Raw genomic sequence first — 63,303 nt, forward strand, 5'->3', positions numbered from 1 at the left:
TGCTGTAACCCTGAGGCACTAAGAGACTCGACTCTAGATACAGCGGACTCCCCCTCCCCCCCATTCCTCAGAGGGTTTTTTTTGAAGAAGAGGGTTTTGTCTTTGACAGTTGGGCTTGCCTTGTAAGTGAATAGTCCTCTGGAACCATGATCTATAAAACAGAGGCAAAACAGTATTTTAAACTACTGCTTGTAAATGCAGTTTAGTTTGTATAAAGCAGTGAGGTTCATGTTACCGCATGACTTCCAATTCCACATACTCAAGATGGTTATGTAGAAATTATTTCACATTTATTCTATATGTTCTGTAGGACAGTGATTGGGCCTACATGGGATCATATGCCTGACATAATTATACACTATTAGTGGTAAAATGTCTTGAGTAAAAGTTACATTTATATCTTGTAAATTAAGTTGTATCACAGCCTATGGTGACCATAGATACCCTGACTTTCCTTCCCAAAGCAGGGGCTGGCACAAAGGGAAGGGAAATGACTCAAATGGTTCACTTCTTCTTGACCTCAAGGTACCTACTCAGAAAGACATAGCAGTTCTGACTCCATCCAGCAGCTAACAGCAGCTTCTAGAAAGTTTAAAAGGTTTACTGTAAGAAACTTGACTTTGCAAACCTGGTGCCTGACCTTTCAGTGAGAAGTGTTGTGTATTTTGGGCGAAAGAGTATTTTGGTGAAAAGTCTGTTACAGATTTCCTGTTTGAGGGGATTCTGAGGAAATAATCTCTTAAACCTGTTGCTTTTAGTTCTGAGTAGCACATGAGAAGCTTTTATGAGCAATACACATTTTTGTTACAAATAGAAGACAAAATCCTGCAGAAAGAGGCATTGCACCAATTTGAGAACGTGCTCCCTAAGTCTTGAACTGGAGCATACAAATTCCTCTAACATTCCCAGCCTCCTCCCATCTCCCTGCTGCAACATGTTACATTTGGCAGGGTTCTGACGGCTTCCTCGGGAGTTTTCCTCCAGGGCTTGTGATAACTGCTGCCTTTCTGATCTCCTGAAAGGGGAAAGGAGTCTTTGAAGACCTGGAGTGGGAAGACAGGTGTGGAGGGCAAGGCACGCAGTTTGATAGGAGTGGAGTAGGGTCCAAAAGTTCAATGGCTTGTCCTAATGGGATGGTTCTTTTGTTCTGTTTTGTTGGTGACTTGCCAGAAATGGTGTCCTAGAAATGTGCTAATGATAAGTAAACCAGCATGGCAAGCTCATGAATTTTAACCCAAGTGGTTGGGTTTTTTTCCTTTTAAGTCTTCTGTTCCTGGAGTTCAGGCAATCTTTCTTTAAATAAACAAAATCCAACTTCTAGCCCTTGTGAAGAAAGTTCATGGATGTGATCCAAGTCTACGCTGGCAGAAGGTGAACACCGTGGATGCATGTTGGGCTGCCTCCCTCTGTCCATTGCTTTGCTGTGAATCAGGGCTGCAAGCAGCAGTGGATTTTTCTTCTGAGATATCTGGCTCTTGTCTATCTGTGTATGACAGCCATAGACACACATTTCTTGTGTGCTCTTGAATATAATGTCAATACTTGTGACTACACGTTTTTCTTTTTTACTTTAAAGGAATGTGGTAAGTGTTCTTGATTTATTTTTTGGTTTGTTTGGGTTTTTTTCCCCTTCCCTCTCCTCCAAATTGTTCTGCTGACTTAAAGGACAACTTAAAATGCACTTATTTTAAAATGTTGTCATTTGAATGACACTTGATTCTGTGTTTTAGGGTGTGAGTTTTCATATTGGAAAGGAATATATTTTCATGGCCACCTTGTTCAAGAGGCCTGTAAAACAGGTTTGACTCGAAGTGACCATTTGAACTTCACAAAGTAGTTTAATCACACTGAAAAACTTGTTTCTTTTAATTAAAAATGCATACATAATCTACTTCCCTGATCCCTGATATTACAGCTTGTTCTTCCTTGCCTCTCTTCTAGGGGATGTTTTGTTTGTTCTTAAACACTGGATATGCTGGGTCAATGAACTGTTACTCCAGGAAGCAGAGCTGAGAGGACAAGCTCAGAAGACATCATTGCGATGGCGAGCAGGAATGCAACACTTTCCCAAAAGTCTCTCATCTAGGGAAGCGTGCACATACTCTACTGCAGGAAAGCAACGTTCGGGGCTCTTTAAACTACTGACTGTAACCTGGTCCAGCTTTCTCAGTGCCTGCTGAAAAAGACTTCTCTCGTTCTATACCTTTAAAGTGGACCACAAGACTATCCTCCTCAGCAGGATTTAAGATCTTCCTGGACACTTTACCAGCCCCTACACGCACAACAAGATGATTGACCTAAGCTTCCTAACAGAGGAGGAACAGGAGGCAATAATGAAGGTGCTGCAACGGGATGCAGAGCTTAAAAGAGCTGAAGAAGAGAGAGTCAGGTAAGGGATCTAGCACCCTGGGTTGTCCTGGGAAGACCTACGCAGTTCATATACCGAGTTATTCAGAGCACGGAAGTAGATAAAAACAGTTGTTGCTGGGGCCCCCATATTCCACAGTATATGTGGTTTGTAGATTTTTACTCTGGACTAGATTTAGTATAGTCCCTGGATGAAATGCCTCTACCACACAAATGATTCATTACTGGCCAAAAGACTAACTGTTCATTTGGACCCTTACAATTCCCTAAGGGGCCAAGCACCCTTGGTATGCATCTGGCTTGATATGCAGCTGGCTTGGTTTCCTCAGAAAAGGATTCAGTTTGCAAGTATCAAAACCTCTGCAAACTGAACTAATGCATAATAAGTAGGGGGATTTGGTTTAAAAAGAGCACTAGTGCACCAAACAAACAAAAGTCAGTATAGATGCAGTCACGGATATGTCTGAATGATGAAGTTATACCTCAAACGTGGAGCATTGGAGCTGCAGTTTGGAGGAGGTACCAACACTATGCTCCATTGCCAAGACAAGTCCTTGCAATCCGTGGCTAAAGCAGAAAATTGCTCCCTGTTTTCTTTGTGGTGTCACAGGCAGAGCAATGTGGTGGTGTTATGGAGTGCTGTGTGTGCTGGGAGGTTTTCCTGGAGTTACTATTAGCATAACTGCCATGAATAGAGATGTATGCATGGAATGATACATTGCCCGGATGACTTGACTTTGAGAAAGCCATCTACACAGGTGCAAATAGCAGTTGAATAGTGGTTTCGGCTAATATAGATAGCTACCTGCTCAAGAACGAGGATTTTAGTAGTCAGGCTTTTTTTTCAGTGTGAGGGAAAGTATCCATTACAGGGTACAGAAAATGACAAGTGGCCGAATAATGAAAAACGGAGCCTTAGATGCTGAAAGGTCAAAGTACTGTAACACAAATAGATGTTTACAGGTCTCTGCTGCAGCAGGATTTTCTCTCATTGATTCAGTGATCTTCTCTGGAATTCTTTCTCATTGTGATCTTCCTCATGAAGACATGTACTTCCTATTTAAATGTTTTGAAATTATTCCAACCATGATACATCTGTGATGCTTCTCTTCTGCTGAGAAATATTTTTTGACAAATGCCCTCTGTGTAGGCGTACCCTAAAGCAAATGAAATGGCAGCCTGCCACTTGCCCCAAGAGCAGTGTTCATTTTGCTGCGTATGCTTGTGCAGCCTTGGGGTTGTTTGGTCAGCATGTTGCTGAGTTATTCCTCTTGCTCCTTTCAGTGTAAGAGCAATAAAGGGCAAACTTTTAGCTTCTCCTGGTTGAAAAGGCTTCTCCTCTCAAGGCATTTGCTTCACTGAAGACTGAAGGTAGAATCATTACAGGCAATGTTCCCAATTGTTTTTTCCCCACTGTCTTAGTGCAACCTGAGGAGGAGATGTTTTCACCACATAGTTTTGTCTCCTGCTTCAAAAAAGCAGAAAACTGAATTTGCTGTAACAGAACAGGCATTTTCTTTTCTTTACTGTAGGTAGGAAAATACTGACTTTAGTCTTGGAATGGTACAACAGTGACAGGTCTGAAAGTGCTGAGGGAAAGTAATTGTAGATGTGAGTTTGAAAACAGTATCTGGGGAAAGGAACCCTTCCTGGAACAGAAAAATCAAAAAAGCCGCTCTCAGTAGTGGTCTGAAAGGGCTGTCGACAAGTATTTTTATCTGTATAACTTTGCTTTTGTAATTTGTAATTCTAGTTTAAGAGGGTGTGGTGGAAAATGCAAGGGACTGCAGGTTGTAGCAGCCTGTAATCAGCATGTTTGTTTCTACAATAAAATGTCTCTTCTGGTTTCTGAATATTATAACTTGTGAGAATCTGGAAGCTTACATCTGAAACTGATTTTTCTGCATAGATGTGGCACACGGAGCTTGCTGTTTATGTATTATTTATTAAAATACTACTTGAATTATATCTTGAGCCAAGGAGATGTAATATTTTAGTTTGACTTCTACAGCCTCGCACACCTGGAAGATTCCAAGAGCTGGGATCGAATGTCATCATACAAACATCACACTCTGACAAAGTGTTGTTTGTATGTGTATATAATGGAAGTCTTTTAACGCGATCTTTTTCCCTCTAGAAGAAATTCTGAGGTTTGAAGGGTGTTCTAATAATCTGTTCCGTCTATGGAGTCTGTGTGCCGTGTTCCTGGAGCATGGACAAACTGGTAACACGACAGAATCCTCTTTGAGCAACTTCCTGGTGGAATTTTACAAATCACCTGATGAAGTCCCTTTTCTGCTAACAGCTCCTAATATTGCTTATCTGTAGTAAAACTCTAATTAGACTGGCCGATGCAGCCACCTTAGGCAGTCTGCTTTAATTCTTGGTTTGTTGAGTGCTGTAATAGGTGTTTGCCCCATCCTGTGGCTCCTCTTGTGTTGGTCTGAATTGGGCTGATAGTTTTAGGAACAGCATTGTTTTGGGAACAGCATGCCTGCGTCCTCCTTGACCTCTGCTGAGGTCTGTTCCAAAGGAAAGGGGATATTGACGTTTTCTTCTCATGGGCAAAAGGGTGATGAAGAAATCTCAGATGAGAAGAGGGTGTGATGCAGGGACATCGAAAGACACTGCATCCTTTTTTATTCCTAGGGCAAGAAGATGCCTCTCTTTGCTTCGTTACCCCGGGAGCTGCTGCTAGCCCTTGAATGGCAGTGTTGCTTCCATTAACAGTGTAAAATGGAAGAGCTGAGTGACAGCTTGTCAAGACTAGAAGCTGTTTTTCAGCATATTGCTGACTGATTTATTTTTTTGTTGTTGTCCTTATGCCTGTCCAGGAATCTCTGATATACCCTGCTCCAGCTGGGTTTCGGGTATTGAACAAATGAGTGGGCTAAGCACATAATTGAATTTCCTGGCAGTAGCTTTGGCATAGCCCCTAACTCGTTTTACAGTTGTGTAGTTCAGAATTAACACAGTTTGGGGCCCCTTCTGGAGACAGTAATGTGGAACAGAAATAGATCTGAAGTTTTGGGTTGTGGTTGGGTGACTCTTCTGTGGTGGAGTGGCTGGCCCCTGGCACCAGCGTGTCTGAGGCAGAAAGCTGTTGTGGTCGCCTTTGTGACAGGGTTCCCTGCTGTGGCTATCGGCCCTTCCCAGCAGAACCTCCTGGCAATGCTGCTGTGGGCTGTGCTTGGGACTGTTTGCTCATTGTGTAAACTGAAGGAGGCTAATGATAGGGGAGATTCTGATGTGGAGTTGTTTGTGTGGTGGGTGGTGACCACCGTGTGCCAAAGCCCTTTAATACATACATTGGTGTGGCATTGCAAAAAAAGAGAAAGCTTCAGGGGTCTGATTCTGCTGGGTGCTACATACACTTAACCTTTTTCATGATGTTCAGTGGGAGCGCGTGGCTGTTGAAACCCTAGTGTAAATGGTTTTTTGATTTTCCTCAGCTTTAACAGATATCCTCTTCAGTCACTTTTCAAGGCAGCTTTCCTTATATTGTAGACTGTCAGAAGGAAGGCTTTTTTTGCGTTTTTTGTTTCTTAGGATGGGATATATTTAAGGTATTGGGGTGAGCTGAATATTGGCATTGGAGGAACCGGACTTACCACTGTAGTGTGAAAACAACATTCAATGACTGTGACCAGAATACATTCTTAAAATCTTCATAAAATACTTTTCTGTTAGATGTAACAGTTTTGAGGGTGCGCGTAACAGAGGCAAGGTTCTTGGTGGAGATGAACATGGGTGCCAGTTCAAGTTTAAAGGGCTGATTGAAGATCAGCTGAGTTTAGAGACGCTGTCTTAGAGGTGCTGTCAAAGCTAACGTTCTTGTTTCTGAAAAGAATTACCCATTTTTCCTACTCTGCCTCCAGGGTATTTCTTCCAAACGTTCTAGAAATTTTCAAAATGTGTCCTCGGTATCCACTCAAATTATTGTAGCAGCTTGGTAGTGTCTGCATAGTTAGGTAACTAGGCACCAATTATAACTTCATAATTGTGAAGTATTACTCTTTTTCTCACTACCATACAATACCTAGGGACTCTTTCTAAAGCTAAATCTGCAAAAATGTTCATTTTACCACTTCTCCACCCCTTTTTCTTATAAACTCCTTAATATATATCATTTGCACTACTTCATGATAAAAGTTTGGGCATCTGTAAATGAATGGAAAAATAACACGTGGAAGAGGTGTGGCTTACAGGCAAGGCAAGAGCCCAGTATGTTTGTGTGCTCTGCATTCTGTCCTGACCAGTAAACAGAATGGCACTTTGTGTGTCTAATTGAGGTCTCTTAGGCTGGCCATTATCTCTTCTGATCCACACTGATTTTTTTATTTTTTTTTGAAAGCTTGCTTGGGCTCTGGATCAGGGATGCCACAAATAACAATAACTTTCTCTAAATTTAGAGCTAAGGATATGTTAAGATCCTGTCAGAGCATCCCCTCTAGCAACATGATTCTGAGGTTCTTATCAGGTTACTGATGTTATCCTTAAGCCTTGGTGGATTCAAATTAGTCTAGTAGTAAGCAAGTGCTGCTAATAAGAAAATAAAGCCTACCATTCTTATGGAGCTGGCTTTAAAAACATTAAAAAACTAAACTTGCTTTGCGGCATATTTAATTCTTGTATTTTTAGGTCATACATTTGTGTCAACAAGGAGCTTGCTTATAATATGAGCAAAGCTTTTTAATCTGAAATTAACTCTACCCTTGGTGATAAAAAAAATCTCTAAGTTGATTTATTGTAAGAGACTAAGAATTAGGTGGCTTGAACTCTTTTGCTGAAAATTCAGACTGAGAGGTCTTAGTATCTTTTGTCAAACAGAATCTGCTCTCACACTGCTCAGACATTATAGGAGAAATAGAAATTAATTGTTATTAATTGAAACTCATGCTATTTTTATAAGTAGTTCTGAAATCATATACCTGTGTCTAGTGGTCGTACAAGGGACTTCTGATAAACTTTTAACGGGCTTACTTGTTAGTAAGTATAATGTGCTGATGGTCAAAGTGTATACATGAGTGTGTGTGCTTGGAGATTGCCTTCAGCCAAATCAGGGACATCCTGTAAGCTCTTTCCTCATGCCCTTAGTTGACTAATTTCTTTCTAGCTGGGCAGATCTGCTGAAGGAGAAAGAGCTCCATCACACTGTGAACAACCTGGAGTACTCCCCCAAAGGAGCTTGAGGATAAGACTGTGCTTGCCTGCTGCCCCTACTTTCCTTCCTTTCTTTGCTTGGCTTTGCATAGTGGTTGCATGAGATGAAAGCAACTCAGAGGCATTTCCCATTGCCAAAGACAGAGGGGATCCAGCATGTCAATTCAGCAACAACCTTTTTTCAAATAAATGAAACTTGATATGTATTTTCCTTTTTTAGCTTTAGCAATTTAAAAATGGTATTTTTTTAAGTACTTTAAAAAAGCCTTTTTCTTCAGAATAGATTACTCTTGATTTGTAGCTCACCTGAAATCCTAAAATGCAAAATATTCTTTAGCACAGCATCAATTTCTTGGAGATGCCCTTGCTGGTAGTATGAAGAAAGCTATGATGCAGGCTCTTCTGCTCACTTACTTTTGCTTGTATCTGTCCTGTGGGTTGTCACTTGATCAGGGCTGGTTTTATGCTTTATATGCCTGCTTTTAAAGCTGTAAAGTACTGGGAACACTGAGCAGAACCTGTGAGCGAATGCATGTACTTTCTAGCAACCTCTCCTCCCCAGATTCAGGTCATCCTGTACTGCTGTCCAGGCTGACTCTAATACCAAAGGTGTATTGTCACAGGATAGCTCTTTCTTCATTGTGAAGGTTTTTTTGTTTGGTTGGCTTTTTTTATCATGGCAGGTTTACTTGGGTTGAGTATGAAGAGGGAGGGGAGGCCATTGGGGAGCCTCTATGCAAATCCTTTAAAACAACCAGACAACCTAAACAGTGGAAGGCTGTTATAGAAATGAAACAAGTGGAAGCGAATAGAAACTGAAGGCTGACAGACCTTGAAAGACTCCTACTTCCTATGCTCTGTAACCTCAACAGTCTTGCTACAAATTTCCTGAATGGAATAAAGTTAAGCTTCCATACAGTAAGAATGCCTAAACAAACTTACATATTCTGTGTGTCTGCCTAGGGAGTATCGAATGACATGATTTATAACATATTACTTGTAAAATGAAGCTTACTTCAAACTTGACAGTGCAACTACTAATAGGAGAGTAAGTCTGAGTGCTAACTGCAGGTGACATAGTAGAAAAGTATATAAAAATGAAGGACTCCCGTCTTCAGTGTTGAATGTATATATGGTTTCAATGAAATATGGGGCCAACATGCCAGTCTGATGCCCCGCGTGTGGCCATCTTCTAGGAGAGAAATGATGTGTAGCAGGGTTAATCTGGTCAGTGTGTTTCACAGACACTTGCTCAGCACAGAAGTTGGGATCATAGTTTTGGTTCCAGATTCTGGTGGAGACCATATTTCAATGGTCTCAAGAGCTGCCTGCTTTCACTTCTTCCTCTCCAAAATCAATTGACTTGTCTCACACCTATGAGCATGTAATTCATTCATTCTAATGCTCCAGGCCTGAATGTGTCTGTCTTCCCTTCTGACTTCAGAATAAGTGTCAGTTTGTCTTGTTAGTCATCAAGACTTGTGCTGACTACAGCCTAGTTAGTTCTCCAGGAATCCAAAAGCAAGATGCTAGCTGAGATTAATTCATCAGGGTATTGTTAGTAGACCTAACACACCCAGACTTGTGAACAGCCGTAAAATGGAAGAACACGCATGACTACAAACAGAACTAGACTGCCTTTTTCTCATGTCTCCACCTACTTCTGCCTACCCAAAACCTCGCTATCCAAAGAGACCCCAAAGGCAAGAATTAATGAGGTGCTGCTGATGAGGTATCATGATGACAAGGATGGGGAAAGGTTGCATAACCTCATTGGTTTGCTTTATTCTTCCTAGTATAGCCCTCAACCAGTTTAAAATTCTATTGCTTTATTGCTTAAACCAATCAAATAGTAACTGATTTTTTTGAAAGTCATATATGTGCAGCTGCCATGCAAAAGGAATAATCCGTATTCCCAATTTGGGACTGCCTATTACAAATGTTTTGGGTGTAGATCTCTAACAAATACCAGAACAGACTTTTTTCCTCCTATACCTTATCTAGATATGTGCAGACTAAAGAGGCATGCTCATGCAAAGTGGAATGTTTTAAATAATTACTCTTTTTGCCTTGTAAACCTTTTATGGCTGTTTCCCACTCTCAAGGAAAAAAAAAATCTAATCAGCAAGTCTGACACTTATAATGCGTGGTCTAATATCCTTTTACTCCTGTTCTTGCATAAGTGATACTACAAAAAGTTTATCTTGTCTATGTTCGGAAGGTGACCCAGAACCTAAATCATTTGTTGCCTTTTTGTTGGTTTGGAGTTTGTTATGCTTGCAGCAAATAGAATTGAGGATAAATTCCTCAAAAGTGTCTCTCCTTCCACCTTCTCCACTCATTTGGTATTTCATTTGGAGGAGGGAGGTTTTGGAAGTGAATTTGTAGATCAGGTGGTGGTGTCAGGCTTTAAAAAGCCTTTATTTTGCCACCAGTCACTGGGGTGCTTTTTCCATATGTACAGAATAGGGCGTGTGAGACGCTAATGAATCTGTCTCTGAGCCGAACATAGACCCTGATTTAAATGCTTCTTAGTTTGTCACAAGAATTCCCAGAATGTGCTGGCACCACACAGACTCTCCTGTCCGAAAAGCTCAGTTTAAGCTGTTGATTGAGGAATAAGGCAATAAAAGAAGTTAAGCTGTCAGCTGTCACATCTCGCAAATTCTGTGGTGGTTTGTAATATGGACTATGAATAAGGGGGGTACAGGGGAAGGAATTAGAGACACTGAGGAGGTGTAGCTGAACAGTTTTAGATACAGGTATGTATGGCTAGATACTGTTATTTCAAAAAAAGAAACATAAGTCATTATCACTTCACCCTAACATGCAATGAGCTGTTACCCTAGCCTACAAAGCTTAAGATAAACCATTCTGGATTTGCTGATAGGAAAGTTGACAGGGACTGATTATATCAGAGCAGATTTCCTGCCTTACAGTGGTACCATGTGACTTAGCCCACTATCAGATGTTCCAGAGGTGGGGAGAAACAACCCAATTAATACATGTATAGATTTTCAGTTTGCCTGCAGAGTGCCAGACAGTTGCTTTGTATGCCCATTCGGTGTAATCCTGCATGTACTTAATGCCCTAGTGGGATGAAAAATTTGTCATCTTGCCATCAAAAATGTTTCACCTAGGCATAGTGGAAAAATCTTATTAAGTAATGGGGGAACTCAGGCTTATTTTAAAAGAGGATTTTAGAATGAATTCCTTTTAACTATGTACCTTCATTTTCTTGAGTTTAATCTTCCTATAGAAGAAACCGGCACTAGCTTTACTATAATATTAGGCTGTTTCACTCTGAAAACTGCAACATAGGCTAACTGGCATTTTAACAGACCACTGAGGGACTCCAGAATACATGCTTACATCATATGTAAAGCCGTTATTGGATTTTCTCCTAACTGCAAACCTGGCAACTGAGCCTGCAATCTGAATCTTAATCTGGATGCCTACTAGTTCTTTGGTCACCAAGAGGAAAATAATGTAATGACAACTTGTTTAGCCTTTCTGTTGACTGGGGAGCTGGTATAGAATCAACTGTTAGCACACCACAACAGGATTAGAAGCCGGGAGGCATATGTAGCAGTGGAAAACCATGGCTGCAGTCTGATTTCTCCACAATTCCTTTCAAGGTAAACCACAATCTAAATCTAAGGCCTAGCAGTGAAACAGGCCCACACAGTGGAAGCAGTTTGATATTACTGCTAAGGCCTGCTTATAGCAGAGCTTGAGAATTCAGGCAGCATTGTAAAAATTCCCATTTTTAACCTCAGCAGCTGTTTTTGCAGTAAGTCTATGATGTGTTGGTGAATGCAGGCTTCTTAAAAGCTTTTTTCCCCTGCCAAGACCCAGAACTAATTGTCTTTCTGAGAATGGAAATCTGCTTCTTTATTTGTGGCTGGGGGATGCTATCAGGATGAGAAGAGAAGGCAAAAGTAGTTTAAGTCAGCTGCTGTGAGCCTCTGTCACTTCTGACTATACAAGCCCTATCAGCCAGACAGGTCATTTGTAAAGGAAGTACTGTGTAAATTGAGAGCATGTTTATACCTTTGTTAGCAAGCATAATTATCTCCCAAAGTCTAGAAGGCCTGTTGAGCTGGTGGAGTTAAGGTACACTAACTTCCATAGGCAGCAAGCAGGGGTGGGAGCAAGATGCCTGACCTTCGCTTCCAGCCAAAATGACAGCTGCATTGGTCATGGGTGACATTTAATGAGTCTAGAGCCATGACAAATCTATGCCTCTGTCCTGCTTATGTGATGTTAATCGGTTGCAGATCTGAGAGTCCAACAAGCAGGTAAGTAGGCTGACACAGCTGAGAGGCCTGGGATCCTGTCCACTTCTGCAGCGATTTATTGGTCTGAGCTGACTTGTAAAGGTCTCCTACCACACCCTAGTTTCAGTGGTTAAATACAAAGGGAAAAGGAGTGAGTAGTGTCTGGGGTAAAAGGGTTGAATCAAACAGGGTGAGGGCATTGAATACTTGTCCTGTGACTCAATACCTTCCCGCTAGAGAACCTCTGTTGGCATGTGTTGTCATACTGCCCTGAAGCACGAACGGGGTCAGAGTTCTGCTGCCCTGCAGGCTGTGCGAATAGCTGAAAAGCCAGTCCCTAGCCCTAAGGAGCATCTGTTCTGAGAAGACAAATAACACATGGGAAAGAAGATGAAAGGGAGAAGCAATCATCTGTGTAAAAAGTTCTTGCGTGCCATATTTCCACTATTCCTGCCGGCTGTGTTCATAAACCGGCTGAGCAATGAGGAGTTGGCTCATACCTAATATATTTGCTTGAGGACAGAGGGAGGCTACTGCTGTGTTCCTGCTCCAACTTGGAAGACCTGCAGCATGTGAGAAGTGCGTATTTTGGCTCTTAGAGAAGCACGGAGTTACAAGCAAGAGGGAGCGCCAAATTTTAAATGGTCCAGTAATGCTATGGACTGTTGAATCTTGGCATTAAAAATGCAAGTGGTGACCTCAACTCCTGGCAGCCTCAACTATGTGTAGCTGCTTTGAGGCAGAGAAGTTGTTTACACACCTAGGAGGGACTGACTGTTGACAGTACTTTCAAAAAGAAGTTTAGGTATTCAAATTCTAATATAGCTGATGCATTCAAATAAGCCTTTTCATTTCTGGCCATACAAAGATGAAGGAGAAGTGGAGTGATAGGTGAGAATGGTCTGTCTTAGTGTGAGAGCTGGGACTGGCTCAGTGTCCTTTCTCTGCTGTGAATGGTTGCCTGTACTTGACACTCAAATCTGCAACCTATAATAAAAGGACTGTCATCATAGCCACTTGATTGCACTAGAAGTTCCTTCTCCTAAACTCATGAGCAATATAAAACTGGCATGAACCTCCTTGGGGTTGGACTAGATGATCTTTAAAGGTCCTTTCCAACCCAAACCATTCTATGATTCTACGATTGGCCATCAGGCCTGTGGAAGATAGCACCATCCCACAGCAATGTGGATTGTGTTTAGCCTTAAAGTCTCCGAGTAAGTTGATTTGTTGTGATTTCTCCCTTGGGCTCTGTTATTAGCTTGTTTGCTGAAGGAAAGGACATAAATGGAGAAGGCAGATGAAGCCTGACTTGACTTTTTTTGATTAAGCACTCTCTAAATCTGTGTAGTAACATTCCTGGTCTGCAGGTTAGTCTCCAGGCCATGTAAAAGCATATACCTAATGTGTTATATGCCTAATGAGGAAAGAAAACAGCCTCTCAAATTGCACACAGCAACTCTTTATTCTGTTAAAGTATGCTTCATAAAAGCAGGGTGACCCTGAAGCCTGAAATCAAATTATTAAAAATTTGCTTCACGGTATTTGAAATGGCTGCAGTTCATGTGATAGATACATGTAGATTAATAAACTGCACAAAAATATTTTGTTGTTTCTTCCATGTGATGTTGTCTTCGTTTGTAACTCATTGTATTCATATAAGGATTTTTGTGTAACCTATGGAAAAAATGGCACCATCTTTCCAGTGCACTTCTGGAATGTGTGTGTGTAAAAGTAGTGCCGTATGAACAGCCTGAAAAGGCATCTTCTGAGCCCCCAAACAGCCACGGACTTAATTTTGGCACAGATTTCTTATGCTGCCCTGCAGCTTACCTCAATTTTAACCTTGGAAAACTGGCCTTTGGAGGCAAGAAGTTAAGATCTGCGGTTATTGGAGGCTTCTGTAGAGCTGCCTCTGCTTGAGAGTTTATCATAGCAAAGCTTTTTTTTTTTTGGAAGAGTTACTTCAGCTGATGCTCTGAGGGTAACAGGACTGAGGCTCTTCTCTCTCCAGCTCATTGTCATCCTTCATAATTAAATAAGGGAAGTAGCAGGTCAGAAGATGGAAATACCATGCTGAGACAGCATTTAAAAAAAAACCAAAAAAACCCCAAAACCACAACAACCCCCGCAAAAACAAAAAAAATATGACTTTTATTCTGTTCACACAGGTAAGTAGATTGTATGTGTATCTCATTTATTTTTTTTTTTTCTCCCCAGGCATTTACCAGAAAAAGTCAAAGATGATGTTCAGCTAAAGAATATGAGTGGGCAGTGGTTTTATGAAGCAAAGTCAAAGAGGCACAGAGATAAAATACATGGAGCAGATATTATTAGAGCTTCCATGCGACGGAAGCCTGCCACTCTTGGTAAGCATTTGGTTTTATTTTATTTTGGAAAGGCTGGCTCTTACTTAGCTAACCTCAGACACTGTTGTCTGTGAAATACAAGAAGAATATTGGTATCTCTACAAGGAGAAAATGATGCAAAAAAGAGATTTCCCATGTAGTTTACAGTGTAAGCTTTCCTCTCCCCCAATGCTATGTATTAGAGAGAATTCTGTGTGATGACTGCTAACAGGAGGGACTGGCTTGTGTTTATGTGTAGAACTAAAAGCCTACTGCACTCCTGGACTGCATTCTCATTTCCATTTTTGAGGCCCTGTGAGCTACCCTGGAACATACGAAGAATTGAGATTGAGGAAATTGCTCTCCAGTATGGATTTCCAAGATTTTGGGTGCTCGGTTTGAGACCTCTGAGGCATTTTTATTTATTTTTTTTTTTTTTTTTAATTTTTAAGACGACCAAAGGTACTTCATGTTGATTTGAAATGGTAGGCATCATGAGCTAGAGCTAGTGGTTATAACTACTGAAATATGTGCCAGGAGCTCTGGCAGCTAGAACTGGCATCCTGTGTCCACGTTACCTTTAAATGCACCTACCGTTCCCCACATCATGGTGGTTGCCTTCAAATGATCTGTTAGAAACATTTGTTAAAGCCAACTGTGTTCATGTGCCAGATAACAGTTGCAGACATTAATTTAGTAGTGCAGATAGGTAGTAGTATATTGTGTGTAAATTGAGTGATGTTGACAAGCTTGGTGCTCACTTGATAATAAATATTATATTCTGAAACTCTTATTTAAAACCAGAATGTGGGAAGATAATGCATTGTGTTTAACATCAGAAGTAAATACAGTGTTTTGTTTGGAGAGAAACAAAACAAAAGAGTAGAACATAAGAGTTGGTCTACTGGACCAGACCAAAAGCTCGTCTCCCCAGCACCCTGCCTCTGAGAGTGCCTGGCAGCATGTGTAGGCTCCAAGGCCAGGACGAGCCTGCAGCCAATTGCACCTCAGACTTTTTTGAAATACGGGAGGTATTTCTGGATTATTTTTTCCCCATTAACTTGTTCAAGAAGTTCTTTAAAGCCATGCCTCTCTAACATTCACCATGTCCTGTCTTGAGGCATTTTGAAATGAAGGTTTTCCACATAAGAAGTGACTATTTTCTTTTCTGGTTTTGAACTGATGACCATTAACATTATCCTGGGGAGAGAAAGTGAACAGTTGATCTATATTCACAAAACCACATATATTATAGTATACAGGATTTTATAGACTTCTATTATAAATCTCTCAGCATCTGACTTTCTAATCTGAAGAGTCCTAGTCTATTTTGTCATTCTTTGTACAGAAAGTGATTTTTTTTTTTCTTAGAGAAATTGACCCCCATCCCCTCTTAACCTCTTCTAGTTCTACTAAATCCTTTTGACTTAGAAGGAAAAGACTCTTATTATTCTCACCAGATTGTACTGATATTTGTAGTCTTTATTTTTTTTTATGTTCTATTAAGGGATTTTGCTGTGTACTAGTGAAGCAAGTAAGGTACTTATCTCAATACTGTGGATGGACTACAGCTTGCTACTTTCTATAGGTTTTGTAACTACAACTTAGCCTTGTTTTCCTGTGTCTAATCCTGCAATGTTACATCTTCTCAATTCCTATATTCCCAGACATGAGTTTGGATAGTGGCAGTTTACTCAGTTTGAGATTACCGTGTGATGGGTTTAGGTTTTTAAGTTAAGATAAGGCCTGAAACAGAAAAGAATGCAAAAATTCACAGGTAGGTAGTGCAGTGTGTTTGTGGTTTTGGCTGGTTTTGGACTTGAAGGTTATGAAAATAAGCTGTAAAATTCTAGCTAAATTTTACAGTAACTTATAGCTTAAAGGAAAGTACTTAAAGCCATATTGTCTTAAAGGAAGGTTAATTACTCCCAATCTTATTACTTGAATAAAGGGGCATACTGGTACATTCAGCACTATGTGCAATTGCTTGGTTTCAATGACTCAGATGTCAAGATATTTTTGCTTGCAGTTATGGATAGGAAAAGTGAGAATAAAAATCTTGCTTATTTAAGAAATTCTTCATTTCTAAACTGTTGGAGAAGTGCAAAAAGCAGTAGAGAAAATAATGTAAACTAATGTTTTGACTCTGAAAGGGATTATCAGAATAGAATTCTGTCCCACCCCAAAAAGAAATGCAAATGTAATTGCATTTGCTGAATGAGGTGGGGCTTTTTATTTGTTTGGTGTTTTTATACTTACCTTCTTAACTCTTTGTGGTAATTCTATGCATAAAGGATTAGCCACCTGCTTAAATGACAGTTATGACCAACTTCCAGTTTACTGCTGTAGGAAGGGAATAATTGACTTGATTAACTGAACTTCAACATATTTTCAGTTTCCTATGGTTTAATTGGGTTTTGTTTCCTCAGGACACTGAGGTTGCATTTTCAATGTTTATCTAGCTGCAAGAACTACAGGATCAGTCTTTGCCAGGGTTGTTATCGAAAACTTCTCCGTTTAGGATCACTTTAAGGTCTAAAGCAGATGTGCCTGGAGTAGTAAAGTGAAGTATTCGGAGCAGTATGTGACATTTCTAGTAGCATTAAAAAAATTATTCTTCAGAAGGCACCAGATCTGCTTCTGTACGCAATTCAAGTATAGTGGACTTTCAAAGTAGCTGTAGGACTGAATGCGAATACTTGTATTTGCTTCTTAAGAAATCCTGTATGAACATATGGGAGACAACAATATTCTTGTTTCATCTTTTAGCTGAAGTGAGTCAGAACAAATCAAACAAAGCAAAGAACAGCTGGGTGAGCAATGTTAATAAAGAAGTCTTTGTGCCACCAGAACTACATGGCATTGTGGAACATCAAGAAGAAGAACAACTGAAATCTAGTTCAAGGTAAGCTGTCTGTTAAATCACACTTACTATGTATATATCGAGACTGGTGAAACTTGAGCTGTAAGTTCCATCCAAAATATTGTACTTGCCTCTTATTTCAAAGGCCATCAAATGTTTCCTCAGAATCACCCAAGGAATCTGTGCATGTGAAAGGCTGACAAATCATAGTCATGCATTGTTAATTGTTCTGCATTCAAATGCAGAACAATCTTTGGCTTGCCTCTTCAAGGAAAAAGTCGTCAATGGTGTATAGAATGGTCCCACACATGTTCTCATGTCACAATTTAGTCTAGCTCCCAGAAGTGAGACCAGGATTTTCTGGTTAGAATGGCTGGCCATGATCAGTCCTCTGCAATTAGTAATAGGGGGACAATAACATCTGCATCTCTTCATTCAGTCACTTAATGAGAATGACTATTGATTCAGCCTGAATTTTAAGCTTGGATCATACGAAGAATCAGAGACTAAGAAATTGCTCTTCTGAATTTTCCAGATTTTTGGGTGCACGGTTTAATACCTCTGAGACTTTTTAAGGAGACCAAACGTATTTCAGGAGGAAAGAACCAGAATCTTTGATACTGGCAGAAAATAAGTCAGATTCTACCAAGAAAAATAAATGTCTTTCTGGAAGGGAGAGGCTTCCATTCAGAGTGAGGCAAGACAGTCACCTTGGATGTGCCTGAATGGCTATAGTTGTTGCAGGAAAGCTGGCAGATAAGTAGTTTCTGAACTACAGAGGATTTTGTATTAAATCGCTCTATCTCAAGTCTGTAAACATCCTAAACAGCTCCATTTTGCTTTGAAATATCCTGAGTTGATTTCTGAGAGGGACACATGTCTTCTCTTTAAAATACCTACATGTAGTAATTCATTGGCTGTGTGAAAAGCTTTCAAAAAGCCTGCATTTGAAAAGGAAAGTGCTGATCTCTTAGCTAGGGTGACAGCAGGTGGAAATGAAATGTCTTTAAATGGCCAGATTTCTCAACACCATTGAGGAAACAAGAACCAGGGTGTAACACAGATAGCTACTGTTTGTGCTTTCAGTGAACAGAGTGAGGTAAGGGCCAGAGTTATTTCTTAGGATGACTGTTTTACTTCTGGTTGTGCCATTGATCAGCTCTGTAACCTTTCACTTTCTTGTCTGTCTTCTAAGTCCTTCTCTGTACGTCATCTGTTTTTTCTTTGCAGTAAGGCTTGTCTCCTACTATGCATTTGTACAGTATCTAGTAGCAGTTGAATCTTTCACTTTCATGGTCTGCAACTGGGCGCGCACGTTCACGATGAATGGCACCAAAGGTTGGTGTAAGTCTTAACAACTCTGGCTTGCATTACTGGTCTTTCTTATTCTCTGTGTATCATTATCGGTGAACTCACAGGGGTATTTCTTACCCACAGCTGAAATCGTGCTTTAAAAGGTCAAATAAACTGCTTTGTTACAGACTTCCCAAAAAATGGAGTTGTACAGTAATGATGATAAAGGTTGCTTGTCACAAGAAAGAGCTTAGCTCCCCCCTCCACCCAAGTTGGCTGATACTGCTGACAGAGTTAGTTGTTACTGAATGTAGGTTTTTACAGGTGGCTTTTGCCTTCAGGAGATTGTTATGGAGTTATTTCTTTATGGACTGCACAAGACATGCTGCTGTTTAATATATCTTTTAGAATATTTTGCATGTCATCTTGCACATTAGGAAAAGATGATGATACTTTTAAAGAAGTACAGCCTCATAATGTTGTTCTTACCATTACAACTCCACAAATTGTGTGTGATTGATAGAGTAATACATTTCATAAACTGCCAGGGCAGCGTCTTCAAAAATATATAACATAATGAGGTTTAAGAACATGTAGACAATTGTTTGGAATATGACCAACTTGATAGTGGTCTTTAACTTGAGGTGATTTGATGACTTATTTCAGGTCACAGCCATGTGAAGCTTGATAATTATTGTCCAGGACCCTCTCCTGCCCTTTGTTCCAAATTGTGCTGGAAATTAGTCAGCCTGTATGCCTTGCTCATGTGTGCTCGTACTCTCACCAATAGCTCAAGATCTTCCCTCTAAGGCAAGCTCACACAGTCCAGGATTTATGAGACACTTGGAAGTGGACCTTAGGAAGTGATCTATAATGTGTGGGCTGGACGCTTACTTGCATTTACTTGATTAGATGTCTCAGATTATTTGCTTCTAAAATGTCAAAAGCTGAAGCAAGCAAATGTGGCAGGACTATGTACGATTCATTGCTTATGATTTCAGTATGGCTTTATTTCACTATGACTGAGATTAGTGTACACAACATTGCATGTGGGAAATTGCAGGAGGTCCCATACTTTTTTAAAATACTCCTCCTTTCCATTCTCTTGATACTGGACTTTGAAAGAAACTGGTCTGACATGGCTGTGGGCCTGTCTCTAATGGCAGCAGCTGATCAGGAATTGAGGGGAAACACAATGCTGGGAAAGCAATAATCCCACCAGCTGGGGTGGGAAGGGAAAGCCTAAACACTGCAAACATTTAATTTGGCTGTTAAGATAGCTGAGCTGCAAGGAATTAATTGACTCTTCCTCTTGCAATGCAATAGTCTCAACATGGCTAGAACTAAGAGGATGAAACAGAGTATCATTCTGGAGTTTGGGATTGCATAAAGTGTGTTCACAGCTTCTAGTTTCCAAATGCTATGTGTGGTTCAAGCACTTGGACTTTTAAAACATTTTGAAGTGCTACTTTAAGGGTAGGTTTGTGGGAGTTTGTGGGTTTTGGTTTTTTTTCCCCCCTTCTTCCTTTAAGAGTGGGCTTCAGGCTTCTGCTAACCTGAGGATTGGGACCAGAAGATGTGTGATAACAAATTACCCAGACTTTTTTTGTTCTGGATCCTATTCTTAAACCAAAACAATTCTAACTGAATGTGAAGAAAGTTCAGTTCTGGTAGATCTGTTTGTAAACTGCTGAGGGTCAAATCCAGCCCTGGGGCCAGTTCAACTGCTGTTGAGTTAGGGTGCTGCTATATTAGGTGGAACAGAAATCAGCCGACAACTATATGCTTAAATTAGCATAGTGATCTTCATCCCCACACCCCAAATATCTAAATTCAGTAATGAAGCTATGAAAGATTTTTTTTTTTTTTCTTTCTTCTTGGGCGTTATATCACTGTGATACTTTTCTTGCATACCAGAGCCTTTACAGGCCAGGTGTGTGAAGTGTCTTTGAAGGTGTAACCATGCACAGAATGAGTTTTCATAGGGTGACTCAGACTGTCAATATTACCTCTGTTCAGTGATACTATCTGTCTATGTGCTGAATCTCAAAAAAGGGCAATGTTAAAGGGGTTTTATCTTTCAAATTAAGATTTGTATGTTGTTTTTTTCCCTAGGCTAGAAAATATTCTTAGCCTACATTGAACAGGTGACAAGTGTGGGTCCTAGAGTTCTGCAAGGTGAAAATTTGCACAAAAGCCCTAATTCTTAAAATCCATGTAACTTTTCTGGAATAATAGGGGTGCTCGGATACCTAGATAAGGACACTTTTATGGAGTACCGTTAAATCGCACTAGCTTTTCTTACACCAGGTTCTCTACCCTTCAGGATGAGCCCAGGAAAACTTTTTTGTGGGTGTTTTTTTTTTTTGTTCATTTATTTGTTTTTTTTTTTTTAATGGAGGCCATTTCTGAGTAGACTATATTGACAATGCCTGCAAATCTATAACCCATTTCTCCAGCTTTGCTCCTGCCTTCACATTGTTGCCTCTTGGTTCTTGTCCAGTGCTGTCCAGTCTGTGTGGAGTTTCGGCCTTCATTGTGGTTCTTAGCACTTTGTTTTGCTGGATTGCAGTGCAGGAATTTTTTAATCTGGGTGTATTTATCAGTTTGGCTTCATATACTCTCATAGATTAGCCTTGTGAATGCAGCATATCTGGGAACTGTGTTCAGTTTTCCCATCTGTACGGGCTGAGGGTAAACTCATATTTTCAGACCCTTTGTTGTGAAACTTAGTTATAGGATGCTGGGTGTGTTTTTTCTCTACTTTGTTTTCTTTAGAGCAGGGTTTTCAGTATGTAATGCCAAATTAACAACTCTTTAATTATTCTATGGTAAGTCTGAAACAGCATTGCATTAAAATATTGTGGGATTGTGTGTGTGTTCAATCAGACTCCCCACCTGTAAAAACTGCAGACCGAAGAATGTCTTACTGGTTTCTTGCAGCCCTGGGTACATAACAGTATTTTCCTTGCTTAAAATGAGCAAAGGGTTGAAGCATTCGTGACCTAGACCTTAAAAAAAAAAAAAAAAAAAAAAAAAAAAAAAAAAAAAAAAAAGTTCATGTTTGTCCTGTTGGGTAGTAGATGATGTAGATGAGAGACAAAGTGCAGGAGCACACAGGTGCTCAGAAAAACACAAACTCAAGTGCTTAAAAGCAAGAACACAAACTCCAGTTGCGCAGAACAAAGTTTCTTTAAATACATGTATTTTCAGATTTTAAAAAAGTAAGTATTAGAACTAAGGTTAAAAACTGTAATGTGGAATGATATTTTTTGAAAAGAAATTAAAAGTTGCAATATTGAGCTCTTTGAGAACTAGAATTTTTTCCTCTTATTTAGGATCAGAGAAGAATAAAAAGAACAATAATAATCTCTTATAGCTGGTGTGTGCATATAAGAGGCTGCTACAGTTAGTGTCGAAATATAAGAACACTTTAATTTTTGACCCATGAGATAGTTTCCATTACAAGATCAGCTTAACCTTAAGTTTGTATCACTATGCATGGTGGTATATTTCTTAAAGGTAGTGCTGAACCAAAAGAGCAAGGAAGAGATATAGAAGTTTATAGCTCATATTACAACTGGTATTTTTTTTTTCCTAGCCTTATGTTCAGGCTGCTCATTACTGTGTCATCTTATCTTCTCCGTAATGATGTTTTTCCATTTGTAAAAGTGATGTCACTTCTCAGACACACTTAGCAGTCCAGAGGCCTGTAGCCTTTCAAGGGTGGCTGCCAGACTTTTCTTCTAAACTTCGAGGTTAACTGTACCGCACTCTGGAGAAGATGGGGAAAGTTGTTCTCTCCTCAGCAGGGCAGACTGTTGCCAGTTACCTGATTGGAGAGATCTTTGTCCACGTGAGGAGGCAGCTGCTGTTTGAAACTGGAACTTGATGAGCTGGGAGCTGTTTTCTTGTCCTGAGATACCACATCTGCCCTCAAAAGCATTGTCTCCTGCTTCTGCTACTTACCAATCAATATCTGAAAGTCTTTTCACCCATACCAAAGATTGTTGACTAAAGAAATATTCAGTATTGGAATCTCCTTGTACATCTATGTTGGAAAAACCATAGGAGTTGCTTTCCTTCCTAGCCTGAGGTCATATTTCCTACCTGGAGAATATTCATTTTTCCTGCCTTGTACTGTTTACCCTATCCCCAAAATCATAAGCATGTAAGTTGATTAATGCCAGCATTTTCTATATAAAGTTAAGATACTGAATGTGGTTGTTATATGAAGACCATATTTAAATCCACATCTAACTTCCAACTTCAAAAAACAAATGCTTTTTCATATCTGAGATGTTTAGATAAGCTCCAATTTTAAAAATCTGATTGTTTTGGAAAAAAACCTCTTGCATCATTCTGCAAATGGATGAAATATTTCTTGAAATAATGTAGGAGCTGTCTCTTCTAGCTGTTAATTTCTGCTTACCTGGGCTATACTTAGTCAAGATCACAAGTAATAACTTCACTTATGCTATCAAACCACAGATTTTATAGATCTTAATTGAAAGAATAGCTTATAAGCTGTACCTCTGAGGGGAGGTGTTGTCGCCTGTGGCATGTCACATTTTTGCTGTAGTGGTGATGGGGTTCCTCTGATTTTTCTAACTTGGACACTTTGCAAAACTCTATTTTTATCAGATTTTGGCACTTTCCTCCACTTTGATTTCAGTCCTAGAAGTATAAATGTAGGACAAGGATGGAGCTGGCAACACTGATATTGTTGGGAGAGTGGCTATATTTACGTAAAGCTTGCTCAAAAATCTAAGAGATATCAAAAATATGGTTTCTGTCATACCAAGTAGAAGTTGTATTGAATTCTTTAACAAGCAAATAATTTTTTGCACGGAAACAAAGCAGCAAGAATATCCCCTTGCTATGGAAAGGAGAAGGTTTGCTTCTAAATCTGATGAGAACAGGCTAAATAGAAAAATTTAGGTGCCAAGAGGTTATATTTAAGTATGTATAAACGAATCTTTGTTTTGCTTTTTCAAAAAGGCTTAAAGTAATGTCCTGTTTCCTGAAGTTGTTATATACTTTTTCTTTGCAGTTCTAAAACAATAACCTCTGTGTTAGACAAACCAGAGGAAAGACCTATGAAGGCAGCAGTCTCACCAGTAAAGGTATGACTGGTATTGAATATAGCAGAAGTTATGTTTTACATTTTGTGTGTTTCTTTGCTTCAGTGGTAAAGATAATTAAAGATTTGAGAAAGAAAGATAAGTTGGAAAAAATGAGTATTTTTTGTTTTGGAGGGAGGTAATGGAAACCACTAAAAGTTCAGCGCTAAAGTGCTGTTACGGCTATAATCAGTGGCTGTCTGCGCTTGACACTGTTTCCAACCTCTTCAACCACTGAAAGGAACTGTCCTGCTGTGTTCCAATATCTCTAAAGTCACAGAATTAGAGATAAAATTATTTAACTTGCAACAACTTGGGATTTTCAAATGTCTTTAAGTGGTGGCTTATCTCTGCTGTTGGTGACTTCAAAAAGAACAAGATGAGGCTATCACTAGCACTTCTGATAGTTCCCTGGTTCATATTGTTTAGGTTTTTTGTCAAGTATCCAATTTAAGAGGCATGTTTTCAGACTCTTTGCTGACAGGGTAGTGAGGCAGAGGAAATCACTGCACTTTCAGTACAGTCTTGACAAAATAAATGATATAACAATTTGACTGCAATTATAATGTTCATTCCTTTTTTAGCAAAGAAGAAATCCATTTAATTCCACTGCATCAAGTGATAACTTGAACAGTGGCGAATCAGAAAACAGACCAGCCACTCTACCTCAGCTATCAAAGAAGGGTAAATATACTTATTTAGCATATGACTGTGAATTTCTTGGTGGTTTATATGGAAATTATTTTTACTTTCATTGCTTCTTTTTGTAAGATATCAAAACCTGTTTTATTGTAACTACTTGGAATTATCAACCAGTTCATTTCAAACCCCATGTAAAACATGTGAATATACTTAGGAAATGGCTGTTTACCTGAGAAAAAGGGTTTTGCTTCCTTTCTTTTACTCACAGTTCTAGTCAGTATTAAGCACTCCATTTTGAGAGGGCTGTTTGTCCTGAATTGCTGTTAAGAGAACAGAAATGTCCTTGACTTTGGCATAGCTGTCTTTATGACTTTCCAGTCATTGCTGCTATTGGCTCAACAGAAGAAGCCCAACTCTTTGATTTTTATTTTTTTCCTTCGTTTTCAAAAAGAAACAGCACTGAGAATCCTCCCTTTCCCACAGTATTCTCTGCAAGCAAGTAGATGCGTGATGATATATCACAATACAGGCATTTGAGGTTGTAATTTACAGGATCATACGTGGAAATTACTCTCCTGTCTCTGTTATGAAGCTTGCTGACAGGAAAAAGGAAGAGTTGCACATTAGGAATAAAAAAAAATTTCATCTCCCTACCAGGAGATCATTTCTGCATTTTACCTTGTTCCATACGAATGTGGAAATAGCCTGTTTCCATTTCTGTAGGTTGCTGTTTTATGTTCTGAACCTGAAGAGGTGTATGCATATTCAAAAGCTGCCCTTCCCTGCAAACTTTGTCCCTTGCAGGAATAATGCTGATCAAAAATTTGGTGTGCTCTCTATCTTTGGAATCATCAAATAGTTAATATTTCTAGAATAAGAAATAGCTGTATGATTTTCATCTGCTAAAACTTCCTATTACATACAAACAAAACCAACACCTATGTTGAATTTCCACCTGTGTTTTACTGCAGGTGTTTTTAATAAACCACTATAATCGCTGCATTCTAGAGCTGCACTGTCATACTCCTCTGTTTATGCAGATGAATGTCATGTAAACTCATGATTTCTTCTCTATATATGTCTTACAGAAATTTTGTCACTCTCAGAAGAGAGCCAACCTAAACCAAACTTACAAGATGATGAAACAGAGAAACATAAGAAGCCTTCTGTAGAACCTACTGATGAATCACAGAAAGGACTAGTTAAGCGTCCTGTCCCAAAAGCTAGAAAATTAATTCACAAAGCAACAGATCCTGTGTCACAAAGAGAAGACTTTGTTCCAAAACCAGCCAAACAGACCGAGAGGATTAATGGCACCGGTACACCACCCAGGGGCATTCTGAAGCGCAGTTCAAGTTCCAGTGACTCTGAAGTTCGTGTTAGTCAGATGTTAGATGTTCAGAAAAAGAATGGTCTTCCTACTGCAACTGTTTTTGAAGGAGAAGCTGGGAAGAACTCTCTTACGGAAGAAGCAGAAGAGTCCACACAAATTTCACTGGAAAAACTGAAACAAGTGAGGTTCTCATCTAGCACAGGTAAAGGAGAACCTCTGCAAAGCCCACAGCTACACCATCGTAGAGAAACAGGAGAGTTTGATTTGTTAGAATCTGATGAAATAAAGAGTAGTGGAAGTGATGCTATTAGATCAGATTCATTTGGGAACAAGCAAATTTCTGCTGTAAAGCCTTTGGGAACACATTCATCAGCATTACAAGTAAAAACAATATTACAAGTAAAAACAATAGATGGCTTACAAGAAGATACATCGGCATCCAGCCCTTGTGACACTAATGGGTCAGTCTTCCTGGTTAATGAAACCTTGCAGACAAAGACAGTTACTCCTAAGAAACTTGAAACTCCACAGAAGACCTCCAGCAATGTCCTGCCAAATAGCAATAATGAACTGAGTGTTGATGAGACATGTGAAAATAAATCCAACCAGATCTTGAGCCATGAATCAAAGTCACACAAAAGCTTTACTGGTAAGAGACTAGTAGGAGTGAAGAACAGAATGCAATAGCATATAGCACATATTCATTAACGTTTGAATCACATGTATCTAAGAATTAACAACCAGGAAACAGAAATAGTAGGAATGTGCTACATACTGCAGAATTAAATTCTAAATCTTTTTTTGTATTTTAATGCTCTAATGTAGTCAATATTTTTTAGATGATCTTCTATTGGTGTTCTTAAGAATTAAAAATCAGATCAGAGCCTGGATATGCACCTTTATTGTGGATGATGAAGGTGAAGTGATGGCCTTTGGATAAAATTCCTGCTGTTATAAGGCCTGATAGATCTGTCTGCATGGAAACTGAAGAATTCTTGGTATACTGCTGTTGACTGTCCTTGGTAGTAATCCAGTTGTGACTTGGGGATTTGCTCATGGGACTAAACACAAATATGCTGGGTTTTGTCCCCCCATGCACCTGCCCCCCCCCCTTCAATGCAGGAATTTCCTTTAGAATGGAGATAACCAATATTATCTGCTTGCACCCTCAAAAGTAATATGATTAATCTTCCAGTAGGGTATCTCAGTGCAGGAATTTATTTTTCACTCTATTGCCCACAGTATGGTTCTTTCCAAAAACACACGGACAGAGAACTTTCTTCTCTGCTAACAGTTTTTAAAAAAAAAAAAAAAAAAATCTGAGAGATTTTTCAAGATAGATCGAACATTTCTGGAGTCATGTGTCTGATTCCTAACTCTGATAAGCTTATTTGTGTTGTAGATGAACATCAGCTTTCTGCTAAGACAGAAGCACGTGAGGTGTCAAATACCAATTCTACAAGTCTTCAACAAGGTAAGCCTGATCTTGTTGAGGAGCGAGATGCTAAAACCACTTTCAAGCCTGACACACATGCTGATGAACTCATGAAAGCGGCCAATGAATCTGTATCAAAAGTTTTAGATTGGTTTAAAAGAAGTTCTGGTACTGAAGATAGGAAGCATGTATCAGCCGGATCCCAAGGCAGAGAACCCAAAGAGGAAGTGGACTTCTCATCCAGAACAGCAGTTCTTCCTACAGAACACAGTGGGCCTAGCATGGATGGAAAAACAAAAGTTTCAAAAGAGTTACTGTTTGGAAAGATTAAACAACAGATTAGTATTTCACCTACATCATTTATTTCAGAAGATACACAGCTGATAAAAGAGAGGATGAAACCTAAGAAAGGGGAAGAGAATAAGGAGCAAAATGACGAATCACTAACTGAATTTGACTGTACAAGAGTTGAAGAAAGAGAGCGTGGTCAAGAAATCAAGCAACAAAATAAAAAATCAAATTTCTTGGAACATCAAGAACGCAAGCTACCAGCTCAGAAACGTGAATCAGAGAAGGCAATACGAGAAAAAAGAAGAATAAAGGAGATCAGAGCATTCTGGGAAAGGGATAAAAGTATTCCCAGTTACGGAGAGAAAGACATTAGTATCAATACTAATGCATCAGGTGGTGGTGCATTGAAAGGTCTCAGAGAAAGTGAGAAAATAAAACCAACTGCAGTATACCTACCTAATGGATTGGATGATCAAAGCAAGAATATGTTAAGAAGTGCTGAACTAAGTTGTGCAAGCCAGGCTTCAAAAAATGAACATCAAAACTCTTTTGAGTTTGGACCAGGCCATGGAGCTGAAAAAACAGAAAGAACACTTCCATCTGATGGTGAAGTTCATGAATATACAGAATTGCCAAAAGCCAGTAACTTGCAGCCAAGAGTTGGTGCCACTTCAGCTTCCCCAGAAAGCAAAGACAAAGATGAGAAAGAAACACTTAAAGGAAAAGTTGCTGCGCATCCCCAACAGAAGCCCAGATTCCAGGTTTTTTCTTTAAAAGAAAAAATGAATGAAAAGTCCAAGAATCAAATTTCAGATCCTTCACAGTTCCAGAGTTTGAGAAACTTCTGGGATACTGGAGTTAAATTACAGGATAGCATTGATAGGGGAGATGTTTCTTTGCCAAATAATACTAGTTCAATAACCTATGAAAGAAAATCAAAGCAAGATAAAAAAGGCAGAGATAATGTGAGCAACCAAGAATTAATTCAACAACAAACCCAAACATCTGAGAGAGAAAAATCACAGAAATTAGATTCTGTGGTATGTGAACTGCATCTAGGATTACCTACCCTGAAAGGTCTGAATGTGACACACACAAAAAAGACGGACTCTGTCCAGCTGGACAGAAAACCAATTATCTCAACACCCCAGGAAAAGATGGGTCTTCCAAAGCAAGGAGTTAAAGAATGTATAGAAAAAAGTATTGTTTCAGCAAAAGAACATCATGTTTCCTTGCGGTTGCTCCAATCACCTGGTGATAAAGATGCTTTAAAGGAGACCGCAGTAGATGATTGGCTATATTTACCTATAGAAAAAGTGGAGAACAAGACTACTCCATTAGATGTTGGTCTCCCTAAAAAGGAAGTTGCAGAGACTGTGGGCAAGGTTGTTCTACCTAAGAACAAAGAAGAAATAAGCAAAAGCACAGGAAAAATGACAGTGCTGTCAACAGATGAGCATGAAAACAAAAAAGGTCTCAGGAAACTGTTTAGGGAATTTGAACCTTTCTGTCTACGACATCAGGCAGCAGACAAGGATGATGCTCTTGCGGGCTCTCAGAGGCGTCAAGCAGGTTTGCAGAACCTGCTCAGAGAAACCTTTGCATCTCAACCTTCTGAATATAGAAGGGTGGGAATGAAAACATCTGATGACACGAATAGTATATTACAAACTAATTGTGGTGTAGAATCAACATACCAAAAAGATACGGGTCAGCCTGAAGAGGTCAATGAGACCATAGAAAAGTCTGTTGTCCCATCCAAGGCCAGTGGCTTGAGTTCTGCTTTAGAGAAGCTGCTGAAGGAGGCCTCTGAAATGCCACCTCCTAAACCAAAACGTGCCGACAGCACGGTACAGAGAACTGCTGAGATGGAAGTGAAAAGCACGACCTACGAGCATGATGGAGACTTGCTGCAGGAAATCAATGAGGCCATAGAAAAGTCTGTTGTCCCATCCAAGGCCAGTGGCTTGAGTTCTGCTTTAGAGAAGCTGCTGAAGGAGGCCCCTGAAACGCCACCTCCTAAACCAAAACGTGCCATTAGCACAGTACAGAGAACTGCTGAGATGGAAGTGAAAAGCACAACCTATGAGCATGATGGAGACTTGCTGCAGGAAATCAATGAGGCCATAGAAAAGTCTGTTGTCCCATCCAAGGCCAGTGGCTTGAGTTCTGCTTTAGAGAAGCTGCTGAAGGAGGCCTCTGAAATGCTACCTCCAAAACCAAAATGTGCCGACAGCACAGTACAGAGAACTGCTGAGATGGAAGTGAAAAGCATGACCTATGAGCGTGATGGATACTTGCTGCAGGAAATCAATGAGGCCATAGAAAAGTCTGTTGTCCCATCCAAGGCCAGTGGCTTGAGTTCTGCTTTAGAGAAGCTGCTGAAGGAGGCCCCTGAAACGCCACCTCCTAAACCAAAACGTGCCATTAGCACAGTACAGAGAACCGCTGAGATGGAAGTGAAAAGCATGACCTATGAGCATGATGGAGACTTGCTGCAGGAAATCAATGAGGCCATAGAAAAGTCTGTTGTCCCATCCAAGGCCAGTGGCTTGAGTTCTGCTTTAGAGAAGCTGCTGAAGGAGGCCCCTGAAATGCCACCTCCTAAACCAAAACGTGCCATTAGCACAGTACAGAGAACTGCTGAGATGGAAGTGAAAAGCACAACCTATGAGCATGATGAAGACTTGCTGCAGGAAATCAATGAGACCATAGAAAAGTCTGTTGTCCCATCCAAGGCCAGTGGCTTGAGTTCTGCTTTAGAGAAGCTGCTGAAGGAGGCCTCTGAAATGCTACCTCCAAAACCAAAATGTGCCGACAGCACAGTACAGAGAACTGCTGAGATGGAAGTGAAAAGCATGACCTATGAGCATGATGGAGACTTGCTGCAGGAAATCAGTGAGCCCATAGAAAGATCTGCACTGTCCAAGGCTGAATATGAAGTATTCGATGTTAACTTGCAGAAGCTACCAAAAGACGTCTCTGAAACACCAGCTTCTGTGCTGGAAAATATGGATAAGAAAATGCAAGGTGAAATACAGACTAGTCAAAGTATGCATGCTCCACATCAACAAGAGAGAGATCCTCCTCAAGAAATAGAAGAAACAATAGAAAAAACTTCTGTTTCAAATATTGCAACGTTCAGTGAATTCAATAGGTTTTTGGAACAGCTTCTTCAAGAAGCATCTGAAGCTTCATCTCCAATATCCAAAGAGTTACATAAACAAGAGAAGTCTGGGGATCATACATTTCCATCACAAAAAGAGCCTCTGATGACAACGTCACAGCCATATAATGCTTTAAGTAGCTACCATACACAGATGAAGACAGGTATCAAAGGGGGAGCTCCAGAACAAAATATCAAAGCTTTAGTAAATGATCTTGCAGTAAGTGAAATTGAAGCTTCTGATCTTCCTAAAAGAAATGGAGTTATTAATGAAATAGAAAAGAGAAACGTGGCTCCAGTTGATCTTCCTCCCTTGGAAGGAGAGACCAATACGATTGCAATCAAGCCATTCAAGATAAACGAAAAAGGAAGGAGAGCTGGAAGGACATCCTTGGATGCCTCTGAAAATAATTCAGAATTTAAAGCACTGTTGAAATTCAGAAGAGCAAGCACACCACTTAAAGATGAGAGCAACTCCCCCCAGCCAGAAGGAGCTCAACTCTGTCCAATGCCTCAGCATGAGGATAATGATGAAGGGGATGGCTCAAATTTGGGATCCAAGTTTTCAGATGAAAACTCTGAGTCCCACTCTGGAACCAGAAGTTCAACTCGTGAGCTGTTTGATTTCTAAGATTCATGGTGCTGGGTTGTTAAACATGGCTAGAATTTTTTTGGTAGCCAACTTGAAATATGTTAACCAAAAATCAGGGTGATACTTATTTCTGAATTGAATGCTTTGGATATTGGTTTGGGAAGGATGGGAAGAACTAAGTCCCTTAACTGGGAAGTGGTTAACAAACACGTTACTACGTTTGGGTAAGCCTCTTTGGTGAGGGGGTTTTAGCAGCATGAATCAATTGCATCAGTCTTCACGATTTACCCTTTTCTTCCTCCCCTGTGACGTCTCCTTCAAATTAATAACATTGTAACACTCAAAATCTGGTATTTCTTTTAAATATCCTGGATTAAAAGAGGAAAAAAAGTATCAGTGGCTGACTGAGTTCATTCTTTAGTTTGACCAGCTAGTCTTCAAAGGTAAATACTTATCAGTGGAATGGCTGGATATAAAGACAACACCAATACGTTGTGCTATTTCATTTAGCATTGCTGCCTGTTGCACTAGAAAGTGGCCATATAAATGAAGTGTTCTGTTTACCAGGATTCTTATTAATTGGTTGAACGGCAGCTCTAATCAATGTGTATAGAGTGGTAGTCGTCGAAGAGCTTAAGGTAGAGGAGATAATTTAACCTTTTTAATCTGTTCCTGAGAGACTAGGAATGCTTTCTTCACCTGGAGAATCTGAGAAATCTGTGAAGTTTCCAGGGCCTGCCAACTTACTCTTGAGCCTATTTTGAAAGTGAGATTCCAATGGAAGACAGTGAAAACTCAAAACGAATGAGGAAAAATGAAACATAATTTGTTTTTCCCCATAATTACAGACAGCAACACTGTAAGGCCTGGTTGGTTGGGTAATGGGGAGGAAAGTCAGGTAGGGAGGAGAGAGGGTCTTAAAGGTTTCGGAAGGAGCTAGGTCTGTCTTGATTCTGCCCTTGGAGACAGTTGCGTAATTTCAGGGATCCAAATATCCCCACAGCTGGGGTTTTTTTGTGGTTGTTACTCAAGTATTGAAACAAAATTACTTTCACTGGGGAGAAAATATAATGGACAAATTTACACAGAGGGAAAAACTAAAGCTATTAACTTTTTTGTGCTGATTCATAACAAGATGGTTACAAAATGGCTAAAGTCTGAGACAATTAAATGCCATAATTGCCCAAAACGCCCTTATTAGTACAGACAGCGATACCTATATAGGGCAAATCAACTAACCTGCCTCTCTCTACTAGCGGCTGAGAGAATTTAGAGAGAGCAAATGGACACTTAAAATTAGACATTTATTTTGTTTATTTTGGATTTATTTTGTATTTTCATTGAATGTTCACTGTCTTTGCTAACAGTCAAAATATTCTCATGAGAAATCCATGGTTGGTTTTTTAGTGACTTGCTTAAAATGGCATGTCTGTGTGTGCAGTGTTCATGTGTTTTGTCTCGTGACAGGTTCAGAAGAAGAATTAAACCCTGTTTTGATGGCTTTGAAAAGGAGTGCAGATAGGAAAATGCCTTCCAAAAGTCTAGAGGACATTCCATCAGCCACCTCAAGTGAGCACAAAGCTTGTGTGTGTCTCCCATGACCCCCAGTTTGGCTTAAACACGTTCATGCTGGTCTTCCATACAGCTTTGCCAAGTAGTGTTTTTGTGTTTGTTTCTCAATAAGCCGTATGGAGCTGGTACTGTAGAATTGAATTCTTTTCTCATACGGTTTAGTTTTCAGTTCTTTGTGTTAATTTTGAAACAACACTGGTCTATGAAGCAGACATCTTCCAAAAATGCACTGTGTTAATCAGTGATGAACTGTTTCTTGGATAGTTTTTCAATAGTGAAAGTATTGGCAACTACCCAAATCAGTAATGAGCAACACTGCCGTTGTCTCCTGGCTGCTTGCTTGGGTCAAATTAGTAGACAGTGGAAGTATGAAAAAATCGTCTTAATTTAGTAGTGTTTCACCTGTGTATTCTAGCAGTTAATATACCAAACCCACTTTAAGAGAATACAGTGAGACAAGGTTGTACTTAAAATTCATTCCTGACTTCCCTCTGTAGCCGCCTAGGATTTTTTTAAAAATTATTTTTCCTGTCTCCCTTCACCCTGCCCCTGAGTGTTTTCATGCTTATCTCATGTCTGATGGGGAAGACTTAAACTGAACTTACATTTGTAAACTGAAGTATGGAGGTGTAGATTTTGAAAGATGTTGGCTATTGTTGGCAAATTACTCTTCTAATACTACTTATGCTATTGCTTGCTTCTAACTAGTTTCTAGGTTTTAGGTATGCACTAACATTGTTGCAACAGCATGCTGATAGAAACTGTGTCGACATGAGACTGCTGCTTGGATGTAGGCTTGAAGTAGTGTGTGAAGTAGAAAGCATCTCTCGAATTTAACCATTCCCATGGCTCTGCTGGTTTGTTTGGTTTTTTGTCTTCGTTACTCTTAATTCTGTGATTACCACTGCCATCCATTTTATCATACTGAACAGCAGAATTTCTAACTGTGTGTTACTTTTTTCCTGCACAGATAAAGGAAAAAAAAATAATCCAAAGGAAGAATTAACTCTTAGTGCTGAAGATGGTAAATATCTTTTGTGTCTGCATGGAAGTTTATTGTTTTTTTTCAATAGCCTCTGCTAGTGAAGGATTTTTGAAACCAAGGATTGTATTACTCTTTTAGATTTGATCAACTTCAGCATGACTTAAACGCTTTTGTAGAATTTTGTTGTGTTGTTTTATTCTTAAGAAATATACTTATGTCCTGCTGTATCTGTAGAAACTCTGTGCTACCTACCAGTGTATTATTTTGGCCTTTGGTCATTCAGCCTATGAAAGAGTTACGGAGATCATTGAGAGCTTTGAACATTAGCTCAGTTGAAAGACTGGGCCTGATTAAATATTGAATTTGTTTGTTCATCTGTTGCGTTATAAGATGCAAGGTGACTTTTGCTCATGCAAAACACCCTTCAGAATACATCAGTTGAAAAAGAACCTCTCCTATAATCTCTGTCTCAATCCAGCGAAGTAGAATTACTCTAAGCAATACATGAACTGATAGATCAGCTACTGTTGATATTATCAGTCCATTAGTACATTACAGATGCCTGTTAAATTTTTCTGTATGCCTTTAGAAATTACGAATCTAAGCAAAATAAAAGCAAACTTGCTCCAAGAACTTGTGAAGATGAACACAATAGAAAGCCATCACATAACACTGAATATGGTGGATTATAATACACAATTCTTTATTTACTGCATTGTGGCACTACAGTTTTAAAAAATAGTTGTGCACAGTTACATTTACTGTCATTTTTTTGATGCTTTAAAGCATTTTGCATGTTAGTGACCTATAGTATAATAGGGTGATTGTAGCACAATAGGATGCATGCAATGTCCAGTAAATTAACAAGACTTAAGTAGCATACTACACTTTGCTTTCAAATGGAGACCCCTACTGAAAGCATGTTTTACATTCAATATGGAATGTGTAGGCACTTATCTGAAAAGGGTAGGGGTTTTTTGAGTTTAAATTTAAGAGTGAAGTTTTGAAAAAATGACACACACATCAAATTGATAGCCGTACAGACAGAATAAGGCAAGTTCTCTTGAAAATACTCTTAATATTTTTGCTTTGCTTAGCTTGTACACTCATGTTACCTTTGTTATGATCCAGCTGCTCAAAGGAGGACAGCGATGTAAAACACAAACATATGCGGTCTGGGGAAGACAAAAACTTCCCACATATAAAATATATTGATGTTATTTATAACATTGCAAAGCTATTTGTGCTACTGAATGACTGTTGTCAATACTGCACTGAGCAGGTCCGAAACCTGATCAGCATCAGGAGAGGAACGAAAATGCAGCAGGAAGTGAGTAATAGGATTCTTCCAGCAGACAATGGAGAGACTTCTCCACTGATATTGAAACTAATACATTAAAAATCCTTTTTTATTTAACAACTAACAAGTTATACATCTGGACTAGATACTTGCTCAATGGGGAAACTGCATCTAACTGCATACTGACAATAACTGATATGTGGAGCGCTATTTGAGCTTCAACAGCAAAAGCTTTACAAAAGCTTAACTCATGCCTTGCAAACAATCCCATCATGTGTGCAGTGTTTCATTTTATGCAATAGTTATGTGCCCCTGTAGCTGGCTGTTTGTTGCCAAATAATTCTCTGTCATACGATATTCAGTGTTAGTGCATTTCACAATGAGTATCCAGTCCAAAGATACAGAGCTTTAGTGCATTATTAAATGTAAGTGGGGTTAGAGCATGGAAAATTCTGAGAATCGTGGGCTTACTGCAAACTGGATTTTTGCAAGGCTAGCTTGTGCAATTAAACGTTGTACAGTGAAAGAGCACAGAAGTGAACTTCAGTAGAGGTATACAAAAGTTGAAGAGATGGGCTGCAAAAAAGTGCATCATTGAGAGATGCATCTTATCATTAACTAGGAACACTTGAAACTTCCTTCTTCAGGTCTAAAAATTGCTTAATTGCAATAGGAACATTTGTGTAAATCAATTAGACTGAGTAAATAAAAGAACAGAGTTTGGCTTGTACGCTAACTTCTTACCAAGAACCTTATGATGAATCTAATGTCAGTGATGGTATGGTTAGTGCATAAGTGCACTTATCCTTGCTAGAAGGTAAACTGAAAATGTTTTCTTCACCACATTTGATCAGAATTTGCTTGCAGCACCCAGGCTTGTACGTCATGTCAAGCAATGTAAACATTTCTGCTCCTGCCAGAGTTCTTTGGTCAGTGTTACAGGAGATGTCAAAGTAGATTATCCTTCCTAATGATAGCTTCTCTGAGCCCTATGGGGGGAAAGAAAATATCTTGCATCCAAGCTGTAAACTGGTTGTGCATGTGCATGTATTTCATCTGAAGTTGTTTGTTTCTAAGCGTGTCCTGTTATGGAATCTCACTGTTTTGATGTACAAATGTATTTTTGAAGCCTTTTGAATTGCTGCTCTTCAGTTTCCACAGTGCCTTCACAGCCTGATAAGCTGTTTTCCAATCCTGAAAAACTCAAAGGACTGAGTAAGTCAGTACCATCATTCCTACAGGAAGAGGTAAGTTCCATCTCTGAAATATTGTAACTAAAACTTTTGATTACTGTGGTATTTTGCATTTGTCAAGTAGTGCTTTCCAGGGTCTGCCAAGTCAGTTTACTATTGGACCATGGCATGGAGTTGGGCTTGTGGTGTAACAATCAGGAGATGATCCCAAACATCCTGTGGCTAATTAACCTTTCAGAAGCTTTAGTCCAGTAACTAGAGGTTTATTCTTACTGTATAGCTCAACACAGACAGCATGTTTTATCTAGGAGATTGAAGCATAGTGAATGCTTGCTGTTATTCCTGAAGGCAACCTCTATCCTTAAACTACCAGGTCTTTTTTTCCTCTTCAGAACATACATATGTGCATACATTTATTTTCTTCAGAGCCTAAAATATAAAATGAGCGTGTAAGACCGTAAGAAAGTCACCATCTGGTTACCCTTCTCAGAGGGGTATTAGCCTGATGTTGTACTTGGGGATGTAGGTTCAGGTACCAAGCTGTTAACTCCGTGTAAGCAAAATTTCAGAATTTCCAACAACATACTGTGCCTCTGTAAGTCTATTATTATTACTGTTATTATCATCATCATGGTGTGGGCCTTGGAATAAGCTCTGAGGCTGTATTCAAATCTCCTAAAAATGACACCGCAGTTTAAAAGTGATAAGCAATTTGAACTGCCTGGTCTATGACTTCTCAAACAGTCAGTAAAGAGACTGAACCTCCTACCATAAATGCCTAAAAGAGGTAGCTCCATTGGTCACAGGGAACAGGAAGCTCTGAAGAATAGGAAATAGCTTGTTGTTGTTGAACTTGGATAACACCATAGATTCTTCTTTATTCTATTTTTTTTCCTCAAGTGCCGTAGTATGAATGTGAATTTGTATGGCAAATGTGCATGCAAAACTCCCCCTCCCTCAAGCTGTTAGCAAATGGTGGTACAAACACGTGAGTCCTGTCAATGAGGGATGTGTATTAGTGGACACAGGCTTCAATAGGACACAGGAATTTGGGGCACAGATATCACAAAAATACCGGTGTCTGTGCTATAAAATGAGGAATTGCTGCTTACCCTAGCCCACTGTAACTGCAGCATAAGCATCGATATTTTGGATTATTTTTCTAAAAACATGTGTCTAAAAGGACTGAAGGGTTAGAATCAGGAATATGCTGTGCCCTGTCTTACCCTACTCCCTCCTAAAGTCTGAAATAACCAAAATGTGGTGATACAGGTTTGATTAATCAAACCTGTAAAGTGCAGAACTTAAAACCATTCAGTGTCTCTGAATTACACCTGTTTAGTTAAAGATTCTCTAAAATTACACCATCCTAATGCCCCTTCTGCTGAGAAGAATGCACAGGAAACTTTTCTAAGGCTCTTAACATTGCACCATGGATGGATCAAAAGATTAGCATTTCAAAGCATGAGAGGTGGCATACCAAACAAGTCTGAAATGAGTATCTGGGCATCTAAAAACAACCAGTTACAGCCTCTGTAAGAAGCCAATTAAAAAGCTTACTCATGTGGGTTTTGAATGGAACAGTCTGACAAATACTTGAAAGCCAAAGGACTATAAGTAATCAATCTGGTCACAGTAGAAAGGGTTTGGGGATGGTTCATATTGATATTCTAAGAAATTGTCAGCACCCAAATCTGTTTATTCTGCCCCCCAAATTTATTTTTAAAATTGTGATTATTCCCAATACTGTCTTGAGTTATGAAGCTCACAGCACAGGATGTATTACAAGGCATACGCATGCACACACACATATATATATTTGTGTGTATATATATAAAAATAGAGTGTATAACTATAAAAATAGCATGTACGTATACCATGTGCTGGTTCTGCCTTGGAGTTTATCATCACTGAATTACCATCTGGCCAATACGAAGCATGAAACTAATGAATGGATAACATAAATCTAGTAGAAATAACAGGTTAGAAATAAGCATTGTAGACACCATGTAGTCATGATAGTATTAACACTCATTTCTATGTGCTAGTTCAGTTCTGGAATTATTTTAAAAATAAAGAATTCTGATAATAACATACTTCTTAATTAAAGAAGAAATACAAAGAAATCTATCTCTTAGAGTACCAGTGTGTTTTCCTTCTGCTTAAAAGAGATAGCCTAAAAAAATTAAGGGTTCTCTACTTGTGAATAGTAACAATATCCTTATTTAACATTTGGAATTAACTTAAAAAAAAAAAAAATTCGCATGTGTAATGTATTCTGGAGGCATGCAGTCACCCCAGTGCTTAATAATTCCTTGTCTCTGAACTTCCAGACATTCCACAAACCTCCATGAGAAGAGCTTTGGCTGTTCCCAGCCAGAGAGCAGGCTTTGCTGAGTAAATTAAGGACTGGGTTGAAAGTAAGCAGAACTGGGTTCAGTCCTGTATCTCTTCTGCTGACCCACTGTGTGGACAGCAGCTAAAATGGTCTTAGGGAAGCCATATATCCTTCCTCTATAAGAGGGCTTAGGATTTTCCTGTCTTTCAAAGAGTCCGTGTAACAGGACTGATTATCCACACTGCTTAACTGCTACTTCACTCCCTGGATTTATTTTGGACAGTCCCAAATAGCTCTCTCCAAAACAATTTTTCCTCTCAGGAAGCCTTCCCCTAGGTAGGATGGACATTAGTCAGTCCTTACCTTTGGCCTCTGAACTGGGGAACAGTCCTGGCCTGCCTTTACTTAGCAGTATAGACATAGCCAGAGAAGCTACAATCAACGGACCTTTATAAAGACTTACTCAAAATGCTTATATGCTAAATACTTATTTCTATAAATATTAATTTTCTTAATGTGTGTAGAAATTGTCTGCTAATCTTGCATCTGTTAGTGGAAGATTTATGACAGCAGCTCAGAACTGTATAAAGAGGGGGAAAGCCTTGTAAATTGTTCATGGGTGGAATACAACAGGGAGATGATGCTTTCTGTAACAGCTTGCACAGGAAGATGCCAAGGCACACGTGGGAAGTAAAGCATCGATTCTTTAGTACAGTGATATCATTGAGACAGAGCGGGGTTGTAAGCACATAACCCGATAATCACCAAATAAACCAAAACTGCAGTTCCCTGATGGAAAAGCAGGGCCCTGCTTGTCCTCCTGCAAGAAGGGCTTTTTGCAAAAGCCATTCACTGTATCCAGTGCTGTTCTACTGTGCACGTTACCTTCCAGCTAGCTGCCTTCAAGCTAGAAGGTACAGAATTGATAGTATTTGATACATAACAGAAAGGGACTGATAAGAGACCTGAGCATTATCACTTGCATGAGTTTAAACATGAGATAGTGAAGTAGAGAAGTTGAGTTTCATTGTCTTGAAGTTAACTTTGTACTTTTTCATTGCTATTTGAGACTTAAAACCAAAAAACAAACCTGGTTGCATTACTGCTTTAAAAAATTTTCAGTGTAGGCTTTCCATCAGAAAAATTCCCTTTCAAATTTAAGTGCACGACCTAATTCAAGAAATATTAATTACTCATGTTGCACTACAAGGGGATTGAAATTCAGGTTTTCACTGTGTCTCAATCTGCATTAAAATTCTGTTTGTTTTTTTAATGTTCCTTGTGACTATAAAGAACCTACGCAGACTTTCTTTCTGTGATGTTTTTGTAGAGTGATGACAGAGAGACAGATACAGCATCAGAAAGCAGTTATTCCCTTGGCAGAATCAAGAAGAGTCCCAGCTCTCTAACCAATCTTAGCGGCTCTTCTGGCATGGCCTCCTTATCCTCTGTATGTAAACCAAAGCCTTGTTTTAATGGCACTTTGCTTTCGCTAATCTCTTCAGTATTGTTTTGGCTCCCTTCTTAGTCCTCTTACCTTCCTTCCCTTGGCATCTCTGTCTCCTTGCTTCCCCCTCTGTTATGTGAACCCTTGCATGGAATTGCCTAAAACAAATAAAATAAAATTGATTTTACTTTTTTGTTTTCTAGTAATATATTGGAGCCTGTTCAGGACTCTGCTGTGCAGCATACTCTATAAACACTGAACAAAGAGATGGCTTTTACCCTAAGAGCTTACATTTGTAGCTGAAAATGAGGGACAATTTATATAGAACAAACATTTAGAAAAGGAGAAAGGAGGGAGAAATAAGTGAAAGCAAGAGACAGTATTGGTACGTGGGGTGCGTAATTAAGTCAGTGAACTAGCTAACCAAAAGTCATTAGTTTATGTGGACTTTATGGGGAACAGTAGAAATTTGGGGAAGGATATTGAGATTAAAAAAAGATTGTACATCCTTCTCTTTCTACATATGTAGTGTTTAATTTTCAGTGTTTTATTTAGGTACATAATTCAGCCATATAGACTTTATCACTAATCTTTTTGTCACTATTTTCAGAAGGCCTGTTGTCCTAAACTCTTAGGCTCTGTTTTCTGCAAGGAAGATCAGCTGAAGAGATATATAAGTAATGTTTCAAGGATCTGATCACAGGCAATCTCCAGATCTACAGCACCCTATCGTTTTATTTCTTCTAACTCAATGCAATAAACACATTCAAATTTTTTTGTAGAAAACGTGGCCTAACACCTTTGACTTACAAGTACCTTTCTTCTGTTAATCTGCTTGCTGAGAAGCTTGTATAATAGCGTCCATTCTATTTCGTTATTACATCTAAAGGGACACAGTTGATTTCTTTACTGTCTGAATTCTGAGCATAAATTCTACCCTAATTGTGAAGTATCTGGTGAAATGCAATGCCTGGAAAATTTTTCTCCTCTTGTATGATACAGGTGAGTGGAAGTCTGATGAGCATCTATAGTGCAGACTTTGGCAATGTTGATGTGAAGGGGAACATTCAGTTTGCTATTGATTATGTAGAACAGCTGAACGAGCTCCAAATTTTTATTTGCCAGTGTAAAGACTTGGCAGTGGCAGATGTTAAGCGACAGCGTTCAGACCCGTAAGTATAGAGAATATATTTATTTCCTAATGGAAGTTTTTCTTTGAATGTGAAAATGAAAACTGATGGTGGTTTTTCAATCTCTATAACCTGTTGGAGTAAACGACCCAATAAATAAATGCAGAGACTATAACATGCTTTATGTGGTTTTCCACTCTGAACTGAATATAGAATTGCCACTATAAATTGGTACATATATTAACATGGGAAGCTCAAACTTTTAAGAATATGAAATTCTTTTTTTAAAATTCAACTTTCCAGATGGTAAATCCTGCTTTAATAAGTTTTCAATAGGATTAGAGCCTATAAATATGATATCTAGGCATACTATAGTTAAATATTCTGTATTTGCATGAGTTGAGAGACATTTCAACAGACCTCCCCCTGGTAGAAGGAGGTTAATGTCCCACTTTGGAAACTATTGTTATACTTCACCACTGCTGTTCTATTTCTTAAATGTAACAAGCTGAACAATATAATGGCTAGTTAAGTGGATTTCTTTTACTTTATAAGCAAATACTTGTGTATTTTGGAATGGGAAGTTGGAAAGGGTGGGGTTTTTGCTCTTCTAACCAGCCTGTCTAAATTTTAGGTATGTAAAGACCTACCTGCTTCCAGAGAAATACAAGCTGGGCAAACGGAAGACCTCTGTCAAAAAGAAAACTTTTAATCCAGTATATAATGAAATACTGCGGGTATTTATCAAACGATTACTAGATATGAAATACGATGTGCATGAAGTATGAGGAACCTTTAACTTTTAGGCACAGGTCTAGATGCTCGCAAAAGAGACGTTAGGATGACATGGATTGCTCCGTAGAAGTACCTATGTCCCTCCATTGATAGGTTAATTCTACAGTGTACTCTGGATACAGCATTGAGAACACTGGTTGTTGTATACTTCTTGCAAACAAACACAAGCTAAGCATGAGCTTAAGATGCTTGAAATGAAAAGTAAAACATGAAGAGAGTTTTGTTCTGAAATGAAGTAGTAAGCAGTTATGGATGTATAAACTCAGACGTTTTTTTTCTAACCTTGTGTTGTGGTTTAACCCCAGCTGGCAACTAAGCACCACGCAGCTGCTCGCTCACTCCCCCCCCACCCCTGGGATGGGGGAGAGAATCAGGAAAAAAAACTCGTGAGTTCAGATAAAGACAGTTTAATAGGACAGAAAGGAATGAAAAACAATGATGATAATAATATGACAATAGTAATACTAAAAGAATTAAACTATACAAAGCAAGTGGTGCACAATGCAATTGCTCACCACTCATTGACCGATGCCCAGTTAGTTCCCGAGCCGCGATCCGCCCCTCCCAGCCAGCTCCCCCAGTTTATACACTGGGCATGATGTCATATGGTATGGAATAGCTCTTTGGCCAGTTTGGGTCAGCTGTCCTGGCGGTGTCCCCTCCCGACTTCTTGTGCCCCTCCAGCCTTCTTGCTGGCTGGGCATGAGAAGCTGAAAATCCTTGACTTAGTAGAAACACTACTTAGAAACAACTGAAAACATCAGTGTGTTATCAACATTCTTTTCCTACTAAATCCAAACCACAGCACTATACCAGCTACTAGGAAGAAAATGAACTCTGTCCTAGCTGAAACCAGGACACCTTGTCACTTTCAGACACAGCATTGATAAAAATCCAGCTTAATTTTTTTCCTCATTTCTTTCTCCTGGCAGTACAAAATTGAGAAGGGTCTCCTAAAGGACCAAAGCCTTAATATCTCTGTCTGGCACAATGATACCTTTGGGAGGAATAGCTTCCTTGGTGAAGTGGAGCTGGATTTAGGAACTTGGGACTGGAATGATAAATCCAACAAGCAGATCAACTGGTTTCCACTCAAGCCAAGGGTAGGTTACTAAGGGTGGGTTAGCTGTTCTGTATTTCCTGCTGCGTAAGTGCAAAACCAGGTCATTATTTAGGCTTGGTCTTGTGTGTTCTGTGGTTTTTGCATTGGTTATAATCATAAATACCTCTTTACTGGTAAACGAAACATACAGTTCTGAGGTTTCTATTAGTCTAGTAAGTAGGTAGGCTATTATAGTAGGAAAAACTTTCTCATAGTCTAAGGAGTGGAATTTCAAGGTATTTTTCACTTACGTCATGTTGCTGCAACAGATACCTGAAGGCACTTGTTCCCTGAATATGAAGTAAACCTCCTGAGAATATGGAGCAAGTGCAGCAACATTTTAATATGAGATGTAATGATGATTTCCGTGTCTCTATGCCTCGTTTGTTAATGGGTTTCAGCCAAAACCTAAACTTTTAGCTAAGCCACTGCCAAAGGTTCTGGTTGCTTTTGTTGTTTTTATCTTTTTTTTTTTTTCTTGAATTTACTTTGTTAGTTCCTTCCAAAATTAGCTCAGTCCAAAGTTTAATAATTTGTAGAACAAAACAGGAGTGTCATGGTAGTCTTTAGCCCTAGTTTAATTCGACTGATTCTAAAACTGTTTTGGGTAGATAAATGTAACCAAATGTTAACAGGTGCCATGTTCCATCTACAGATGGTCCATGACTCTCTACGAAGAAGTGACATTCTTGTGCCTTTTTGCAAGATAACTCTTGTTGAGGCTGATTTTTGGACTGTATTAAATGAGACAAAACTTTCCTATAGAAATGAGTTTATAGAAGTGCACTTTCTGTTGCACAAAGAGTAAGTTTCCTGATTAAAAGAGCATATGTTCTAGTTTTAAATAAGTGCATAACAGTGGAAAAGATGTGCCCTCAAAGCCTTTTGGCCTCTCCTGGGTCTTGTTTTCTGCTTTAGTGGAAGAGCTATGTATCTGAGGCACTGTCAAGTGGTTAAACATGCCCTAAAATGTCTTATGTCCTGTAAACTGAGGGAAGACTAACGGATAAGGAAACAAGAAAAAAAACCTTGCCTCATGTAGAAGTCAAGCTTGTTCCAGTTGCATGGTAAACTCTGTGCATGAACTGCAAGGTTTGAGATTTGTGGCTGTTTTTTCTTAAATTGCAGACTTCAACAATGGCTCTTAAACTAGAAAACAGAGGGGAGATGAAACTAGCCCTCCAGTACGTCCCACACCCTGTTGGAGGTATGCATTGCTTCTTTGTTTGGGTTTGTCAGGCCTTTGGGGGTTTTTGTTCTTTTTTAAAAAAAAAAAAAAAAAAAAAAAAGCTGTTTAATGTTTTTCAGCCAATTCAGACATCTTGTTTTAACATAAAAGTAGAATTTTTTTTTTTCCTACAGGATTAAGTCACCCTGGTCATGAATTCGGTTTAGGATCCAAAGATCACTTTAGGATCTTTTGTTGTTTTTAAGATTACTACAGAAGAAACTACCTCATTGTTATAATCTTAGATTTGTAATGCAGTCTGTAGGTGTAACAAAATTCTGTTTTATCACTAATAATTTTAGAGATTATAAATCATCAGGCAGGTGCTGCAATCCGCTAAATAAACAATGACAACACACTAAATTCAAGCAATATTAGAAGTAGAAAATAGCGATAAGTATTTAGAATGCAGCGATTTATAGCAGTATGATCTGTTTGGTTTAATCTTGTCTGGCAACTGATAACTGGCTGATCTGACAGTGAAGTCACGTCTTTAATCCAGCCAGCCAGTCAGTCAATAAGAATCAAATATATTAAGAGCACGAAGGAGCTTATTTGAAAGTACAAGCGGCAATAAATGCTAACATCACACAGACTGAAGACAACCTGATCTCTTTATCTCGGAGGCTTGGAAAGAGAAGACCAGTAGCACGTATTTGTTTAGTTGTAACAGAAAAGTCATTGTAGGAATACAGACATGATGTGATCTTGCAGTACTTTGATGGGATGAAGACTGCAGCTTCAAGAGTACAGAGAGGAATGTTGAATTAAGATGTGAGATAATGAGAGTTTAGGCTGAGTATCACTGTACAAATGGGCAGGAACTGCTGCATCATAGAAATTACATTTAAAAGGGATCTACAAGGCTTAATAAGATGTTTTGTTTTATTTTTACAGGAAAGAAGACTCTATCTACTGGTGAGGTCCACATCTGGGTGAAGGAATGCCATGACCTACCTCTTCTGAGAGGCAACAGGCTCAACTCTTTTATTAAGTGGTAAGAACTGTGGTTGAAGTCATCAAACATGGTGGCCTAATAATGCTACAGTTGTGCCTTTTAATCTTATCTTCATTTTTCTACATTCAAATTTAAAAAATGCCTAATTACTTTCTGATTCTCCTTTATTGTAATGCAAATTGTCCTGCAGGGCTTACAACTTCAAGATGCTAAATATATACCACCAAGTAAAACATACTGGGAGAACTCTCTGTGTAATCGCTACTCTTTCGTTTTGTCTGCTCAGTTCCTTGGTGGAAGGGCTAGTCAAAATTGTGCCCGCTTTTATTTGCATTTACACAAAGTGTGTTTGTGCAACAGTATGGTTTAGCTTAGCAAATTGTGGGAGGAGATAGAAGTGAGAAGCATAGTTGTATTTCTTCCTCCTTGCTTTCCACATACAGACTTAAAATGTAAAGAGACAAGAATAACAAGATGGTTGGGAAATCTCTGGCAGCAACAAAAAGGTTTCAGTGTCATTAGTGATAATACAGCAAATAAACTCACTTGTGCCTCTTCCCCACCTGACTTCCCCTTCCCTTCCATCCTCTGAAGCACAAGGGTGGATACATGCTGCCTGTATTTCTTGGAAGGGACTGAGAATATGACCTTTGGCTTCATCTCCATGATGCTAAAGCGTCTTCTCTTCAGTCACATTCTAACATGCAAAGGACAGCGTTAATCAGTAGTTTTTGTCTATTCGGTATGTTTAATGCAGGCTATGCTGTGCAAGTGCAAACTGACAATGCTTTTTCTTTCTGAAGTACCATTCTGCCAGATACGAGCAGAAAAAGTCGCCAGAAAACAAGAACAGTGGCAAAAACTACAAACCCGGTATTCAACCACACCATGGTCTACGATGGCTTTAGACCAGAAGATTTGAAAGAAGCCTGCATAGAACTCACAGTCTGGGATCACAACAAACTAGCCAACCACTTTCTGGGAGGTCTCAGGATAGGCCTTGGAACAGGTACTGGACAACTTACACATTAATCCTTAATTTACAAAATACAGTGTTTCCTTTTTTTCCCCTCTTCCTTTCCATTTCTTCTATTTTTGCAAAGATCACTGAACAGCCTTTCAGTTATTTCATTCAGTAGCTTACCTATTCTTCAGCACAGATCCTGAAATGTAAAGAATAGTAGTGTTATGAGGGTTAGGATGACTGACAAGTAAGGGGAAATATTAGAAATAAACCTTTGGCCATACATTGTATCTGGTACTGTTTGAAGTACAAGCATATGCTATTCCTGCACCCAGAATCTTGAAGTCTTACAAACTTACGCATGCAAAAGCTAGGTATGTGGTGTAAAGACAGTATTGGGTGGAGATAAAAGGATAGATCAGGAATGCATGATAAGATTTGAAGACATTGGATAGGAAAACTTACAAATGCAAACAAATTTTTAGCATAAGGGCAATACAAGATGTGCAGATAGAAGAACTGTATGTTTTCCCTATCATTATATTTGTCCCTTTCATCGTCCTCTCTGAGGGGAGGATGTGTTTGGAGTCTTTTCAAGCAAATACAAGAAAAAATTACTTTTCCCAAACTAACTTCTTGCATGGTTCACCAGAATAACCTAAAATACAAATTAGGATAGTAAATCTCAATTTGAATTTTAGAGTACCCAGGGTTGTATTTCAGTACAAAATCAGCGTCCTCTTTTATTCTTAAACCCTCTCAGATGTTAATCGCCCATACAGCTTTTTCCTTGGGATTGTGACAAAAAGACTAAGGATAACAAGGAAAAAAAGCCTGGAGAAAGATGACGAAGTTTCCATGTGAAACTGTCGTTAATCACATTTGACAGAATAGTTCCAGTGTAAAAATGTAGAACTAGATCTTCGAAGTACTAGGTCAGCTACCTGAGGAGGTGAAACCATTTTAGAAGACAGGCACATTTGATTGTCTGCTCTCAACTCTGCAGCATATTAAGTAACTTTTTGCTTAAAACTGACATTTTTCTAGGCAAAAGCTATGGAACTACAGTAGACTGGATGGATTCTACTTCAGATGAAATTGCCCTTTGGGAGAAGATGATGAACTCGCCGAACACATGGATAGAAGATACACTACCTCTCAGGATGCTAATGGTTGCAAAATTGACAAAATAAGGTGGCTTCGTAATTGCTGGTGTCAAAAAGAAACCTTGGGAATGAAATTAAAGGTGTGGGGGTGAAACTTGGAAGAGGAACACAGTAGCTCTTTTGACACTCTGCTCTGTTGCTGTTCTGGTTTTGTACTGTCAAATGTCACTTTGTATTTCAAATTAAACTTCTGCCTGCAGATTATTATGTAAACTTAAGGGATTCTTTTATTTCTTATTCACTGAAAATTACTTCAAGAAAGAAGGCACTTACAGAATTCAGTGGTAGAGGTAGCTGTGACACCTGGCTGCTTGTGTTGCCTAACTGAAGCGTTGCTGATCCCTTAAATAATCTAAACTACCAGCAAAGAAATAAGAGCAAGTCAACTCTTTCTGTACGTTTCTAGGATTGTTCATGAAGTGGTGTTATAAGATAGCAACAGGTTGCGTTTTGTTCATGCTCATTAGTATGTGCTTTGTATCCTCATTGTGCCATGTCACATCTCTCCAGTGAGGAATATGAGCATGAAGATTTTTTTTTTGAAAGTTCCTTTATGTGTAGTTGTACATTTCTAGGATATGAAAGTCGCTTCTATAATGAAAGCAGCACTACAGGAAGTGGTACTGACCATGTCCTGTTCTGCAAGGTGCAGAGGACTCTTAGTTCCAATGTACTATAAAAAAAATCAGGGTTATAAAAAGTTTGCTTATGTGTTTATCGTCTTGTTAGTATACAATCCTTACTCTTAAATGCTGAAGTTATAGAGGTGAAACTTTTTTCTTCAAATGCTACTCTAAAGGATCTAAACCTGCCAATTTTAGTGATGACAAGTATGTTGGGTATTTATTCTGTAAAGTGTACTCATCTGTACCTATACCTATTAGCTTGGGTTTTTTTTTTTATCAAAAAGTAATTTGTCTGGGCTTCAGCGCCACCGTTAGGAGAATGCTGGGATTTTGGTGGTCTTGGTTTAGATAGCTTTGCAGCATAGGAAATAGGACTGGAATTTGTAACTTGTAGAGAAATTCATGCTACTAAAGAAAGATAAATGCATAAAATACAAAATGCATTACTTTTTTTTTTTTAATAAAAGCAGCCTATTAAAGCTAAATAGGGATTCAATGTTTATTAAAACACAGTGTTTTATGTTAGCAATTCAGCATGCGATATAACAAAACGCAGACAGAAAACATTTCTGAAAATAAATGCACATTTATTCGCTCCAACTGTGTAGGTCTAAAAGCTGGTGAAATCTTGCACCTTAGTTAGAGTAGAGAGGAGAAGGGGGCTCTTCACAGCTCCAACTCAGTTGCTTAATTTGATCATAGAAATGTCAATGCTACTTGGTATTTATTATACACTATGAGTGGAAAAAAGGAAAGGTGCTATTCGACCTGCCGGGGAACCCACTTTCTCTCCCATCGACCAGGCAGCCTGTGGAGTTTACAAATGCCAAAAGTAGTTGTCAGTCTTGATCTCTTATTGCTTCAGGTGTGTTGGATGAGATTGGTAGCTGCTACACTCCACTTTGCCAGCTACATACAAAACATTATTCCTGTATGACTAGGGAACAATTTGCGTATGACACTTCAGAACAATGTATTTGTACTTCAGCGGCACAGCAGCTACTTTGCTTCTGTATTCTTAAAGAGCCACTCCTGAAAGGGTGGTGATTCTGGAAATGCAAAGAGGCACCTAGTTTATTTGTATTCACTGCCTATATGAATTCATTTTCACCTGAAAATGTAGGTTGCTGTGAACATGACCTACAATTTCACAGGATTAAAGTTGCTGTGCTTCCTGTGAAGCTGAAATACATTGCCATGTCAAAACAGCTTTGGGACTTCAGCCCTAGGGATGGGGTCTTGAGGTTCTAGATTTGCAGGCAAGTGTCGTGTAATCTGCTGTGTTCTATACTGTACAAAATTTTGATAGTTAAACTTGACTGCCATCAAAATAAAATGTTTGGTTTGTGACAGTGTCAATCTCCTTGTCTTTTGGTCAAGTCATCTTCTGTCTCACTATTCTTGAACCATTCTAGAGAGAGACACAGCATTTTGTCATTATCTCGAAAGACGCTGCTTAGCACTACACTAAATGGATCAAAACTCAGTTTAAATTTTGAAAAGCTACCTGAACATGAACATAAGATTTACTTGTGCACTGCACTTGTAATTAATTAGTGTGATTAACTAATGATACAGCAGTATTATGTACTCATCTAGATTAATCAAGAAACAGAGCCAAGTAACAAAAATGGGTCCTTTAGTACAAAAATGCAGTGCTCCTCCCCAGTTTTTAACACCTTTTTTCAGCATGTGCAGAAAATGGAGACTATTATAGGTAAACCTATAAGGATAGTTGTCACCACACACAAGTGGGTCTTCCTCCTGCTTCCAAGTTCACAGGTCAGCAGAGGCAGTCACAGTACTGTCTTTGAAAAGTAAGTAGCGCTTAACAACGCTAGATATTTTAATGTTATTGTTGTCGTTAGTCTGCCACAGAGTCTGCATCAAACTATAGATCTTCAAGTCAAAGACTTTCAGCAGAGCTTTAGCAGCTGTGCTTACCATCTTTTTACTGTTTTACTATTGTCAGACCCAAGAAAAGTCAAAGCTGTCCTGGTGAGATGAACTTCAATAGAAGGGAAGATTACCAACCAAGCTGCTTTGAGTGGAAAAAGTGCTTTGATTACCCTATGCGTGCTGTAGGATTTAATTATAGAGTAGAAACATTACGATTTCATCTCCTGCTAAAGGATATTATGCTGACTTATTAAAAGGTGCTTGAAAGTAATGGCTGCATCTAATCATGTAAACCAGCAGGAATTCTGTATTGAAAACATCTAACTAAAGTCATGCAAAATTTACTTTTTAAAAATATTGGTATTTTTGACATACCTCTGAACGTCATTCACATAATAAATACAGCTTTCTACCAAATTCATAGTCATTCCTCACTACAGTAGTATGTTCCAGATCGATAATATGCTGATAGAGAAATGCAAGTTTATGAAGTTGATTAGGACAAAAAGTTTCAAGAAACTCTAGTTTCTTTGCTCTACAGTCAAAAGGAAAGGTTTTAGTCATCCATAACCACAACTTTAAAGGTGTATAGTTAGTTACTCACTAAAGGGCAGTTTGATAAATTAATAGCTGTGCTTGGATTCTTAATTCCAGTTCACCTTTATGACAAAGCAGCCATACTCCTAGAGTGTCTTAGCATATGTCCATCCTTGCCCAGAGAAATGAATGGGAGAAACACAACACTTTTTCGCCTTTTTTTTTTTCTTCCTTCACTTTACAATCTCATCTTTGCTTTAGCCCGGAATGGGGTTGTTTTTGGTACACGTATATGCATATATTGGTGTGCATGTGTTCTAAATTACACCATCTTTACTTCCTATAAACTAGGCTTCAAAGTCCCAGCTCTCCTTTCATGCTCTGTGTTCAGAAACCTCCTGTTTCTGCAAGTAAGCTTGCAAACCTGACTTGGTACAGCAACCCACATCACTCTGATCTTACCCATTTTGAAAGATCTGGTGCTGCGCCCTCCTCGTCTTGTTTGCTTCATATCCTTTACCCACATCACTCACTCCTCTCTGTTTCCTATCCTTTTCCAGTGGAGCCAGCAAAACCTGCAGTGACTTTTTCCTTCCAGCTGCATTTTTCTTCCCCTTCCCTATCCTATCTACCAGACTTTTCATTAACCACTGAATAAAGTTGCCAGTTGCTTAGGGCAAGGGCTGTGTCTACTTACCGTAGACCTTCAGCATGTTCTGAGAAGGTCGGAGCCTGCCATTGCGATCTCCTCTGGCACGCACAGGGCGCAAGCTGAGAGACAGGAGTTCTTCAGACCTGTGCAAATCCTCTTCCCTTTACCAAATCTGGGTGCTTTTGAGAGCGTCAGCAGGGTTGGTTTGCTAAGAAACAATCCCAGCTCTTTCAGCCACTCTCGTGGGGCTGGCCCAGCTCCAACCAGCCCGGATGAAGGCATGAGCTCTGGGGTGACTGGATTCAGACTCTTATCTCCATGGAGACAGAAGCCCCACAGCAGGAGTGGCAACAAACGGTCAGGGGAAAGAAAACACCTGGTAAGAAAACAGTTTTCTCCTCTTAAACCCTGCTCTTCGTTGTGTCTCCACTGGATGGCCTAAACCTTTTAGTCCTTCCCCCTCTCCTCCATTATTTCCAACTGTTTTGGCAGGATCCAAGGTAGCAACAGCGGTAGGGGAGTGCAGGATGGTGGAGACAGAGGTAGCGTCCCTACTGCAGCTCTGAAACTGTCCGTGCTTCACAGGCGTTAATTCATTTTTGGTGTACATTATTTTTCACCCTTCCTTTAAGCTGGCTCCTTCCCACATCTTATCTTTACCTCCAGTCAAAGCCCAGGAATTCAGAAAACCTGACCATCAGCATGCTGTTTCGCGCGCTGTGTAGTTCCAGGTCTGCGTCTGAATGAAAAACTCGTAGATCGGTTTTAGGCTGACTTCTCATACATCTGGGCAGCATGCCGTATGATTAGGCACCGGTAGTGATTTTGGTGCCAATGTAATATAAATATTTCCCTTATTTTTACATGAGACACCAGACTTTTAAAATTACATGCCTAAAATAATCCAGCAAATCAGTGTCAAAACTCAAATGATGAACTGTTTCTCCAGGCACCAAGTCTTTGTATCACAGGGCATTCAGTAATTATTAGTATTGTATAGATCTTTTATTTTATTCATAAATCTTTAAGCACGGGATAAGGCTATTCAGTTATTTTTAATGAGCAATATACTATTAAAAACTTATAAATAAATTAGAAGTTTGATGTAGCCCTCTATGTTTTACTTGCATTTATAATACCAGATCCGTAGGAGAAAATAAAGGCAGAGGAAAAGGATTGCTTAAGGAATTATTTACAGCTTTATCACTTACAAGCTTTTTACTTAAATATAATGGTACTTCTTGTAGCTACAACAACAGCGCTTTGAGAAGGAATAATTAGCAAAGCCAGTAATCAGCAAATGAATAGGCTTGCGCAAATACTAAGCCTACATTCTTTGCTTTTGCATCATCGAGCCTGGCACCCTTCTCATCAGTCCGCCTGACTTTGAAGCAGGGCAAAGCAGGCGAGGAGGGCTGCAGGACCGCGCCTGTTGCAGGCTGCCGCTGGTTTCGGGAGGTCCTGTCCCCCCGCGCCCGTTTCTCTGGACTTCCAGAGAAACTCCACCGGCTGATCCCAGTGGTGTTGGCCACTGTCATGGTTTAAGCCCAGCCAGCAGCTAAGCACCACGCAGCCGCTCCCTCACTCCCCCGCCTCGATCCCAGTGGGATAGGGAGGAGAATCAGGAAAAAAGGTAAAACTCATGGGTTGAGATAAGAACGGTTTAATAACTAAAGTAAAATATAATATTAAGAATAATGAAATATAATAATAATAATAATAATGAAAAGGAATATAACAAAAAAAAGAAGAGGGGAAAAAAAAAGCAATTGCTCACCACCCGCTGACCGATGCCCCAGCAGCAATCCGCCCCTCCCAGCCAACTCCCCCCTGTTTATATACTGGGCATGATGTTCCATGGTATGGAATATCCCTCTGGCTAGTTCGGGTCAGCTGCCCCGGCTCTGCTCCCTCCCAGCTTCTTGCACACCTGCTTGCTGGCAGAGCATGGGAAACTGAAAAGCCTTGGCTTAAGATAAGCGCTACTTAGCAACAACTAAAACATCAGCGTGTTATCAACATCATTCTCACACTAAATCCAAACCACAGCACTGTACCAGCTACTAAGAAGAAAATTAACTCTATCCCAGCTGAAACCAGGACAGCCACATAACCATTGGGTACTGTTTAATTATGCTGAATGTCACTAAGAGAAGCAGTCGCTATAAAATTGTGTCTCATCTTTGTTTGAGACAGGGGCTCCATGGCTCAGGATGAGAGAGAGGCGGGGATGACCAACTCCACAAGCGATCCAGAGACGGGCAAAGACATGGAAGATCTGACAAAGGGCCTGGAGGAATTCTGTGAGAGCCCCGAAGAGGAGGAGAGTGAGAAGGCTCTGCTGCATTCACGCCTAGAACAGCAGCATCACCTTATCTGTATATTGAAGAAAAAAGCAGACGATGCACGCAAACGCTGCAGAGGCCTGGAGCAGCTCAATATGGAGCTGGAGAAACTGAGGACAGAGGATGCTGTGAAAATGAAAACCCAGACCCAACGGATTCAGCATTTGGAGGGGCGCTTCACGGATCTGGCCAACAACCATGAAAAAATGATCCAGTTCAAGGACGACCACAGGAAACGCCATATGCAGCTGTGGGAGGAGAACAAGCGCCTGCGGCAGGAGAACGAAGCGCTCTTCAGCCAGACTGTGAGAGAGAAGGAAGCTGAAGTGCTCCAGCTTGCTGCCCAGGCCAGAAAGCTCTCGCAGCAGTTAGACTCCTTACAGGAGAAATGCGCTTACGAGAGTCGCAGAGCCCAGGAGCGAGAAAAGGAGCTGCTAGAAGCTCAGAGCCAGCAAGCAAGTGCCTACGCCTGCGAAGTCGATTCACTAAAAAAACAGCTGCAACGCCTACAGGAGGAGCACCAACAAACTGTTGCACAGGTAGAGCACGCAGAAAGTCAGCGGAGGGCTCAGGGCAGCGAGCTGCAGGCCAAGCTGGAGAGGGCGAACGAGGAGAAAGAGCGACTACGGAACCTGGCCATGGAGAGGGGCAAAGCTCTGCAAGATAAGCAGCGGGAAATTGAGCAGCTGGGGAAGAAGCTGGAGACTGCAGAAAAAGCCAGGCACAGAGCAGGAAAGCGCCTCATGAAAGAGGCAGCAGCAGCGGACAATGATCTGAAGGTCCAAGAGCTCCAACGACAGCTCGAAAGCAGCAAGCAGGCATACAACGAACTCTCGCTGCAGTTTGATGCTTACAGAAAGCACAGTACGGATTTACTGACTAAAGAAAAAGCGCTGAATGTCAAACTCCGCCATTTTATTGCGTAACTGCAGCTCTGTCCTCTGTTCTCATCTCAGCATGGTGCCTCTACTGTAACACACCACTGCGTTTTGTTCCTTTCCATGAGACCATCTTCTGATTTCTCTGTAATGTACTTACCAGCTTAAATCCTCCTGCAAGGACTGTTCTGTAGCCTTTTTTTTTGTTACGCTTTTACATAAGTAAGATCTGTACACTGTTAAATCTGAACGGGGCTTGTTGAACTAGTCAAACCTGTGACATGAAAGATTAGGGTGGAAAACGTAAAATACGAATTTGATTTACTTGGTCCTAACCTCTGCTGTATCATAGATTTTCATTTTTTACAGTTAAAAGCCCATCATTTTCCAAGATGGACCAAAGCTCTAACCCTTAGCCTTTCGTGTTTGATTGTCCCTTGAAGTTCAACAGAGGTTGGGCATGTAAGAGGTAACGCTGAGGCTCCAAGAAAGAAATCACACATTGCAATGTCTACGTCATGAACAGTCATGATTCAGCAACTTAACAGGTCAGAACAATAATATCATACAACACCTGATGTTCAAGCAGACAATTGGGTATAGTTGTCTAGTAGCCTTGTGGGTTTCTACAGTTTTAGTCTTATTTAATGTCATAGCATTATTTATATCCCTGTTCAGCTCAAAATAAATTGACAGGTCTTTGCGTGATTTCAATAGTCTTTGAAACAAGTTGAGATTCTAGATGTTCTGCCAGTTTAAGTGTTTTCTGATTTTTAGGTGTTTTCTGCAGAGAAACTAGTAGTGATGCACTAAATGGAAGGGTGTATGTCTGGCAATTTTTGACAAAAAAAATCTTTCCCTTTCCTGTCAGCACTGTGGGATACAGAGGCATCCCGCTCTCTCCCAGCCAAGGAGGAGGTTTTTGGCTGCTGAGTTTCAGCTCCTGCTCTTTAACTCTCCAACAAAAAAACCCATGATGGCATCCCCCACCTGGGCTGTAGGCAGCTGCCTCGAGAGCTCTCCAAGATCTTTCACATGCCTGTATATCATGGGGTAACTCAACATTTTAGCTAGTTGTTTGGGTAGCTCTTGGTCCTGAGCATGTACAAAGCAGCAGCACCACGTCAAGCTTGGTATCTGTTGAGCCACGTGTTCAGAAGCATACAGAAATGGCCAGAACATCCTCCAGCTTGCGACCAGTTCATCTCAAGGACTTACTGAACCAGATGTGGTTTCTAAGTAGTAGCTGTCAACAGGCTTGTCTTCTGAACTTCTCTGGACTCTCCTTGAACCCACACAAAGCCAGGTGAGAAGTATTGCTCCGCTACCTGCTGCACGATGAACCACAGCCTTTCATTTTGATCCTGGCTCCTACAAGTGTCATTCCACACCCGTTTTATGGACCACGTCCTCCTACTTTTCAACCACCTTTTTCCCCCTGATGTGCCCACCCCGCATGCACATTTAATTAATCTAAATGCGGGCATCTGCAGTGTAAACACCAACTGACCCAGGCTACAAGCTAGGCCCGTGGTCTGAGAGGAAGGAACACGGCAGGACTCGAGTCCGCTGCTCTCATTAGTCGAAATGCAGCGAGGAGTGCCCGTTTCCCTCCGGTGACTGCAAGAGCGCCTAAAACCAGGTACTTAAACAGCCTAAACCTGGGCTGGGGACACCCACTCGCTGTGTGACAGAACAGCCCCACACGCCTCCGGCCCAGCCCCTGCCGCGGTCCGGCGGGAAAGCGCCCAAAACACTGCCGCCCCCGGGGGGACATCCCCATTCCCTCCCCTCGGCCGTGTCTGGGGGTGGGAGACCCCCCTCACTCATCACCCCCTCACTCATCACCCCTCACTCACCACCGCCTCACTCACCCCCCCTCACAGCCGCCACTTTCCCGCGCGCGGGCGCAGTGGCTGAGGCGCCCCCCCCCCCCGCCCCGCTGAGGGTGCCGCTTCCCGACAGGCACCGCGGCGGGAGCGCCGGGCCGCAGCCGCGCTCCGCTCTCTCAGGCTCCGGTCCCGTCCCGCCGGGCCCCTCGCCCGCCGCCATGCGCCACAGCCTCACCCAGCTGCTGGCGGCCTCCTCCGGCGGAGCGAGCCCCTCGGGCGCCGTCTGGCCGCTAGCCGGCGCGGGGCAGGCCCCGAGAGGGCGGGATGGCGGCGGGGAAGGGGATCCGGGCCCCGCGCGGCCCAAACAACAGCAGCCGCCGCGGCGGGAGGCGGGCGCCTTGGAGCCGCGGCGGCAGGAGAAGGAACCGGAGGCGCCCGGTGGCCCGCTGGAGGTGTGGGAGCAAGAGGACTGGTTCCCGGGGCTGGAGCTGGGAGACCTGCTGGAGGCGGCCCGGCCGGACTGGGACCTGGACGCGGAGCTGAGCGGCTGCTTCTATGGGGAACCGGAGCCGCTGCCCCCGCCGGGCCAGGGCCAGAGGCCGGCGGCGCCCGGGCGGAGGAACGGCGGGGCTGGGAGCCGGCTGAAGGCGGCGGCGGCGGCGCGGCTGAACCGGCTGAAGAAGAAGCAGTACGTGCTGGGGCTGGAGAGCCGCCTCCAGGGCCTGGCTGCTGAGAACCGGCAGCTGCGGGACCGCAACCGCGGCCTCAGCCGCCGCCTGCGAGAGCTGGAGCGGGAGAGCAGCTACCTGCGGGCCGTGCTGGCGAACCAGAGCGCTCTAGGGCAGCTCCTGAGCCGCTTAGCCGGGATCCGCGCCGGCGGGCTGCAGCTCAGCACCAGCCTCTTCAGGGACACGGGCAGCCCCCGCCGCCATCACCACCACCTCCAGCCTGCCGGCGAGAGCAGCGACCACGACTACGCCCTGCCCAGCTCCCGGCCTCCCAGCCTGGAGGAGGCGGCGGTGGTGACGGAGACGGAGGAGGAGTGGGCGGCCCCCGGCGGGATCTGCCTCCACGTGGACCGGGATCAGGTGTCGGTGGAGTTCTGCTCCATCTGTGCTCGGCGAGCAGCGGCCTCCTTCAAAATGTAGGGTCAAGTACCTGCTGCAAGTACTCGTGGGGTTCTCGCCCCTAGGGGCCTCGCGTCGTGGCGGAGGAAGCAGGCGATGGTGCGGAGGAAAAGAATAAATACAGTGGTGATGGGGTGGTATTGGGGGAGATGCAGAGGAGGGGAACCTGGCACTTAAGTGGCCAGGGTAACAAAACAAAAAAAAAAAATCTCTTGAACGGCACATTGGGAGCCAGATGGTGGCCTTGGTTAAAGGTCGTGTAAATCTGGCGTGTGGACGGTAGTGGTCTGAGCCTGTTTGGCGTAAGAGTTGTGCAAAGCTGTGTACAGCAGTGCGATAATTATCGTGCAAACTGACACGCGCATATACACGCAGAGGTGCCGCCAGAGCCCGTTTGCAGCACTTGGGTGAAAAGATCATGCCGACCTGACGCATGAAGGTGTGCTGGGTTCCACTTCGCAGTTGCCAGTAAAGATAACACTGACTACCCGGTCTTGAGTCAGATAATGTCTAGCCTGCTTATCCTGAGGAGCCGAAAATGCTTGCTTAGAAAACCAAACCAAAAACTTCATTAAGACATCGTCACTGGACAGACTTAAGAAAATAGTAATGATCGGCAAAAGAAAGCATGCATATAAAATTGTACTGCATCTCAGTTATACATTACTATTAAAACCTCTCTGACAGTTTCTCTTTTAGGTGCTTGCCCTGCCAGGCTCCGTTGTGTAGGGGTTAAAGAACAGTCGTTTTCCACCTCGCAACCTGGTAAGGATCAATATATTCCCATAATGCGGTATCAGACAGCTTGCTTTGCTTATGCCAGTCGCTTGTAATGACTGGTTCAGGAAATGATTTCTCTGGTCCTTGGCCTACTCTGCCAAAATGTTTCTAGCTCTGGATGATAACTAATAGTGAAAATTACAATCACGTCATTCTAATTAGCTGTTTTCCCCTTTTCCTTTTTTAAATGAATATGCACATAGTAGCCAATACATGTGCTACGTTTTGAATTAAAAAATAAATGCTCACGCCATTTGAAATAGGAATTTTCTATTAAACTAAGTATCTGATGAGCTGAAAAGGGAAAATATGCTAATAAGGGGGCTGTGACATTTGCAGCCTTTTATCATAGGGGACTGTCCCAAAAATGTAAGTAAATTGTTTTTTAAATGGAAAAAAAAAAAGAATTTGTGACCTGTTGGTTTAAAATACTGGCTAGTGTTAGGGATGCACGGTACCTTTAAAAAGTCCTTCTCTAGCCTCTAGCTTGCTTTAATTCATGATGCGGAGTTTTGCCTGATTAAACAGAACCTGAACACTGGTTATATCTGTACAGTGGAATCCTCATGTAGAGGAGTCACTTTTTTGCATGGACCTCTAACGTGAATTGTGGTTTGAAGAATGCAGTGCATCGAAGTAACTTGTTACTTTAGCTTCCCATAAGTAAATCTCTGTGCCCGTGCACACTGAAATTCCTATTTTACTTCAAAGTAGCTTTAAATTTTAAAGACATTGCATGTATATGCATGTGCTTAATTTTACCGTAGAGTTCTTAATTTAGCCTCTTACAGTATCCAGAAATCTATAACTTTATATAATTAAGCACAGTTTGGAGATGGGCAAAGATGTATCTTGAGGCTAATGATTTGAAAAATGCTCCATAATTAACTGAGATAGGAGGAAAAATAGTTTGGCAAACAATAGCGTGTGTTTTCTTGTACTAGTCAGTGTTTCTCCCTATCACAAAAGATGAGTGGGTTGTTTTTTCAGTTGTATTATAATGTTTAGGTTGTTTATATGTATGTCAGTTGGGGGAAGGATTGTGAAAATGATAATATGTAAAGTGAGGTTTCACAAAGAATAGACTTTCCTAAAACAGTTTCATTTATTAACTTCTTTAAACAAAGATTCTGTGTAGTGTTTCTGAAGTCTTGTTTCTTAAAGCCTTAAATTTTGTGTTTAAGGCTAAGTAGAAGGTGAAAGCGTTTTCTCCCAGTCATTTGCTTTATTGGTGCTAGACCCTATCAAGTGTTCGTCAATATAAAAGGAGTTTGATTTTTCTTTGTGAAACATCACTGTGTGATAAAGTATATGTGTATTTAGCATCCTTGTTTTTCTTTATGCTAAAGTGGATTCAGCTGTGTTGGGGCAGAAGAGACGGGACCAGCTGCTGGCCACATTTCCTGCTTTATTTTAAAAGGTAGTATAAGAAATGAGAATAAAGAGGTAACAGGGCTTTTGCTGTCTTTGGTTAAAAAAAAAAAAAAGGTTGAATGCTGGGATCGTTTACTGTCATCCAAGATGTTTTTTTGAAAGACAATGTCCTGTCAAACAGGTTTTACTCCACTGTATGCAGAATTCCATCTGTTCAGGGTATATTGCCAGCACAAAAGAGACTTAGTGGGATACGTGTTACCTTACACCTCTGTGGTGGCATCAACAGGACTGTTCAAAGTTTCAGTCTTAAATTGTGTAACCCTGCTGTAATTGATGGGTTATACCAGTGCCACAGGAATCAGAGTTAACCATCAAGACGCGTACTGACTGATACGCAAAATGGAAATAATTGAGTTAGATTCAACCTAGGCTCAATCTGCCTAGCTCAGACTTCATGAACATGCTTTATGTTGAAGTTGAACGTGCTTGATGAAAAGAGAAACACTAATGTAGCAAGTATGGGATGTTACAATGGCATTTTTACAGTTACTTCAGTGTAGAAGTGTTTTTTAAGTTAACTTAAATATGCATTCTTTCTTTTTGCATCACTGCTAAACGGTAGGGGTCAGGGACGTAGTTCTGGTCTCTGTTGTGAACCTGCACATCGCTCTAGTCATGAAACTACCTGTGAGCTGTGTCTGAGAGTAGCTGATTTTCTGACATGCAAAATGATGTATACCGGTACAAGAACAAGGTCAAGTCCCAAGAAAGTAAGTGGCTGCAGGCATTTCTAGTGCCTACTGAATCATATTTAAACCAAATAGTGGGGAGGAAGTTCTTTGAAACTCTAACCGACTGTACTATCTGTATGGTGTATTATTAATGTAGCTTTTTGAAGTGGAAGCCTTGAAATGACATAACTTAATACTTGAAAATATATTGTAAATGTTTCTTTGTAATTATGTGCCATCCAGATAAGAATACAATATCATAATAAAATCAGACTTGTTGATCTTTCAATTTATGGGCTCAAATGTTTTTTCATCTTTTTCCTCTCATTAACGCCTTGCTTTAATTGAGTGGTTCATTACACAAAATGGGAAACCAGAAAGGGGAGAATGCTGTTGCTGCTATCTGTGTGGGTCATCAGTTAGAAAACAAGATAAAATGGATCAGGGTATGCAGGAGAAATGTTCTTACTCATCTGTCTTTCAAGTTAATTTTGTGAGGACAAAAGGAAAGCGTTATCGCTTGAACCGAAGAGAGAGTTGTACTTCTGAGAATCGCCACTCCTTGTATTTTACAATTGTTTTTCTTTCTTAATATTTTATTAATGTGGATATGTTTGGTCAATAAACCATGGAGGAGTAGAATAAATGCTTCCATGGCCTACTGGCATCTTCTTCCTTTCTGTCCCATTTTTAGGTTCTGAAGTTTGCTGACTGGTTAATAATATGCTGTTAAACCATACTCTTTCATCAAATTGTTATTTCCACACTAAACACTGGAGTGAAGGTAACAAAAGGTTTGAGGGTGCTGAAAAGACAGAACATTTTTAAAGCTCTAGAGTGAGCCATGCACTGTGCTCTTTGATTTCTGTTAATCTTAAATGCTTTATTTATAGAGAGCAGTTCAAAATAGCATGCTGGCTTTCTAGCATCCAGGCATTGTAAAGTAGTCTGCAGCTTGATAAAAAGCAACATTTCACAAAAAACATTGCTTAAAAATTTAAAAGCATACTGGCATGCTCTGCCTTTTTGGCTTCCAGTTGTAGAAAATACCCTGTTCAGCACTGAAATTTGTGTTTATTAAACTGTACGTACCACAGAACCGAGTGCCATCAGTGTCAAACTGCTATGCTACCTTCATTTTCCAGTATTTCTCCACCCCACAGCCGCTTGAAGACTATTGAGCATTTAAGTAAGAAACAATTTCATGCTCAGTTCTCTGTTAGTCCTCTACAGTTTGATTCCAGTGCTGTGACTCTTAGTAGCAGTCTAAATTAACTTCTTTCCTCTGAGGAGCTTAGCAGCATCTGGGAGGAAAAAACAAATCGGTGTTTCTGCAATCTCTAGCTGCCTGGAGAGGTGATATCAAAGTAAATGTAGGGAACCAGATTCCAAAACTGGCATCTCTTGGTACTTCCAGATTATCAGATTTCTCATGCCACTTGTCAAAACCATAATCAGTTTTCCCTGTGGAACATGGAGACCTTTTGCAAAACACAAAGGCCTTTTGTAAATTTACTGATTTTTAAAAACTTATGTTCTCTAGAGCTTGTAGTTAAAGAGGCTTTCTGCTCGAATCAACAATACTCTGTTCATAGGGTTTTATTTGCTATTAGGCTCTAAAGGTCTCAGGGCTATACGAGGTATGGGGGTTGTTCAAATGGGCTCTGTGTTTAAAGAACACCCTGTGTAAAATTGCACATTGACAGTAGCTGTTTCTACAGTTTTCCACCTAGTTTAAGTAAGCGGGATACGCAGATTTGGAGAAATAATTGTGCCTTTGCTCATTTGCAGGAGGATGCCAGGAGCTGGACTAGGGCGGGTACAGGGGACATAAGGGTATCATTTGCAGGGGGCTGTGCAATCGATTGTAATGTTGAGATTCAGCATCAAAAATGGTATATAGAGAAGATAAAATCAGTGCTTTTTTAGTATTTCTGTTGATTCTTATCTATAGCCAGTCTCTCGGCATTCTTTTGGCAGTAGTTCAGGCTTTGAGGAGTCAAAGTCCATCACTCTAGGTTATATATTAGACACAGGCATTCTTCTAAGAATGCAGTAAAAGCTGCTGCTGTGATACATAGTCTGCAACTGGCTAGTTTCTGCTAAAACGGTATAAGGACAGACACAACTAAAACCTGTTCTAACTCAGATTTTCAAAGGGGGAGGCAGAGTTTGCAAGGAGTTTGTTACAGTTGGTAGGAGGCCAAGAACGGGTAAAAGCTCGTCCTTTGACTTCAAGAGTTGTACGAGGTATGTCGTACCCCACCTATGAAACGGAGAACGGAAAGAGGGTTTCCAGATGTCCGTGAGGGCACTCCTTCACGCGCGCGGGTGCCAGAACTTACTGACGGCATCTTGGTGTCCTGCTGAACTTTGAAGCGGTTTCAGTCTTTATTCTTCAACTTCCTTTTGAGGTCTTTTCCCCCAAGTTGTTTAAGGAGAAGTACACAGCGTACAATTGAAAAGTTTCCTTTTGTTATAAAGACAACACCTTTCTCGCCTAAGGAGTGTATAGCTGACCTTTGACATGACCGATGCTGAACACTTAAAATACCTATTGGCAATTTGTGTATTCATCTGTTACGCTGGAAACAAGTATCACTCTTTGCAACTTAGTAAAAAACATTGAGGAATGTGGGGTTTTTTTCTTGTTACATAGAATCTTCACCTTTCACCCTAAGAAATTAATATCTAAAAAAATGGGGTTTGTCCAAGTCAGATCATTAAATATCAGAGCATGCATTTTGATTACTCTGAGAATAATTATCACTTGAATTGACACCAAAATGAAAACAGTACACGGAATGGAAGATGGTTTTGAATCTCCCACTTTAAAAAGCACTAGGATCTGTTTACAATAGCTTAATTATATCTTGTTCAACGCTTGCAATAATCACTGAGCCATTCATTTTCGTTCTTAAAGATACTATTGCAAACTAATAGCTTTATTTTGTGTTTTTATCATCACAGGTAAGTGGTTCTGTTGGTTAAAGTCTGATGACTTCTGGAGATACCGTAATTCACTGTCTTGTAAAATACTTGCTTCGTGAAAATCTCTAAAGTGGGGGTGATGGAGGTAAGGCCAAGATGTCTGTTTAGATGCAGACCAGTGTTGAACACCACACGATACAGCAATACTTTGAATTAAGGAAAACTAAACTAGCTTTACGTAACAACCATTGCGGAGGTATTCTGTCTTTGCTGCTTCCCTGTACACATCAGGCCGCTACTCCTGGTTATAGAGAAATAGAGTGGATGATTTTCCTGCTGTAACAACAGATTTGTTAGGAAAAAGTAGATAAACGTGATGAAACTCCTTTAATACATTTTTCAGCAGTGCTAGAGCATAGATTTTAAACCAATTCAATTGAAGGTCTTGACGCTGAAGTCTTAATTCTCATTAATAAATATTTCCATGTGCATCTCAGGGGATACTAGAATTTTA

The 63,303-nt window shown here is 40.4% G+C and overlaps 3 protein-coding genes across 7 annotated transcripts; all 3 read left to right on the forward strand.

Annotated features, from left to right (window-relative positions):
- Positions 1-1,950: 1,950 nt before the first annotated feature.
- Positions 1,951-49,047, forward strand: SYTL2 (synaptotagmin like 2). Of its 4 annotated transcripts, none has more exons than XM_050891922.1 (19): positions 1,951-2,389; positions 14,031-14,179; positions 16,928-17,063; positions 23,368-23,440; positions 24,022-24,121; positions 25,168-26,061; positions 26,815-28,959; positions 29,350-30,915; positions 32,364-32,465; positions 33,439-33,492; positions 35,906-36,000; positions 39,615-39,734; positions 40,734-40,903; positions 41,496-41,598; positions 42,589-42,759; positions 43,887-43,965; positions 44,884-44,983; positions 45,748-45,953; positions 46,956-49,047. In XM_050891922.1, the coding sequence occupies exons 1-19, from the start codon at positions 2,289-2,291 to the stop codon at positions 47,099-47,101; spliced, it is 6,510 nt and encodes a 2,169-aa protein (XP_050747879.1). In that variant the 5' UTR covers positions 1,951-2,288; the 3' UTR covers positions 47,102-49,047. The 4 variants fall into 4 exon arrangements, with proteins under 4 accessions (XP_050747879.1, XP_050747888.1, XP_050747870.1 ...); XM_050891931.1 differs by having other exon boundaries at positions 29,935-30,915; XM_050891913.1 differs by having other exon boundaries at positions 26,815-30,915.
- Positions 49,048-52,991: 3,944 nt separating this feature from the next.
- On the forward strand, positions 52,992-54,059 carry CCDC89 (coiled-coil domain containing 89). Its single transcript, XM_050915186.1, has one exon. The coding sequence runs from the start codon at positions 52,992-52,994 to the stop codon at positions 54,057-54,059; it is 1,068 nt and encodes a 355-aa protein (XP_050771143.1).
- Positions 54,060-56,061: 2,002 nt separating this feature from the next.
- CREBZF (CREB/ATF bZIP transcription factor) lies at positions 56,062-60,147 on the forward strand. Of its 2 annotated transcripts, none has more exons than XM_050902918.1 (4): positions 56,062-56,987; positions 57,658-57,735; positions 59,100-59,170; positions 59,750-60,147. In XM_050902918.1, the coding sequence occupies exons 1-2, from the start codon at positions 56,062-56,064 to the stop codon at positions 57,704-57,706; spliced, it is 975 nt and encodes a 324-aa protein (XP_050758875.1). In that variant the 3' UTR covers positions 57,707-57,735; positions 59,100-59,170; positions 59,750-60,147. The 2 variants fall into 2 exon arrangements, with proteins under 2 accessions (XP_050758875.1, XP_050758877.1); XM_050902920.1 differs by having other exon boundaries at positions 57,670-57,735.
- Positions 60,148-63,303: the final 3,156 nt, after the last annotated feature.

This window comes from Gymnogyps californianus, chromosome 1, assembly GCF_018139145.2.
Source record: "Gymnogyps californianus isolate 813 chromosome 1, ASM1813914v2, whole genome shotgun sequence".
Taxonomy (NCBI): Eukaryota; Metazoa; Chordata; class Aves; order Accipitriformes; family Cathartidae; genus Gymnogyps; species Gymnogyps californianus.

What these genes read in the sequence shown, in the direction of transcription:
- SYTL2 (XM_050891913.1), top strand. Translation starts at nt 2,289, where the DNA reads ATGATTGACCTAAGCTTCCTAACAGAGGAGGAACAGGAGGCAATAATG. An exon ending in AACTCTTAGTGCTGAAGATG is followed by an intron (nt 33,493 to 35,905) that starts GTAAATATCTTT and finishes GCTGCTCTTCAG; the next exon opens with TTTCCACAGTGCCTTCACAG. An exon ending in GGTTTCCACTCAAGCCAAGG is followed by an intron (nt 42,760 to 43,886) that starts GTAGGTTACTAA and finishes CTTAAATTGCAG; the next exon opens with ACTTCAACAATGGCTCTTAA.
- CCDC89 (XM_050915186.1), top strand. Translation starts at nt 52,992, where the DNA reads ATGGCTCAGGATGAGAGAGAGGCGGGGATGACCAACTCCACAAGCGAT.
- CREBZF (XM_050902918.1), top strand. Translation starts at nt 56,062, where the DNA reads ATGCGCCACAGCCTCACCCAGCTGCTGGCGGCCTCCTCCGGCGGAGCG. An exon ending in GCAGCGGCCTCCTTCAAAAT is followed by an intron (nt 56,988 to 57,657) that starts GTAGGGTCAAGT and finishes CCTCTCTGACAG; the next exon opens with TTTCTCTTTTAGGTGCTTGC.